The sequence below is a fragment of the Zea mays genome, chromosome 4 (assembly GCF_902167145.1).
Source record: "Zea mays cultivar B73 chromosome 4, Zm-B73-REFERENCE-NAM-5.0, whole genome shotgun sequence".
NCBI classification, from domain to species: domain Eukaryota; kingdom Viridiplantae; phylum Streptophyta; class Magnoliopsida; order Poales; family Poaceae; genus Zea; species Zea mays.
This window is the reverse complement of record NC_050099.1, coordinates 68,353,789-68,419,344: the sequence shown is the minus strand read 5'-3', so window position 1 is coordinate 68,419,344 and position 65,556 is coordinate 68,353,789. Positions and strand designations below refer to the sequence as shown.

General features: G+C 44.0%; 1 protein-coding gene across 8 annotated transcripts; it reads right to left on the bottom strand.

The window, feature by feature from the left end:
• Positions 1-7,048: 7,048 nt before the first annotated feature.
• On the bottom strand, positions 7,049-31,317 carry LOC100192840 (uncharacterized). Of its 8 annotated transcripts, none has more exons than XM_035966637.1 (16): positions 30,810-31,317; positions 27,493-27,536; positions 27,345-27,389; positions 26,927-27,248; positions 26,707-26,806; positions 25,410-25,676; positions 25,199-25,276; positions 25,029-25,130; positions 24,896-24,945; positions 24,697-24,796; positions 9,359-9,457; positions 9,117-9,230; positions 8,839-9,013; positions 7,985-8,367; positions 7,514-7,588; positions 7,049-7,426 (listed from the first exon to the last, which is right to left on the bottom strand). In XM_035966637.1, exons 3-16 carry the CDS (start codon positions 27,349-27,351, stop codon positions 7,406-7,408), a joined length of 1,893 nt encoding a protein of 630 aa, XP_035822530.1. In that variant the 5' UTR covers positions 27,352-27,389; positions 27,493-27,536; positions 30,810-31,317; the 3' UTR covers positions 7,049-7,405. The 8 variants fall into 8 exon arrangements, with proteins under 8 accessions (XP_035822530.1, XP_035822529.1, XP_035822531.1 ...); XM_035966636.1 differs by having other exon boundaries at positions 27,493-27,754; positions 30,810-31,230; XM_035966638.1 differs by lacking the exon at positions 27,493-27,536 and adding an exon at positions 27,591-27,754 and having other exon boundaries at positions 30,810-31,230.
• Positions 31,318-65,556: the final 34,239 nt, after the last annotated feature.

The window sequence follows — 65,556 nt, the reverse complement described above, 5'->3', positions numbered from 1 at the left end:
ACTATCTCAAAGTTCTCACTAGAACAGAGCTCGAATCACTGAGAATGACAAACGAATGCGCAAAGACTGAGTGTGGATGATCAAGAATGCTCTAAGGTTGCTTGTGTTTTTTTCCATGCGCCTAGGGGTCCCTTTTATAGCCCCAAGGCAGCTAGGAGCCGTTGAGAGCAAATCTGGAAGGCCATCCTTGCCTTCTGTCGTCGGGTGCACCGGACAGTCCGGTGCACACCGGACACTGTCCGGTGCCCGATTTCCTTCCTTAAACAGCGCAGCTGACCGTTGCAGATCTGGGAGCCGTTGGCGCACCGGACATGTCCGGTGCACACCGGACAGTCCGGTGCCCCCTTCCGACCGTTGGCCTGGCCACGTGTCGCGCGCGGATTCCGCGGCCGACCGTTGGCTCGGCCGACCGTTGGCTCACCGGACAGTCCGGTGCACACCGGACAGTCCGGTGAATTATAGTCGTACGCCGTCGGCGAATTCCCGAGAGCGGCCTCGTCACGCCGAGTCAGCCTGGCGCACCGGACACTGTCCGGTGCATCACCGGACAGTCCGGTGTGCCAGACCGAGCTGAGTCTTGGCTGTACACAGCCAAGTCTTTTGCACCTCTCTCTTTTCTTCTTCTTTCTGTTTCTAACACTTAGACAAGTATATTAGTACACAAAACCAATGTACTAAGGCTTAGAAACATACCTTTACTTGTGATTTGCACTTTGTTCATCCATGGGCATAGATTCTCATTTAAGCACTTGTGTTTGCACTCAATCACCAAAATACTTAGAAATGGCCCAAGGGCACATTTCCCTTTCAGTGTGTCAGGACCCCCTGGATGGTGGTTCTAGATACTAGGACGCCTGTCACAGAGTGGTGGAACATGCAGGCCCACGGTATGGGACCAGGCTGAGCGGCTACATGGTTTCAGACCACCCCAGGAGACAAGTGTATCTTCTCTAGTTCCGGACCCCAAGTTGTCGGACCCACAGGACTTATAGCTCTAAGTACTAGGGTGCTCGTCACGGTGTGGTGGAGTGTGCAGGGTTTTGGGTACGGAACCAGGCTAACCGGCCGCACAGGCTCCGGACCACCCCATGGAACGAGCACTCGTTCCTCAGAGCCGGCCCCCAGGCTGTCGGGTCCCCCTGCTTTCGCATAGAGGTCCTAAACTGCAACCCTGGCTGTTCAATCCAGATGTCATTATGCCTGGTGGGATGGGAGCTGGGCAGGTGGGTTAGATAAAACTCAATTAGAAACTGTAGGGTGAGACCATGGAGCTGTAGGATATTGCTATCATAGAGGCATATCTTGAGAGGGTAGTTTTCCTTTATAGCTAATCATGCGTGGGTGCGAGCCAACAGGCCGGGTTTATGGGGGCAGACCCCACCGAGTTGGCGTACCCGTATGCACTACCTAGTTGCAAAAGGGAAAAACTTCGACCCCTCAGACTTGCTCTATAGATAAAACTTAGAGAGATATTTCGACACTGGTGGAGGCATTCCTTCGGTCGTAGCTAGACAGTTGCCCTTGGGTCGGGGTACTCCCATCACCATGAAGGGTCCTTCCCAGCTGGGGGAGTGTTACGGAGCCCTAATTTGGTCTGGTACCTCAGTAGGATTAGGTCCCGACCCTGGGTTCCCATCTGCATTTGACGAAGGAGGCCCCGCCTTTGGCTGTGGTCATTCCTGGATGAACCTGTCAGAAAGCTGGACCCGTGGGGAATCCAGATGGGTTTTCGGAGGAAGGCAGGCTTTAGCTCCGTAGGCCGGGGACATGGGATCCCGCCGGTGGTCCGCCTAGTCGTCGCCGTCGGAGTGGGAGTCTTTTGCGAAGACGTCCTTCAGGTCCCCTTCGGGTGACTGATACCCGAGGTCCTGTTCAGCCGCAGCCACCTCGCCATCGTTGACCTTTTCTTTGCCAGGACGGCGGCGAGGTGGGGAGCCGTCTCTGGAAGACTGCTCACGTCGCTCGCTAGCGCGTTCGCTGACGCGTTTTGTGAGATCAATGATCTCGCGACACTCCGCGGCGCTGTGGCGACCGTTGGGATGTACAGGGCATGAGCCGTCGTTACCCCTTTGTGGCCGTGGGCGTTTGTTGCGGTCGCCCCGGCCTCCGGTCGCGGCTGTGACGACCAGCGCGGTAGACTGCGGCTTCTCGTAGCCGCAGCCCTTCTTTTTCTTTCTGCCGTCTCGGGGGATGGCACCCGAACCACCCGTCTGGGTGGTCCCGGTTTGTGGGGCCGAGTGCCATGCCCGGCCTTCAGCAGCTCTGGCACACTTGTCCGCCAGGGCGAAGAGCGTGGGGACAGTCTCCACATCATGTGTGGCCAGTTTCTCCAACATTTTCTTATCACGTACTCCCTGTTGGAAGGCCGTGATGATGGAGGCATCGGAAATACGAGGTATCGTACCTCGCACCTTGGTGAAGCGGGAGATGAACTTCCGGAGGGTCTCCCTGGCTCCTGCCTCACAGCATGGAGGTGGGCCTCCACACCGTGTGTTGATAAGCACTGGCGAAGTTCGCCACGAACCACGCATAGAGCTCTTCCCAGGAGTAGATTGATCCTAGGGCAAGGTTCATGAGCCAAGTCCGGGCTGGTCCAAACAGGGCGACATGAAAATATGTCGCCATTACGGCGGTGTTTCCACCTGCTGCCGTGATGGCGGTGACATATACTTGCAGGAACTCCGATGGGTTCGTTGCCCCATCGTATTTTTCCGGTAGATGTGGCCGGAACTTGGGCGGCCATGACGCCGTGCGAAGATGGTCAGCGAGGGCGGCGCAGCCCACGACGATCAAGGGGACACCCGTTTGGGACCGGGCACCCACCGGCGTCTGCGGTGCCTCCGCAGCGAAATCTCGGTCGAGGTTGCGACCCTCGACGTTCTGTTGGCGCTCACGCGCCCTTTCCAAAGAGACCCGGGCGTCTTCTCCCGTACGCCTACGGTTGAGCTCTGCCCAGAGGTCGTCGGTATGTGCACCCCTTACGGAGGGCGAGCGCACAGACGCCGTCGCCTCGCGTTGGCGCCGAGATGACCGAGGCCTCGACCTGGTCGAAGTAGAATGTGCCATGCCGAGCAGTCGGTCGACATCGTCGTGCCACTGCTTCATGGCCCCCGGTGATGCCGTAGAGCTAGGGGGTGGCATAGCAACTCTCTGGCCGCAGACAGCGCCGTAGGCGCTGCCCTCGACGGAGTCCGGGACGCCTGCGCTTGCTGCTGCACGGCGTGCACGACAGCAGTCCCAGAGTCGGGGCGGTCGGGCACACGTAGCGCGAAGGATGCAACCTCCTGCTCCATCACGAAATCCTCCGAAGTTTTGGCGCGGTGCTCGATGATCCGCACCATCATGTTGAGCGAGGAAACAAGCAAAAACTTGAAGCCTGGCCCCCTACCTGGCGCGCCAAATGTCGAGGAGGAAATCTCCCCGGCCGGGTGGCAGATTGCACCCGCCCTAAATCCTAAAGAGAGGAGGGGCCTAAGCGTTTTGCTTACTACGAGACTGGTGGATCAACACACGAGAGCACGCGAGGGTTTAGAGTGGTTCGGGTCGTCGGAGCGTAATATCCTACTCCACTGTGTGATGTATTGTTTGGGAGCTTGTATGAACTTAAGAGTGTCTGCCTAGAGTTGCGTCTGAGTCTGGTAACGTCGCATGCCTCCCCTTTTATAGCTGAAGGGGGGCATGCACAAAGGTACTAAGCCCCGACACGTGGGCCCAGGGACATAGAGAATATAACACTTGGGACTATAAATATTTCCTGCTGGGTGTCGGGGAGGAAATCTCCCCGGCCGGGTGGCAGATTGCACCCGCCCTAAATCCTAAAGAGAGGAGGGGCCTAAGCGTTTTGCTTGCTATGAGACTGGTGGATCAACACACGAGAGCACGCGAGGGTTTAGAGTGGTTCGGGTCACCGGAGCGTAATACCCTACTCCACTGTGTGATGTATTGTTTGGGAGCTTGTATGAACTTGAGAGTGTCTGCCTAGAGTTGCATCTGAGTCTGGTAACGTCGCATGCCTCCTCTTTTATAGCTGAAGGGGGCATGCACAAAGGTACTGAGCCCCGACACGTGGGCCCAGGGACATAGAGAATATAACACTTGGGACTATAAATATTTCCTGCCGGGGCAATCCTCTCGTGTCCTGTCGTCCGAGATCCGTGTATCTTCGGCGTGCAGGGGAAGCTTCTTGTAGAAGAGATAACACAGTGCGCTGCTTGGCACGGGCGCACTGTTTGCCAGCAGACCCAGCAGGCGCGTCGCCTGCTGGATGACCCTGACGCCGCCTGCCAGCGGATGGGACGGGACGCATTAAATGCTGAGAGGGCACGTCGCCCGTCGCCCGTCGCCCGTCGCCCGTTAGCGCAGTGGCAGGCGGTGTGTCCTCTCCTTAATAAATGCAGGGGCTACACGGCCTTACGTCATGCTCGGCCCGATGGCTTATGTCATGGCCCACAAGCAGCGGGCCTTCGCCTGCGCGGGGAGCGGAGAGCAAGTCCTGCACACGTGTCAGCACCGGATCCCTGCATACCCCAAGGTCCTTCTCGTTCTGGAACCCTGCCGGGGTTCGGACCTACCCTGGGGCTCCGGACCTGTATGTATACAAGGGCCCGGTGACCCTCTGTGGGAGTCCGGTCTTACTGAGGCATGGTGCCTTTCCTCGCCACGTGGCGCCCTTTGGCTCGCCCATCCGGTGGAGTTAGGCGCGGTCCTCCACGCGGCCAGGAGTCGTCGCATGGGTGCGATGCCTTTATGCTGTAGGAGAGGGTACCCCTGATTTAGGGTACCGACAATATATAACCATAAAAATGTTTGGATCATAAGATCTATAAGATGCCCGCGTTTATTCCAATGCACTTTCACTTATTTGTATGAATTACATGTGAAATCACTGTAAGTATTCAAGTTTCAACATAATCATTATTTTACTTTATATATGAGGACTTTAGTTATCTTCGTATAAAATGTTTATTAGTTTTTGTAACTTATTTGTAATTTTTGAGTGAAACTAGAATATTTTGTGAATTTTTAATATTGTGGTGTTGGTTCCACAACGTCCTTGTGATTAGTAACTTTGAACTGCATGGGTTTCCTTTCCTACATTTGATCAATCATATACATGATTATATATTGCTTAATTTATGTGTTTGTTGAATGGCTGGGCAATTAATATCATCAAAATGAACTACTTGACAACTATCTAGTACCTACCCGAGTAGTATCCGTTATCCGTTTCTTACCCGCCCGGATTATTATCCGATCTCGTCCTGTATCCATCCCAAATCTTAACTTTCTGTATCCGGTCCTATATCCGAGAGAAATACATTAGGCTAAATACGAGATGACCCTGTATCTTACTGTATCTGTCCTGAGCAGCAGTCTACCGATCGCCAGGAGTCCAGGAGGGTCACGCCAGCGGTCAGATCGCCGCCGCTGGCAGCCTTGACACATCGATGGAAGTACCTACCGTTGTGGTGTCACATCGTGATACATGAAGGTAATCTGGTCCTTTTTCATTGAACATGTACAACAAAAATGGAGAGTTCAATCTATGTATACTCTATCTATCCTAAAATATAATTTGTTTCAGATTAAATATAAATTCATTGATTAACCTTCAATTCATCATTATTTATTTAAATATGGATATAAAAATATAGTTAGAAAGAACTATATTTTAGAATCAAAATAGTAGATTATTGTATTATCGTCGTCTCTTCTTATTAGTTGTTGAAATATGCCTCTAATTCCTTTTATATATTTGAAATATGTCTTGGAATATTCTTTCCTGTACGTCTATAAATATAGATCCTCCATATAACTTGTACCCAATGGTTAATAGTGGCTCTGATACCACTTGTTAGGGAAGGGAATAAAATAGACACAAAGATTTACGTGTAGGGAAGGGAATAAAATAGACCAAAGATTTATATGGGAAAATCCCCTCCAATATGGAGGAGCAAACAACTACGAGGAAACAGATCCACTATTAACCACAGAGTACAAATTACAGGGAGGGCCTATATAGGCGTACATGAAAGAATATTTTAAGACATATTCCAAATATATGAAAGGAATTGGAGGCATATTCCAATAAATCTCTTTTTGACTCTAAATCTATAGAACCGTTTCCCAAACACCACTAGGATGCTAAATTTGAATATCAACCAAGTCTAAGGAATCATTAGACTTGAAACTGGAGCACGACTTCGTATCATCAAAAATCGTTAGACTTGGAACTGGAGCACGACTTCGTATCATCAAAATAACCTGTCTTCTGGAACGCAATAGAAACAACTTCAGCATCAACTGTTGAACATTGCAAGTAATAAAGATTATTTAAATAGATACCCTTCAAGATAATACGATTGCCACGAGAAACCTTAAGACCAGGCGGCGGTTGCCATAATATGGATAAAAACAATGTGTCTATAATAGATCTGTTTTCCCGTGGTTTTTTTCTCCTCTATATTGGAGGAGTTTTTTCCACGTTAAACTCTCTCTTTTTCCTCCTACGATCCTAACAAGTGGTATCAGAGCTAGGGTTAGACACATTGTTTTTATCCACATTATGGCCGCCGCCGCCTGGTTTTAAGGTTTATCGTGGCAATCGTATTATCTTGAAGGACAACCGTTTGAATAATATATATTACTTGCAATGTTCAACAGTTGATGCTGAAGCTGTTTCTATTACGTTCCAGAAGAGAGATTATTTTGATGATACGAAGTCGTGCTACAGTTCCAAGTCTAATGATTACTTAGACTTGATTGATATTCAAATTTAGCATCTTAGTGGTGTTTGGGAAACGGTTCTATAAATTTAGAGTCAAGGAGAGATTTGTTGGAATATGCCTCTAATTCCTTTTATATATTTAGAATATGTTTTGAAATATTTTTTTCTATACGCCTATAAATATAGGACCTCCCTGTAACTTGTACTCGACGATAAATAGTAAATCTGTTTCCTCGTGGTTGTTTGCTTCTTAATATTGGAGGAGATTATTTCACGTAAATATTTGTGTCTATTTTATCCCCTTCCCTAACATTAGTAATATCGCACAATTCTTTGCAAAGATAACATAGACGCGGACCTGTATATCACAATATGCGCACTTGTTCAGTTGTTCGGGTACCACCCCACTTTCCACATTTCTATCTCCTATTTTTCTAGCCCTTGCAATGCCATCCATCCTAACATCCTCTGTTAACATGAAAAATGCACAGGCCTCTTAGGGTCACAAGAAAAAAATAAATAAGTGGACCGTGTTTTTCACTATCCGTGGTCACCATCTTTTCTGCCAGTAATGTGGACAACTGAATGCACGGCCTTCATCACATCACCAATCGAATTCCTGTGCATATTTTTCTCCGCGACAGGATGTATCTTGATTTCAGCAGTACTGGTTCCTTGTTATAAACAAAATCTTCGTCTCTGCATGGACAGTACGGTGAGATGAACAGTATAGCCACATTACAATCCAGGTTTGAAGACAGAAAAGAGCCCAGCAGATGATCTTACAGGTAGGCTTGATCTAATCACTTCCTCTAGGGACTCAGCGCTTTCCAGTTGCTTCCTCACAGTGGCTTGCAGCACCTGACAAAAAATAAGTTTTTTTTTCCTTATTTTCGCTTGACATTGGCAGCAAGTTTAGATAGCGATTTCTCTGAACAGTCTTCAATCATCTGTTCTCACGGATGCATGAGAATGATATATTCCCGCCACTTCATTTTATCTTTTATTTAAAACAAGATGGTTTTAGTTGCGTTGTGTACAGAAATGTTTCAACACTTGCGTTTCAACATTTCAAATGCCTTTATTTCCGCTTCTGCCATGTCTAACAATCTAGTAAAATTGATGCTATAGCACCGTTTTACATTTAATTAGGAATTTTAATTTGTAAATATTCTCTAATTTTTGTATGGATTCTTAGTACTAATGGAATCACCAGGTACAAATGGAGATAAACTGACATACTTGATGGAAACTTACCTTCTTTGTTCGCTCCAGGTCAGATTCGATGCATTTTATCCTATCCCATGACTCCAAGAGGGATCGTTCTTTCTCCACAGGAATCGCTGGAGGCTTGCTGCCAAGCTCATCGACCTTCCCTTCAAGTCTCTGAAGGCGCTCTATGACAGGACTGATGTGGTCTACATTGAAAGTCTCTACTGCCGGATGATCGTCAGAAATCAGTTCTGGTTCGGCAGGAGGTAGTAGGTTGTTGACCCTCGTTTCCTGCTGACTACGTACTATGTGAAAGAAGGCAAAGACTTTGACAATGAAGGCCAGAAGTAGTCTGACAAAGCGACGGAACACTCCTTCATCTGAAACCTCTTCAGGCACAACTGTAGCTCGCCTGTTACTTGAGGGACCTATAGAGAGTAAAGATATGGGTCAGTAGATAAACTCAATAGAACAAATGCAATAGTTTGTTCTATAGTGATAAACATAAACTCAATGTTTTCAAGTCATGGAATTGACCCTAGTCACCATTGCACTGATCAGCCGGACTAATCACGACTGATCCTGACTAATAGTAGTGCATAACTGATCTCCAAGGCACTGATAAACATGACTAATCACGATTAGTCGGATGACTAGAACTAGATAACCTTGCGTAAAACACTTGAACAGCATGCATGCTATCCTAGGTAAACTAGAACATCAACAATGTCGATATCTCTAAGCTATTACTGTTGAGCATGAAATGTAAAGCTAACATCTTACAAGTACTCAGGAGCTCACTATTCATGTTTTACAAAATAGTTGAGTGAATAGAAATGCCTGGGAAACGAATATATTGCGGCTTCACAATATATTACAATAAGAATCAATGAGCATACCTGCCACGTGGGCTGCTGTGCTAGCATCCAGTGGCCGAACATGAGTTCTTACTTCTGAAGCACTGCTTTTATCTGACGGTGATCCTCCTCGACCATAGTCAACTGTTTTGTCCACCACAACAAAGTGATCGTCACAGCTGTAATAAGCTGCAGAGTCTCGTGCTCTCATCTGCATCTATGTAAAACATAAGGTTCAGTACACACAAGAAAGGCTTAAAATTAGGACGATCCAACAAGGTTAAGGTACTTTGCTACATTGTTAGAGCTTAATATAACACCTCTTCGCGAACTGGGGCCAATCGACTACACCCCACTGTGCTTCTCATGATCGGAGCACCAAGATCATCAATTTCAGATCCTGACTCCACAGTTGACGTGTCACTGTTTCTACCCTGTCATTCGAGAGGAAAAAACACAACAGTATTTAGTTGCTAGAATAACTGTAATTGATTGAGCAAAAGGTTTCATCCATATTAAAGAATATAGCATGATTCAATGTGTAGGGCAGTGTAGAGCATACCTTCAAAAGATGTAACCTAGCAAATGAACTCCGCCCTTGCTCAATCTCGGATAAACGTCTGGTATGTCTTGTAAACTTTGCTTCCTTATTATGTGCAAGCTACAATGGAACGCACAAAGTACCATCGTTTGTCAGATGGTACATGGAAAATACAAGGTATGACAACATGTACCAAACACATGGAGGATATTCAATCTAATTCTTATGTTTACACTACCGAAATTCGGCTCTTTGCCGAGTGTCAAATGATTTGCCTAGTGTTTTTTTCGGGCACTTGCCAAGCAAAAAACACTCGGTAAAAAAAACACTCGACAAAGAGTTTCTTTGTCGAGTGTTTTATTTTTAACAATTGGCAAAGAGTTTCTTTGCCGAGTGTTTTTATTTTGGACACTAGACAAAGACAATTTAAAAATCACATTTTAAAGCAGTAAAATAATTCAAATGAAAAAGTTTTAACTAAAAATTTGTATAACTCATCAAGATGTACAATTTATATGTTGATCATTTCTTCATATGACAAAATAAAAGTAAATTTGTTCATAAATTACAAGAGAGATATATACAAGATTTTTGAATAATGTTAGAACCATCATGTGAGATGAACAAATGACCAAACAAACAAAATAAACTTTATAGATCTTGAAAAGTTATAAAATTTGTAGTTGGCAACTTTTATATTTGAAGTCATCTTGTCAACGAAAACTACGTCTGAATTTAAAAAATTTAAAATTTGAATTTTCAAAACGACGTCGAATGGAAAAACCACCAACAGAAAAGTTGTAGGTCTTGAAAAGTTATGAAACTTTGTAGTTGACAATGTTTTGGTTTGAAATCATTTTGTCATGCAAAACTATGTTTGAATTTTAAAATTTGAATTTTTTAAACTACATTGGATGTAAAAACCACCAAAATAAAAGTTGTAGGTCTTGAAATGTAATGAAACTTTGTAATTGTCAATTTTTTGATTTGAAATCATCTTATCATTGAAAAATTCGTGTGAAGTTTTCAAATTTGAAATTCAAATTTTGTAAACGGCCTTGGATGTAGAAACTATCAAAATAGAACTTGTAGATCTTGAAAAGTTATGCAACTTTATAGTTGATCACATTTTAAAATGAATTTATTTAGTGCCTCAAATAATCAAATTACTCTCAGTTTGTTTTTTTTTTCTAAAACGCGCAGGAGAACTGCGCATTAGATATATTAAGATAGAAGAAGTACCAATGGTCTAAAGAAGACCAGAGTACAGAGAAACAACAAAAAAATATAAGAAAATAAAAATAAAAAATAAAAATAAAAAACAGTCAAAAACTACTCCTAAACTAAGGCCAGATGGTGCCCAGATCTTTGGCACCCGCGAGACACCACCTCTGAGCGTCGTCTTTGATATTCTGAATAATCTGGTTGCCACTAGGAGCATCCCCCTCAAACACACAATTATTCCGCTGCTTCCAAAGCCACCATGCCACCAACATCACAAGGGAGTTAATCCCTTTGCGCAGCGCATGAGGGACCTTGGCCTCCAAATTAGCCCACCAATCTTGGAAAACCAAATCATCCCTCGCGGGGGAGAACTGCCGCAGATTAACCAGGGAGAAAATCCTAAACCACACTTCCCTAGAGAAGACACAAGAGATTAAAAGATGATGCACCGTTTCATCCTCTTGATTTTTTTTTTCTCGAAAGCGCAGGGGAACTGCGCCTTAAAATATATTAAGAAGAGGAAAAAAAAAAGGTCTAAAATAGACCAGGTTACAAACAATAAGCTCCTTACGGAGGCCAGAACCTCCTATAAGTGAAAGAGTCCAAAAAAGCCAGACTCAAAAAACTACTACTAAAATAGAAACAGCAGGAATCAGCCATTTGTTAAGGAAGCTGCCAAGAAAGAAAGGCCCTTGGCCCCAGCTAATGCCCACAGTCTTCTCTCATCATCAGCCTGCCGAAGGATAGAGGGGAGACAGGGAGTTTGTCCATCAAAAACGCATTTGTTACGGTGGTTCCAGATCATCCAGGCCCCCAAAGAGATCAGTGAATTCAGACCTTTCTTGACCATTCCCTGAACATTTTCAGAAATCATCTCCCACCAATCCAGGAAGGAAGTCAGGCCCGGCTGGGGGGCCAAGATATCCAACCCGAACTTTCTGAGCAGATTATACCAGAAAAGCCTTGCAAACACACATGAGACCAGCAGGTGATTAATAGTTTCAGGTTCCTGATCACACAATGGACAACTGCTAGGATGATTGAGCCCCCTTTTTGCTAATCTGTCAGCAGTCCAGCACCTGTTTTGGGCCACCAGCCAGAGGAAGAAATGGCATTTAGATGGAGCCCAAGATTTCCAAACCCTCTTGTAGTGTCCAAATGCACATGATCCCAGGAAGAGACCCTTGTAAGCTGCCTTTGCTGAATATTTTCCATCTGGGGCTATGCTAAAGATGTGTCTGTCTTCAATGAGGGGGTGCAGCTCCAAACCAGAGAGACAGTCCCAGAGCTTGAAATAATCTGCCAGAACTCCCACAGTTAGACCACCTCGAATATCATAAATCCATCTGTTGTTTGACAAGGCCTCATAGACCGTTCTACTCTTAGCTATCTTCTTTGGGATTACAGAAAACAGGCTCGGGGCAATGGTCGAGATGCTTTTGCCTTGCAACCAGTTATCAGACCAGAAGAGGGTATTATGTCCATTACCTACCACCGAGATAAGGACTTTACTGAAGAACGCTCTGGCTTTACTTGGGACCTGAATAGGAAGCCCTGTCCAAGGTCTTCTAGAGTCAGTTTTTTGTAGCCACAGCCATCGCATCCTGAGGGCCCATCCAAGTTCCGGTAGACTCGAGATACCCAGTCCACCAAGCTGAAGTGGGCGACACACCTTGCCCCAAGCCACCAAACAATGGCCCCCTTTAGCTTCTTTTCTTCCTCTCCAAAGAAAACCCTTTCTTATTTTATCTATAGCATCAACTGCCCAGTGGGGTATATCAATTGCCATAGCCAGGTACACAGTCATACCTGTGAGCACATGTTGCACTAGTATTCTCCTGCCTGCTCTGGTCATCAAATCAGCTTTCCAATTAGGTAGTTGGTCAGCAAATTTATCAACATACGGCTGGAACTGTTGCTTGGACAGCTTGTGCAAGGAAAGAGGAAGTCCCAAGTACTTGCAAGGAAAAACTGCGACCTCACACGGTAGCATACTTTGGACTTCCAAGATAGTTTCTTCTGAACACTGTATGGGGTAGACATTGGATTTCTGCACATTAGTTTTGAGACCAGAGGCACTGCCAAAAAGCTGCAAGATATCAAGAGTGATGGAGATTTCATCCACCGTAGGGTGTAAGAAGAGGGCTACATCATCTGCATAAATGGATACTCTGTGAAGTTGTCTTCTTGCTGCAAGCTGCTGCAATAAACCTGCCTCTTCTGCCTTTATAAATAAGTGTCCAAGAACATCCATGACCAATATGAACAGCATTGGTGACAGCGGATCCCCTTGTCTAAGCCCCCTTCTATGCTGAATTTGTTGACCAGGAAACCCGTTGAGCATGACTTGTGTGGTGGATGAAGCAAGAAGACCACAAACCATGTCCCTCCAGATCTGTCCAAACCCAATCTGCTGCATGACATCAATTAAAAAGGGCCAGGAGACCGAGTCAAAGGCCTTGGTGATGTCAAGCTTGAGGAGCAACCGAGATAATCTTTGTTGATGAAACAGTCTAGTTGTCTGTTGCACTAACATGAAGTTGTCCTGGATGAATCGCCCCTTAATGAATGCACTTTGGTTTGGGGATACCAATTCATTCAGTCTTGGTGCAAGTCGGTTTGCGAGAATTTTCGTAATGAGTTTTGCAATACTGTGGACCAGGCTAATTGGCCTGAAATCCTTAACTTGCTCAGCCCCATCTCTTTTTGGCACCATGGTGATGTAGGCAGTGTTAAGTTTCCAGAAATTGCTGAAATTTCTGCTCCAAACCGAAGATACCACTGCCATAATATCACTTTTCACAATGTTCCAGCACACTTTGTAAAAAAGACCAGTGAATCCATCCGGTCCCGGGGCCTTGTCAGAGGGTAACCCTTTGATGGTTTCCAGGACCTCCTTTTCTGTAAAAGGGGAGTCCAAGGCAGCCAGGTTGTATCTAGGTAGGCCAAGAGCTGCCAGGTCAATTGTTATATCCCTCTGTCCATTCTGCCCAATAAGATTTTTGTAGAAAAGGTCCACTGCTGCAGCTTTCTCACTGTGCTCAGATAGAATGTGACCACCATCCACTAACTTGGCAACAAAATTCCTCCTCTTGCGATGCCTAGCATGAATGTGAAAAAACTTCGTATTCGCATCACCTTCTCCTAACCATGTGATCCTAGATCTCAGCCTTGCCATAGTGCGTTTGAAAGAAGACAGCAGCAGTGAGTGTTTTTTGAGACAGTTCTTAAACCAATTTTCAGCTGGGGAGAGGTCTCTTTCGTCCTGTGCCATCTCAAACCTGTGAAGCAGTTCTTTTGCCAAGGCTAACTGCAGCCTCACATGGCCCACCTGTTTGTCACTCCAGCTTTGAAGAGATCTTGCTGTTACCCTTAGCTTCAAATCCAGGGTTTGGAATGGACACCTGATATTGTGTACCGAATTCCAAGCAGCCTGTACCACTTCCAGGAAACCTTCCATTTTTGGCCAGAAAGCCTCAAAATGAAAGCGTTTCTTCCCAGGTTTGTTCCCTTGAAGACCCAGCAGGAGCGGACAATGGTCAGAATCATGTGATGCCATGCTCTGGAGGAGAACATTTGGGAAACATTGCTCCCAAGACACAGAGCAGAACACTCTATCAAGTTTAACTAAAACAGGGTTTGCTTGCTGGTTGGACCATGTGTACTTTCGCCCATGTAATGGAATTTCCTTAAGAGCAATGTCATTGATTGTCTGTCGAAAACGACCCATCATTGCCCTATTAATATTGGAATTGTTCTTATCCGCAGAGCAGTAGATGAGATTAAAGTCCCCAGCCACCATCCAAGGACCATCACAAGCATTTCTGATGTCTCTAAGTTCCTAGAGGAACTGAATTTTTTCCCCCTCACCCTGAGGTCCATACACACAAGTAAGCCACCAAGCCTGCCCCTCTGCCCTACAAAACTGGACCGAAATACTGTGATTTTGAAATTTTGTCTGTCCTGTGTGACCAATGTGTCTCCTCCAAGCAATCAAAATACCACCACTTGCCCCCACAGATGGGAGGTACACATACTCAGAAAAATCAGCTCCCAACATAGACAGAATGTTTCTCCTAGAGATGTTCTGCATTTTTGTTTCTTGCAAGCACACCACATCAACCTGGGAGGAGTCCACCAATTCTTTTATTGAGTCCTGCCTAACAGAGGAATTCATCCCCCTCACATTCCAAATTAAAAGTTTTCCAGGATCCATAGAAAACAGATAAAAGCCACTACAGAGAACACCAGGGGGCCGGGGACCTAACAAACAAGTCCAGGAGGAGGGGTCCAACCAAAGAGGGCCGCCAAAGCTTCTACCTGGTTATGGGACAAAGGTTGCTTGAAAATCTTTGCATACGCGTCTAGTGCTTCCTGGGTAGTACCATTGTCATCAGATAAGATATGCAAAGCTCTCATAGCCTTTTTAGTAGACCTATTACCCCAATCTCGCATATTAAACTCAACCCCAGCCCCCGCAATGCGTCGGCTGCGCCTAGGAGCAGCCACCTGAGAAGATTGTGGGGCTGATGAGGTATTCATGGTTTGCTTTGGAGCCGGCAGTATTTTATCAGCTGCTTTACTGATTTTTCTGAGGAATTCTTCCTTCCCTGATAAAGATTGGTTCAGAAGTCTTGAGTCCGAGTGAGAAGTGTTGTTTGTCTGAATTATACTGGCCTCTGTCTCTTCATTCTGACTGATTTGGAGGGGTTGTGCCTTAGTTCTTCTGCGAAAGTAGACCTTGAGAGCCTTTGTTGCTTCGTTGTGTCGGACTGTTACTGCCATCCTCCCAGCCATTCCCAGCATCTGTAGAGGCAGGCCAGCACTTGGAAACGTTGACTCAGGGAAACCAGAAACTAGTTGGGGCGAGACTATCATGAGGGTGTTCGTCTTCAGCGGCCCAGAACACAGTTGGGGCGAGACAGGCAAGGAAATGCATGTCTCTAGCGGCCCAGCCGGCTCATGAGGCGAGACAGGAACAGGCCCAGATGTCTCTAGCGACCCAACCAGGCAACGGGCCGGATCTGGCCTGAGGAACCTTACAGGTCCATTAATCACAAGGCGGGAAGTCATCCCGCCAGATTCGTGCACCGCAGAGTAGCAACCTTGGGGACTGTTTCTCTTCTCCATCGTTACTTGTCCCGCCACTTCAAAATCCTGTGAAGGTGCGCCATCAATGTGAGGAGACGCCTCTGGAAGCGCTTCAGCGTGAAGGGGCTCCTCGGTCGTCAGCGGCATTAATTGCGTAACACGCAGAGTATCTCCAGAATTCTCCCGCGAGGCGTATGGCGGCGCGGGCGCTTCGAAATCGCGGCCCAAAGACGGCTGCGGGGCCTGGCGAAGGTGCAGCGTCCTCACCTCGGACGTTGGAGACATATCAGTGCCCAGTGTTAAATGCAGATCTCGCCCAGCATCTCCCGCTACTTCCTCCAAGGCGCATGACTGCGCAGGCGCCTCGTTGCCGCGGCCGGAAGACGACTGTGGGCCCAATCGAAGATGTAACGGCCTCCTCTGGACCTGAGAGCCACCTGGACGTCGAGGGTGGGGATCTTGAGTTCCATTTCCGTCTTCATCCCCTGGGGATTTTCCGCCAGCCACAGATGGAGTGGGGTCCGCTGGTGTGATGCTTGAACCCGCCCTCAGCACGCTAACTTGAATCTTGTATGTGAGGCATCTTTTCTCAAACATCTGCAACCCAGGCTCAATAATGTGAAGAACTGAGTCACGTTGGAGTTTCTCCGGGTTAAAACACCAAACTTTGACGACAAACGAAGATAGATCTTGCTTGAGCAAAGTGTCAGGGTGCACTTCAGCTATCAAGCAGGAGTCAATCAGAATACTTTTTGCCGTAGAAAGTGCCCAAGCATGCTCCGGGATCCCTCTGATTTCCAAGTCTACCAGCCCTGACATTATCGAAGATGAGGCGTGAGAGCATCTCGTCCACCGCTTGAATATCAGGCTGAATCGAGGTCCTCTTAAAATCTTGCCGCCATTAAGCACCCTTGAAGCAGTATCTTCGTCAGGTAAAATCAGAAGAAAATCCTCTGGCTTGGTGTGATGAATCTTCATATCCTCCAACTTGACGTTGAAACTGTGAGCAACTTCCTCAAGGATCTCAGGCCCCATCACTAATGGTCTGGTTCCCACTATTGTAACGAAGAGGGCTCTTCTCATATTTGCTTCTTCACGAGCCATGTCATCACTGAATTCAAGGGTACAGGAAGAAAGAGCCCCCCAGTTCCTTTCGCCTTGATCGCCAGCCCACTGAACAGGGGTCTGTCTAGTCGACGGAGGTACCTCATCCTCTGACGAGGCCGATAACGCCTGGCCAGGGGCGACCACAGACCTTGATGATCCTTTTCCATGTTTGGATCGTCTTCTCTTTCGTTTGTAACGGAGGCTTCTATGTGACTCCCCATCATCAGCCATCCTAGGGGGATCTTCCTTCATCGCAGCAGCCTCAGGTCTGCTGATCTGGACCCACACCGAGCGACGCCTACAGGGATCAGCCCGCTGCGAGGCCACTGGCGAGTCTTCACGCTGCTCTGAAAGGCGCTGCCACACAGAGACCTTCGATTGTTGTTTTTCCAAACGTTGCCACACAGTCTTCTTCCTTTGCACTTCAAGGCGACCTGGACACTTGGCAGCCTGATGCCCAAGCCTGAGGCACCGGAAACAGCGCGTGGGTCGACGGCAGACAGCAGCCAGGTGGCCGGAGGAGAAGCAGTTGAAACACCGTCCTCGGAGAACCACCGGGGGCTCTCGACGAGGGAGTTGAACACCGCGAAACTGCCTCCTCTTACTCCTCACCACTTGCCATCCGTCGTCGTCATGCCGGGGACCAGCCCGCCGGCCTTGCACCACAGGAAGGGAATCAGCCACCGCCTTCGCCGAGTAGACAGGCTTCACACTTGGTGCCGGGGGAGGAGCCGCGGGAGCCAAGGGATATGCTAACAGGGCCTCCTTATAGGACTGGGGTGCCAGCCAGGAGTCACCAGATGATGAGACTGGACTAGTATCACTCCAACGTTGAGCCTTTAGGCGGCCCACATGTGGAGCGAGAGGGACACCAAGGGAGTTTTCTGGGTTGGTCGCCGGTTCCGGGGTGGAGGCCGGCGAGGGGCAGGGGTGGTGGGTGGAGGTGGGAGGGTTGGGGGCGTGGGAGGGAGGTGGGGGTGGAGGTGGAGGTGGAAGTGGAGAGGCCATACTGCTGCTGTTCTGTTTATTTCCTCAAACACTACACAATGCCATTTCATCCTCTTGATCACAAAGGGGGCATTGAACAGGATGGTCCAAACCCCTCTTTGCCAAGCGATCTGCAGTCCAGCACCTATCTCGAGTCGCGAGCCAAAGAAAGAACTTGCATCTTGGAGGGGCCCAGTTTCTCCAAATAAGCTCAGCAGGCGCAAAACCCACCCTTCCCATCATAAAAAGATCATACGCCGATTTGGACGAGTAAGAGCCTGAGGGGGAAGGTGTCCATATGTGCTGATCTGGAACATCTGATAACAGTTGAACCTCCCGAACAAGATCCCAGATCTGGAAGAATTCGGAGAAAGCCATAGAGGAGAAATTGCCCCTAATGTCAAGAACCCAACTGCTACCATTAATTGCTTCCTGGACTGTTCTTGACCTCACAGCCTTCTTGTTAACAGCTGCAAACAGCGAAGGAGCCCAATCTGCAATTCTTTTACCGTGCAGCCAGCGATCAGTCCAAAATTTGGTGTCAGTTCCACTGCCCACAACTGACTGAACCGATGCAGCAAAAAGTGCAGCAGCATTGGGATGAACTTGGATATCCAAGAAAGCCCACGGCCGCTCAGGTTGTGTTTTCTTCAACCATAACCATCTCAAATTGAGGGACCAGCCCATAACTTCAAGATTTGGAACACCTAAACCACCCAAAGTCAATGGTACACACACCTTCTGCCAACCCACTAAACAGTGCCCACCATTGATATTTTTGCGGCCTTTCCAGAGGAAACCTCTCCTAATCTTGTCAATGGCTTTGGTGACCCATTTGGGGCATTGAAGTGCAATAAGGTGGTAAACTGGAATAGCTGAGAGGACAGATTTGACAAGAGTAGCCCTACCCGCCGGGTGAATAAGAGCAGCTTTCCAACCAGGCAATCTATCTGCAACCTTCTCAACTAGAGGGAGAAGGTCCCTCCTGGAGAGCTTTCTAATAGACAAAGGCAGGCCCAAGTACTTGCAAGGAAAATTCACCAAATTACAAGATAGCGTCTCTTGGATTGCCAAAACCTCCTGGTCATTGCAGCAAATCGGAGTAAACGAGCTCTTTGCTAAATTAGTAACAAGTCCTGAGGCTTCACCGAACACCTTCAAAACTTGTTTGACTGTCTCCAAGTCACACCTCACCGGATGCAAAAACAGAACCACATCATCGGCGTATAAGGAAATTCTCTGTCCAATTCCCCGACGAAGCAGCGGCTGTAACAAACCATAGCTCTCAGCCTTCAAGATTATTGAATTTAGAACGTCCATGACACACACAAAGAGCATAGGAGATAAAGGGTCTCCCTGACGGAGCCCCCTTTGATGATAAATCAACTCTCCTGGTTCACCGTTAACCAAAACTCTAGTAGAAGAAGAGCGTAGCAACTTTGCCAACATATCACACCACCGAGCACCAAAACCAAGATGTTGTAAGACCTCCAAAAGGAAAGGCCATGAAACTGAATCAAAGGCCTTGGTGATGTCAAGCTTTAGGAGCACTCTCGGTTCCTTTTGCCTGTGCAAAACTCGGGCCATCTGTTGCACAAGAACAAAATTATCCAAAATGTATCTACCTTTCACGAACGCACTTTGATTAGGTGACACAAGCTGTGATAGTTTCCCTGATAACCGATTAGCCAGCAGCTTAGTGATGATTTTGGCGAAACTATGGATCAGACTTATAGGGCGAAAATCTTTTACCTCCTCCACATCAACTTTCTTGGGCAGCAGGGTAATATATGCAGATTTGAGGAGAAAAAGTCTACTATCATCACCCTGAAACAGTATATTCACAGCAGCCATAAAATCTACTTTGATAATTGGCCACGCCATCTTGTAGAATCTGCCTGTAAAGCCATCTGGCCCGGGAGCTTTATCTGAAGGCATGGATTTGATGGTGTTCCAAATTTCTTCCTCGTCAATAATCCGGTCTAACTCGGTAAGATCAACAGCTGATCGATGAAAGGATTGAAGATCAAGAGTGAAGTTACGCTGTCCCGCAGATCCCAACAAATTGCTGTAAAAATCCCAGACCACCTCAATCTTATCCTTCTGATCAGTGAACACCCTGTCCTCTGTCTTCAAACTGGCAATAAAGTTTTTCTTCTTCCTGTATCTGGCATGGTGCTGGAAATACGCAGTGTTGGCATCACCCTCTTTGAGCCATCTCAGACCAGAACGCATCCTTGCCCTGGTCCTCTCAAAAGAAGACAAGCCCAAAATATGATGCTTAAGCTGTCTCCGAAGCCAAATTTCCAGTGAGGACAGCAATCTTGAATCCTGGGCAGATTCCAGTTGATGAATAATCTCCCTCGCAAGAAGAAGTTGTCGCTTGATATTGCCTGTCTTCCTATGACTCCAAGATTGCAGATTTTTGGCAAGCCTCCGCAGCTTGTCAGCGAGCCTCTGTAAAGGGCAAACAGCCATAATCGGCTGCTCCCAGGACTGCTGCACAACCTCCATAAATCCATCAAGTTTTGGCCAAAAACTTTCAAAATGAAAGCGACGTTTACCCATGAAGGAGTCCCTCAAGCCCAGCAATAAAGGACAATGATCTGAAATGGAAGAAGCCAAAGCTTGCAGAATGCAATCTGGGAACAACTGGTCCCAATCAGTGGTCACAAAAACACGATCTAATCTGACAAGGGTTGGCGCTTCCCGCTCATTAGACCAAGTAAATTGTCTACCCAAAAGATCAATTTCCACCAATTCAAGCTCATTAAGAAGACGACGAAAACGGCCCATCATTGCCCTGTCAACATTTTGATTATTTTTGTCTTCCACTTTATAAATGAGGTTGAAATCCCCTCCAACAGCCCACGGTCCAACACACGTAAGGCGAATGTTACGAAGTTCTTGCAGAAATTGCACCTTCAGGACGTCCGACTGTGGGCCATAAACTCCAGTGAACCACCAAGGGGGGCCCTCACTCTGCTGGAACTGAACAGAAACAGAAAAAACATCCACCCTTGATGCAATAGCCTTGCACACATTGCCCTTCCAAGCCACCAAGATGCCACCCCGAGAACCCTCTGCTGGGAGGAACACATATTCATCAAAATCAGCCCCAAGGGTCGACATGACTGTCCATCTAGAAATATTTTCCTTTTTTGTTTCTTGCAAACAAACCACTTCCGGCTTCACAGAATCAATCAAACTACGAACAGAATCCCGCCGAGACTTATTATTGAGTCCCCTTACATTCCAAATCAACAATTTTGAGATATCCATAGAAACAAAAGACAGGAGTACGACTAGAGAAAAAGCTTCCCAACCTAAGAACAAAAGGGGGAACTACACAATAATGGGACTCTGTCCCAACAGTGAATCTGCAGCATCAGCATTCTCCGGAATTGCCCAACCGAACAGTGCAGCTAAGGCAGCGACATGGTCCTGAGTTAGAGGCTTAGAAAACAGCCGCCCATATTCATCAAGAGCTTCTTGTGCCAATCCCTCCTGGTCAGCCCATATCCCCAAGGTTCTAGCAATATCCACTCTTATTTTTCTTACAGCTGTGGAAGGCGCCCCCCTACCATCCTTCTTCAGTCTATTGCTTCTTCTAGGTATAAAATCTTTTGGCGTCTGCTTACGTCGCCGCTTTTGGGTAGCTGGTCTGGCCAAGATGCAGTCAACTGGTTTAGTGATGGTGGCCAAAAAATCCTGCACCAGCGAAAGATCAACATCCGATGTCGTGGTGTCCAAAACCGATGCCGAGATACAGTCAGCGGAGCAATCTTCCCCCGCATGCCCCTCAAGTAGCTCTTGCCTTCCCGTCGGAGAACTGCGCACGAGAGCATCCACCCGGTCTGCTGACCCAGAAACAGAGTCCGCCCCAACATCTGCGAGAATGGGGCGTCTTCTAGAATATACAAGCAGAGCCCGCGGGGAAACAGTCCCAGCAACCGACAACGCCCCCCCTCTGACAGAATTGGGATCCAATATTCCATGAGAGCGCCCCGGAGCCGAAACACCCAAGGAAGGGGCCTCGAGGCCCGCACGGTGAACGCAGATCAGAGTTTCAGCCGCAGCAGCTCCATCAATTGGTGACGATGCAGCCATGTACACCGGAGCCGAGACACCCAAGGAAGGGGTCTCGAGGCCCGCACGATGATCATAAACTAGATGTTCTCCCTCCTTGTCTGCTCTTGCCATTAATGGAACCAGTGGCACCGGAGCCAAGGCAGTCACAGAAGACGCCTCGAGGCCCGCACGGTTAACCAAGTTCGAAATGCCTTCATCAATATCACCCAAGTCTGCAGCCAAAGGCACCAGAGCTGCCTCGATGCCCGAGCAGCGCTTGTTGCTAGCACTGGAACCATCATTAATATGAGGGCCCAACCTCTCCATGACTGAACGCCGAGGTCGGCTACTCTGCCCTCTGCCATTTCCCGGAGGAGAACGTGATCTGGGACTCCGGCGAGCCCAATCTCTGGCGCCCAAATCGCCCAGCGACAGAGAGGGCCCAAGCTCAGCAGATGACGAAGGGAAGGACCAATGAATTTTGACTTGATAAATTAGAGTTCTGAACCCTTGACCAGCATTCTCTGGCGACTGCAGGGGTTCTGTAATCCATAACTCCCTTGAATCTGGAATCAAAGCGGGATCAACACACCATGCAGAACAACGAAAAGAGGTGCGGTCATCCAGGTCCGACTGCACGCAGAACACCGAAGCAAAGGGATTGAGCAGCCGTTCCACCGTGGCAACCTCCCAAGCATGCACAGGAATGCCATCCAAATGAAAATTCACCAAGAAAGGAAGGATCCCTCCTGAGGAGTTTGTGAACCTTGACCATTGTTGGCAGATCACCGAAAAGGATGACGCTTTCAATAATGACTTTTTCTCCTCCAAGAGCCGAATCAGCCCCACAGAAGGAAGAAACAGCAGAAAACTGGACGCAGATAGTCGAAGAAGACTAAGCGAACCTTCCTCAACCTCTAACCAGGGCGCGAGCAGGGCTGCCACCTCCTCCCCTGGAACAGTTGTACGCTCGCTGATCACCGAGATCACCACCGCCTTCTTCAGGTCTTCCTCAGCAGATGACATAGCATGGCTCCAACCCAGGATACAAGGAGGAACCGGACGAACAGCAGCACCGGGAGAGGGCGAAACCTGGGCAGTGCGCTCCAAACGATGGGGAACCAGGTGACCCTCCTCCAAAGGAGGGGCAAGTCTCTTGCGAGAATGACGACGACGAGTCCGGCCCCTCGGAGAGCCAGAGGCACCATTGACCGAAGGCTGCGAATGTTGTTGATTGTCTTCCCCCAAAGCTGGCAGAAATTTTCTTCTCCACACCCTCTTAGGAGCATGAACTAGCCGCTGCCTCCCCACGTCCGAGCGATCCATGGGAGGGGAAATCCTTCCCCAGACCGAGATGGGGCGCCCCGGGCCTTTTGTGCCACCAAGCCGCGACCAAACAGAGGAACCGGCCGCCACTGAGCCGCCAAGCCTCGCCCAGACAGGGTGCACAGCGGTGGAGGAATGAACTCGAGGCACCGGAGAGGTGGCAGGGTCCCTGGGACAGGACGCAGCTTTATGGCCCAGCGCGAGGCAATTGAAACATCTTGAATCCAGGCGGCAATGGCGGGCCAGGTGACGAGGTGAAAGGCAGTTGAAGCAAACGCCATTGAAGGCAGAGGGGGAGGGCCCATGACGACGGACCCGAAGCGCCCGAAGACGCAGCCGCTTCGCCCTCCTCGACTCCACCAACTCCCACCCCTCGGCATCCGCCCCCGCAGGGAGTCGAGGCGTCGTACGGAAGGTGGAACGCCGAACAAGGGGAGGCGGACGGGACTCCGGCTGAAGACGAACCGCAGCGGTGGCCGGAGGACTGGAAGAAAGCACGTCGTCGCGAAAGGGGAGCCCAGAGGATGGCACGCTGCCCGGGCTAACTCCGCCCCATCGCTCAAACTTGGTCCTCCCGCCAGACTTCAAACGAGCAACGCCCCGGAAAAGAGGAGACGACGAAGGTCGTCGCGGGGGGAACACGGCCGCAACGGAGGTTTGAGTGGTGGTCGCCGCCCCAGGCGAAGGGAACGGCGAGGAAGTGGCCGCCGGCCCCGGAGTGGGCACCGGCGCAGAGGAGTCGCTCTCTCTCATCCTCACCGTCCCTATTTCTTATGCAAGTTTATTATTTCTCACTCTCATCATTCATCATGTACTCTCAGTTTGTTATAGTACATGATGAATGAAAACGTAATATAGACATAATTGATGTAGTAGTGTAGTGGCAGAGGAGGGTATGCGCGGGAGAAAGGTTTGCGAGTTCAAATCTCACCATTCACAAAACATGTAAATTTGATTCAAAATAATAGTGAAAAATGATAGAGCGATGAGTATGTAATGAGTAGTGTGGTTGGAGAGTTGTTCATATAATTTAAAAAATATTTTCCTGTTTTTTTGTGTTTTTTGCGATTCTTAATTTGTCGGGTGCTTTTTTTTGCCGAGTGTAAAATGACATTTGCCGAGTGTCTGAGACACGGCAAAGAACGTGAGTCCGGTAGTGTTAGGCCTTGTTCGATTTCAGCCAAACCGGAGTGGATTGAGGGGGATTGAATCCCTTTCCATTCAGTTTTGACTAAGAAGGAATTTAATTCTATTCAATCCCCTTCGATCCACCCTTGTATGTTTGATGAGCTAGAGTTCAATTTTGCCACTCTGGCTGAACTCATATCACTGATCATCGCACAATCAATAGAAATCGGACAAATTTAACCATCTGGCTCGTTTCAAAGTGGTTTTGTATTTTTTGAGAATATAATACATACTATATGTTTCCCATTTCAAAATTACTTTAAATCATAACTCACTGCAGTACAGAAACTCATCCAGCAACCCCAATAATAAACATAGCTGTGGCCATATGGGTATATGATTATGAAATAAATCAATGAAGTTACCTTCATAATATCTGGATCATTCCATGGACCTTTGTTAGACCTCATACATCCTCCCACAGCAGCACAAGTGCATGTCCCCCCCAAAAATTCAGGAAGTTGACTACCAACATCAAAAGAAAACACACACAATCTAAGCTAATGGGACATAATCATTATGATCGAGAAATTATGCTTAATATGGTTGTAATAGAAAAAATACCTTGCATCTATTACTTCAAGAAGCTTGTTCTGAAACTTTGTTCCCAAAACCTACAATTGAGGCTCCATGAAAATTTATACTAAGTTGGACAAAATAAGGAAATAATGTAGTTCCAGAGATCAGTTATGCTCACATGTATCTTCGAGGCAGTTTTAGGGTCAAGAAAGCCTTTCACAGAACTCCATAGTAGCTTGAAACCACTACCAGCATTCACAACAAACATCTGATGCAGCGTCTGAGCATACGAAGAAATTCAGTATGGCAGTCAAGTATGATCAGGAAAAGCAACAAGAGTACACATACCTCTGGATAATAGTCACTGTCAATCTTCTGCATTCTACTTAACATATCTCTTGCTGTTTTGCTGAAGTTCTTGAGACCCTGCAACAAGATTCAAAATCAGCATGAATATTGCAGGAATCCAAAATTTACTCAATGTGTTTGGACAAATTAAAAGGTTAGTAAGCTGATCATCCACAAAGAGATACATCCAATATGAGAAGACTCATCATACCACGCCATCGACATCTAGTATAGTAGTTGTAGAATCAATATGCCTTTTTGCTGCAACAGAGCATGCAGGAAACCTGTCCCTGAAGGCTCTCTCAAACTCTTGCACGTGATACTTCATGTAGCGATCAACTGTAGTAATGTGCATCAATTTATTTGGTTCCACTTTCCCTAATCTCTCAATGTATACTGGTCTTCCCTGCCTGTCAACTCCATGGTAGCCCTGAGGATAATAGCATAGCACATCATCTAGCTCTTCAAAACTGAAGTCCTGCAGGATTTAGTTGCAATTGATAGACATGAGTTATTCAAGATTCATGAAACATAAAGGGCACATCCGAGATTAGAGATGTAGGTCTGCAAATAAAGACATATTAGCACCATCGATAACTTGCATGTCAAAAACGGCTACTTGAAGATGGTCACAGGCATCTCTCACACTTTTTTTCGAACACGCAGGAGAGCTGCGTATCATTGAATTAAGAAGGGTCTAAAATTAGACCAAATACAAACAAAACAGAAAAAGAAATAAAGAAGAAAAAGGAGAAAAAAGAAAATAAACAAGGCCATCCTGCCCCCACAGCCTAGACTCAAACAACATCCTTCCCTTATGAAGTTAGCTACTTAACTCTCTACTAGAGCCCTACATGACACCTGGAATGGGAGCTGTAATAAGGGCAAGATGTTTGGCTGGCTCCCGCAAAATTCCAAATAATAATTTCTTCTTCAGCTCTTCCAATAGCACCCTCCAGGCTAGGTGTAACTCTATCAAAAACGCATCCATTTCTATGGTTCAGAGAGTCCAAAGACCAAGGGCAATCAAGGAATTGAGCCCTTTTTTAGCAATCCCCTGCAACTGCTCACTGATTCTGCTCCACCATTCCATCGTTTTAGTTTCTCTCACCATAGGAGCAAAGACAGACAAGTTGACCTGTCCCAGCAGCTGAAACCAAAAACTCTTAGAAAAACACATCCCACCAAAATGTGATCTATGGTTTCTTGCTCTTGGTCACACAGGACACATTTGTCAGGATGGCATCTCCCACACTAACAATATGCAACCTATGAACCAATAGAAATTCGCAGCCAGAAATGTACGGTCATGATGTTACTGTACTAAATAACCCAAAAGCATTAGCCTCATCTCTAGTCTTTCTGTTATTTTATGAAATGAACCGGGAAAGAGAGCAGCCAAATATTTAAAAGTAGATGAACAAAAAGCAATGAGACCTCAGAGCGTCAAGTAATGATAACCATCAAAACAAATCAAAGCTAACAACAAAAAACTACTAGAACATCACCTCTAGTATTGTATCTGCTCCAGATTCTTTCCTCCACTGGAGCATCTCAGCCCACATATGGATCGCTTTCTCTGTGTCAAATTTTCTAGCCTTCAAAAACCTGCAGGGATTCAACAAGAATATGAAATTCCAATTGTCAGATTCTTATGCTGCAAATTGATAGGAGCTATATATGTGCTTTTATAGCTCTCGATGTGTACAGTATTCCTAGTGCACAAACCTCAGCAACGAGTGATAATCGTTGTGTTTGTCAGGCAGCAAGTTCATGTCCAGAAGTTTTTGCTGGAAGGTGAAGACGGCTCGCTCCTCTTGCTCATCCCTAACATCTTCGATTGTGAAGGACGATGCCCGATGCTCCACCTTTCTTTTTCCCCTCTTCTTGAGTGAATGTGTGAGCTTGTTTGATGCATTCAATGCCTTTTTCTTCAGTGACCCTATGGATAGCCGCCTTCGCTCGTCCTCTGAGTTGTCCACATCTGATCTCCGTTCTTTCCAGTCATCAAGCGTGAGCAGCCCTTCCATGCTGGTTGACCGACGACGCACTTCAGAAATAATGAGAGAATGGAAGTTAGTCATTTGGATGAATTCTAGCTGCTATATTTTGTCACAAAGATAAATGAGACAGTTTGAACATGTACCTGACATTTTGTAGGTTGCAGAGGACTGGAAGTCTACAGGTACAGCTGGAATGAAGTAGAGATTGGGCAAAGAATCATTAGAATATGCCAGCCAGACTTCAGATTCAGAGTACAAAACAAACATGCAGTTTCCTTGCGAGAAGATGACCTTATCTGGCCTTGGACAAAGCTAATGTGATGTTCTTGGTCTCTCTAGTGAAAACGGGAAGGAGAACTTTAAAAGCAGTGCATTTGGTTTGCAGTTACCAGTGCGTTGCAGACAAGATGAATTCCCCCCATTAAATAAGGGGAAAGCGCTCCGGATTGGATGCCATTGTTTGGTAACCCATCAGCTGAGCAACTACAGCTTATAATAGAGAATAAAGAGACCATAAAAATACGCGCTCAGCAGAAGGGCAGACAACTCCTGTCTATATCAGCACCCGGATGCAGAAAAAGGAGGGTGAAAAAAAGTAACACCTGTCAGTGGGGGACAATGCAAATAGAAAAACTAAAATAGGGAGCAAAGGAGGATTTTAGTGCCAACTGCCAAAAGACAATAAAATGGTCCCAAAACGTGCCTTGTTAAAGAAACCTTGGTGAGACTCAGGATCGGTCTCGTTGATACGAGAGCTAATTATTTTATCTTAAAAATGGTTGTCTTTAAGATGATCAAAACGGAAAGGCTAACAAACACGCTAAAATATATGACTCAGTTCATTGCTAGAGATTTATACACTATTAGCCGGGATCCAAAAATACCTGCTTATTTTTCGACTAATAACTAGGAGAAGGTTTATGGTAAAATACCAAGAAATATTATATGGTTGACTTTAGACAAATATAAAGCTCTAAGAAAATATGTTGGAGTTGGACTCATTAAGAATATAAACCATAATATTGTGACTAGTGTTCACGTAATGCGGACACAAATGACTTTCTAATTAGAATAGCACTACTTCAAGGGTCAGTTTTAAACTCTTATCTGTTTGCCTTAGTGATGGATGAGATTACAAGAGACATACAAGGGCTTGGTATATGTTTTTGCGGACGATGATGTAGTGTTAGTTAATAAAAATCGTGCAGGAGTAAATAGAAAACTAGTGTTGTGGTGAGAAACTCTAGAGTCCAAAGGTTTTAGACTTAGTAGAACTAAATTCAAAATATGAGATGTGACTTCATGACTACACATGAGAAATGATACTTTTCGGTATTCAAGTTTAGTGCTATAGAGAAACAAGGAGATATTGATAAAGACGTTAGCAATAAAATCAAAACAGGTGAATGAAATGACGTCAAACATCTGGCATTCTATGTGAAAAAAGGTACCATAGAAGCTAAAAGACAAATTTTATAGGATGGTGATGAGATCTGTTTATGTTGTATGGTGCATGATGTTGGCTTATAAAAAGATGATATATTCAATAGATAAGTGTTACAGAAATATGTATGTTGCGTTGGATTTATGGTCATGCAAGAAAGGATCGAGTCATGAACGATGATATATATAATGGGTAAGAGGTAGCATCAATTGAAAAAAAAGTTAATTTAACACCGGTTGAGATGGTTTAGACATGTCTAACGGAGAGCCCGAAAGACAAGTGTGTAGTGAAATTGTAAGTGTGTAGTGAGATTATAAGATGCGATAGTAACATGAAGAGAGGCAGAAAAAGATTGAATGATATAAGAATAGACACTAAAAGTAGACTTGAAAAATAAGATACACCCAAAAAATTAGTCTTTAACAGAAGCACACTCTCTATGTGACTGAAGCCCAACTTGCGACTTCTATTAGGTTTCAATTTAGCCTACCCAACTTTCTTGATACTAAAAATGTTTTGTTGTCGTTATCGATGTCCAACAGTTAGCCTTAGCTGGTCAAGTTATTTAATAATTAACCTTAGTTGGTCAATCATGTTTTTTTGTTGCTTAATTTTGAAGACAGAGCAATCAGACAGCACGCGTGAAGACACACTTGTTCGTGTACTATGAGAAGGAAACTATGTGTGTTGGAATATATATAAGTGAATTGACCATCTACTCCTATCAGATTAAGCTTTTGGATTGAATTGATTGGTAAATACAATTTAATATGGTATCGGAGACAGAGGTCACGAGTTCGAATTCTGGTTAGCGCAATTAAATAAAATAATTGTTGCTCGCTTCTATCCTAGGTCTGAGACCCAAGAGATGCTCAACGTGAGGGAACATGTTGGAATATAATATAAGTGAATTGTCCATCTACCCCTATCAGATTAAGTTTTTGGGTTGAATTGGTTAGTGCATGCAACTTAATAGTGTGTAAGCTTCGACCTGCCAGGTTAGCAGCTCCACAAAAAGGAGCGTGGTCGAAGGCAGGCTTTGACCACGCCAGAGTTTGATAGCCAGCCATTACTCAAACGAGACCACACGTTTATGCTGGTAACAACTGGCGAGGCGTGACCATGAGTCCTTGACGGCTGGGCGCGATTTGGTAGCCGATCCCTGAAGCTAAAAAGGAGCTAGAAATACGGACCGGATTTCAAGCTTTCAACCAAGATGACTTGTACTGCTGCTGTTAGCGAGTACCGGTCAACCACTCGTTTTCAGGACATGTTGCTATCACCACCGGAATCGATTCGTTGTTGCTTTACCGAAAGGTCTCCCTTTTTTTAGGCGGGCCGGCCAAATGGACGGAAGAGTGTGATTAGCAGCGGCAGCGCTCAAAGAAATTATACTAAATGAGGTGAATGCGCTGGAACGTACCCTGCAATTGCAGAAGACCAAATGGTTGTTTAAAAAAAGAAAAGGACGATGGTTTTAAATAATTCCCGTGGTTAAATTGGGTGTAATTCCTGACGCTTAAAAACAAACAAAAATATAAAAAATTATGTGGGTTTTGCAGGGGAACCAAACAGCTCTTTACTCTGCAACTGGATGTTACAAAAAAACAGGCATTCCGTTTTCAGAACGTTTCCATCATAGAACTCTCTACTGATGAAACACACGATGATGCAGGATTGACCGTGAACAAACCAGGCTTCAGACGGGACATGAGGCAAAGCGGAGCGACAATCCATGATCACCGCTGCTTCAAATTTTGTATCGCGGTAGAAACTAGAATTGAACACGCTTTATTTCAGCTATCGAATGGACGGGACGGGACAGCATCAAATCGCAAAACCACCAGGCCACTGGCCACCTACCACCACCGCAGCTAAGTTGGGTTGTATCGCCGGCGCACGAGCAGTCGCCGGGGTAAGAAAGGACGGAAACGCAGACACGCCGCTGGCTCGAGACCAAATTCAACACCTAACACGAAGGGACTACCTATCCAGTTCTTGATTAAGGAAGAGGACGAAGAGATTGAAGAACCATGCATGCGCACGCAGGCACAGATAGAAATTAGTGGCAAAAAAGAAGAAAAAAAAACAAAAACCAGCGGCACAAAGACAGCTTGCAGGGGGAGAGACGACAGGAAGGAAAGGACAAGTGGAGGAAGCTCACCTCCTCCAGGACGATCGAGTTCCGAGCGGTGGCGGGAGGCGGGTCGGCCCCCGATCCCTCGCCGCAGCGCCCAGCACGGCGACGCGGCTCGGAGTCAGATCCTCCTCCCAGCCAGCCTCCGGCCAAGCGCGCACGCAAGCGCGACGACGAGGGGAGGAGGAGGGCCTTTATCTTGGGTCGGGGTCGGGGGCGGGGTTGCTGGGCCAAGGGGCATGGAAGGGGGGGTTGCAAGAGGGCGACAGCGTGTCCTATAGTCTATTCCTCGTCGTCGGCCGTTGCCCCGTCGCGCTGCGCCTGCTAATTATACGCTCGACGTCGCGACGACGGCGGGCAACCGGGCAGGAGAAGGTTCTGCTCCTTGGCGTTTCCGCCCGACATCGGAGGGGGTTTGTGCAAAAGCCCCGCCTGCCTTGCCTGCCACTCTGCCATTTGCCCATTTGGTTGTTGTTGTTGGTCTTCCGGTTCTGGGCAGGGGCCTACCTGTCTTTGGTTTGGCAATAACCTGTAGCAGCTCACGCCGTGGGCCTGCCCCGCTTCGTCCGGAATAAAGGCCGCCGCGCCGTGCTGGCCTGGTCCCCTGCTCTCCTTTCGTTTAATTTGCCTTGATTTGATTTCCCGTTAGTTCCTTGATTCGGGGGCTCGTTTTCGTTGCAGCTGTTTTATTTAGGCTACTCTAATTTCAATAATACCACATTCATCAAGAGTGAGATAAAATGTATACTTATGTATAATCTATAAGTTTAAACTTTGCAAAATGTATTCAACCAAATCATCATACACTTATAATCTCCATTAAATCTACTAAACAAAATTGCACTCAGATTTAACACATCATCAAAACCAACAATTTAGATCGCTGGACAAACTCACATCTCTTGCTCACTTAAATCCAATAAACAATTAAAGAATAAAACATACACTCTCAACATAAGGTTATTCTCAATGGAATTTTCATAACACTCTTTCCAACATTGTCACATCGTCAAGAGTGCAATGAAACTAAGAATAAAACAATGTCTCTCAATGCAAAATTTTACTTCATTATTTCATAGACTAACATAGCAATTAAATGATGCAACTAAATAATCAATAGAAGTTAGTAAAATATGTGAAGATAAAACAAATCACTCTTAATAGAGGCTTCACATGGCTTCCAAGACCTTAAAAACGAGTTGGCATGGTTTCATCCCCATAAAACTCATTTCTCTTAAATGTCATGTCATGTCATCTAAAATACTCATGTGACACACTATTAAATATGCATGGAACTACCATTGAGAATAGCCTAAAGTTCCACTTCATAATTTTATAGGCTACAATGTCAATTAAATGTTCCATCTAAATAGCCAATAGAAATGTATGAAATGAATGGAGATGAAACAAATTGCTCTCAATTATGGTTTCATGTATTTTCCAATGTCTTGGAAATGAGTTGACACGGTTTCATAGTGACGAACTACTTCCATCCATTTCATAATAAATATTGTGCTATGTCTAAAAATCTGATGTGGCACTCTAGTTAAAGCATGAAACTTCTTATGAAATTATGCATTGAGAATGGCTTAGCAACCGAATGGTTTTTTTAACAGATCATTCGGAATTTAAAAAACAATTGTAAGATCCATAAGCACATACAACACATAGTTGAAAGGTTAATTGCCTAGATTTAAAGGTTGAATGTCTCAATGTGCTTGCACTCATTATTAACTTATTAATCATAATAAATACCCTTATGGTCTAAAATATATGTCGTTAGACTTGTAGATACATGGATTTTATTATATACCTAGATATATGCAATTTTTTATATACATAATGAAAGTTATAGATATAGAAAAAGCTAAAATGACTTGTAATTTTTTTAAAAGTGAGTAGTATTGATCATGCCACATGCACATCCCAACCATAGAAACTATAGCTAGAATATATATGGTATAGGTCACAATCATTTGTTTCTTATGCACCTTTAGGTCTCATTTGTATAGAGGACAACAAAGTGAATTCGAGCCAAAACCTTGTCATTCCTCTTTGCTACTTCCTAAAATTGATAAATGGAGTGCAAACCATCTACAAAATATTCTCTCCACGAAGATTGCTTGGGCAATCTATCAACAAAGATAAGTTTTGGCGAGGGCCTCATGGGTTAGTTGACCTAAAATGAGTGTCATCCTCTTGACCAACTCAATTTAAGCTAACTAACTTTAAGAACCCCTAAAGTCACCATCCACAGGCGCCATAAGCACAACTCAAAAGGAAAAATCTAAAGGAATATACACCATAGTAACCACACACTGATAGCCAACTTACTAAAAATCACATCTTAAAAAGACAATTATAACAAACCAATAATTTGTTTAGAAATCTGAAATGGTTGGTGGATCTCACTACATGACGGTTCACTTACAACGACCTACGGTTGGTTGCTAAAACGGCCTTCAGCAACCTACGGTTGGTCGCTAAAAATTTTTAGCGACCCATAAGGATGGTCGCTGTAAGTGTCGTCGCTAAAGGCTTTAGCGACCGACATCTTTTTAGCGACCGGCCGTCCGTTGCTAATATTATACATTTAGCGACCAACCGTGGGTTGCTGTACTATAGATTTAACAACCAACCGTAAGTCGTCATACTATACATTTAGCAACCAACAGAAAGTCACCCTTTTTACAGTTGTTATTAATAATAATATACATTTAATTAAGCACCACAAATCACAGATTTTTATACACAAATCATAAAGACATACACAGTTAATCAGTATACCACAGTCATAGATCCATCACATAAACACAAAAGCATCACAATTATAATATCATTCACAACTAGATCATTTACAGATAGCTAGCTAGATCATTCACAAAAGCTCCAGAGATGATCAGTCACAAAAGCACCACAACGACATCACTCCAGCTTGAAGCGGTTCAAAAGCCCACAACTACATCACTAATGTTTCATATCACTCCAGCTATTGTTCAAAAGCCCATAACTACATAGTTAACATATAAGCATTCCAGAAATTCAGTTACGGGATCCTTGTAGTTATGGTGCTCCTGTTGAATGACCTTAATCAACTCTTTAAGCATATTCCTTCTCCTTTTGTTGACAACAACTGCAGTAGCTAGATACCTAATAAGATGGTGTGCATTTGTCTGTATAGCATTCAAGTACCTGCAAGGGAAACAAGTGAATGTAAATTTACTAGTATATTCTGAGCATACATAATCTTAAAGACAAAAAATAGTAGCGACTCAAACTGGATTACATATAATCCAGGATCTCATCTAGCATAGCTACCCTATTTGTCTGCGTAGTCTAAAAATAAAACATAATATTAGGAGTTTCTTTGTGTCATAATTTAAGCTTACATGATGAATAACACGATGGCAAATACCTCAAAGTCCAGAGAAACAATGGAGAAGACTATGTAATCTCCAAGTACTCAAGCTGGAGGAATTTGCCTAACATCATTGGTGTATTGGTAATATGAAAACAGAGATGCCCAAAGGTTAGTCATGTGCAAAAATATAATGTCAAAACAGATATACATATTAGAGGATGTTGAGTCAAGTGTTACATCACAAAACCTAATGCCAAATGACACATACCTAGACTTTCATGGTTTTTAGTCGATACGCTAAAGTACATCAGTCACTAGTCACTAAAGCCAAAGATATTCGAAGTTGAATATTTTTCTGGATGTCCATATCAAAGCAATAATACCAAGTAATCATATGGTTTGCACAAGTTGCACAATTTGACAAAGAATCAATTAAAGCATGGCTAGAAACATATGAGAAAAAATCAGTACTATAATATGGTTTGCACAAGTTGCACAATTTGCACAATTTCACAACTAAATGTTTTTCAATCAATGAGTTTAAATTATAAACTCTAACAGAGGTCATTGGTTATAACCTAAACACTATAAAAGGCAGTAGTGAAATAGCTGGTTAAATTAAAATAGAGACAAAGGCACCAATAATTTTTTTTCTTGTAACATCAGTGTAGCAATGCATTAGTATTAAATGCAACTCAAAGAGTCAACACAATTTATTCCAGTTAGTAGATTGCGGTTGATGACATATATATGCCAGAATTAAAATGTACTGGATTTGAAATGTCATACAGACCGTCATTCTATCATAGGCTCATAGCCATTTAAATTGCGCTCAGCACTATCGCAGAGTGCCTCATACTTGATTGAGTCACTATTTGAACTTTATAGTAATGGCTATACGAAGGTGAATAAAATACTTCAAGGATGTAGAATGCCTACCTCACCAAAATATAACTCCTCTTCTTGAAAGAAGTCACTAAAATCTCCAAACTCTGTGAGAAGTATATTTATGTCCATAACGAAACCCTCATGATCCCAGCCCTTAGAGTGTCCAACCTGACCATTCATGTCTTGTATGTTTACAGAAACATCTTTGCTAATATGAGAAGCTGCAGACAAAATGACCAAAGTATAGGCACTTCAATCCCCAAGGAATCACATATCATTTCAAATTCGTCATCAAGAGAACATGACACTATTCCAGCTACTACTACACAACACAAGAGTTTCTTATTAAGAACAAAATAGCAGTACCAAAAATCAAAAAGAAATAAATAAATTGGTTTGAAAAATAACCAAAGTTGTCATCACACTAAGAACAGTCCAAATCCAACCTCCTCACCATCCTAAACAAAACACCAAAAAGCAAAGCAGACGTGATCCATCCTCTTCGATCCAAATAAAGCCTGCAACAAGAATACTTGTATCAAGCCTCATCAACCATAACAAAGAACTATAGAAAAGGCACCAAACTTGTCTCAAGACTGAACTAATAAAATGATTTGTAATGAGAAGGAAGGTCTACACACTGTCCAATCCGACAAAAGGACACTTCCTTGGTTTTTAAGAAATTGCTTATTCGAATATGTTTAAAATACGAACTAACGAATAGCAGCAGCCCACCCTGCATTGCACTAGACAGTTAGCAAATCTTGCAAGAGATAGTCGTTGTAGGAGCATGAACATTATATAGAGTTGTGTATCGTTTCGTTAATAAGAGTTGTAAATTGCAACACCCATACCACACAGACACACCCCTTAACATTATCAATATTTACAGTAGATGATGTCGAGCATTAAAAACTAAGTTCCTACAAAATTTCAAAAGTGTCAAAAGACTGTCATGGTGGTGCACGCCTAAGGCCACATGCCAATAAGCCGCCCAGACAAGTAAGCTAGATATTTTGCTTAGAGGTTTAGTCAGATTGATAAGATCAGTCAGTTATTATCATACCTCATCTAGCTTGGGACTAAAAAGGTTTTGTTGTTGTTGATAAGATCAGCTAGTTGGTTATTAGATTAGTTTACTGACTAGACTGTCAAGATAGATCGGTATGCTAGGGCGTTTGTAGAATATGAACTAGCCTAAGTACACTCTGAAGAATTGTACAAAGTTGCTAGATTATTCTATAACTAGTAATCCCTTCATTATAAGAAATATACTATTGAGCTAAATCCAGTACATTGGCAGATATATATCTTATACAACCACAAAAGAAAAGACTTTGTTGCAGAAATAATTAATATGTGCATCGCCAGCTTCAGCAATAGAAGATGCATCAAACTGTTCCTTTAAATAAAGCATAATCCATTAAATAAAGCATTAATCTCTGCATACCTTTCCTTCGTAGTTTAAGCATAATCCATTCAATAAAGCATTAATCTCTGCATAACAAGGAAAACAATTTAAAATTAAAATGCACATAGGTGTATGAACAAACAAATGACAACTATGTAACTAGAACATTGAGCTCTGGAATCAGAATCCTTCCACATATCTGATAATACCTTTGAAAGCAATTATAGTCAAATGTGATTCTTAGACAGCAATGAAGAATTTAAGCAATAAATCACAAAAAAATCTTCATAACCACATTTGGCTGTTTATTATTTTGGTATTAATATTCAACCACTCTAGTGGCTATATATCCTCTCCCTTAGTAAATATTTGAACTTCTCTTTGGTTCTAGAATTGTTACTTAGAACAAAATTCCAAAACCTTTTTTTAAGAACATAATAAACAATAGAAACCTCACAAACTGTGCACATTATTATATATAGGTACTACAAAACAAACAGGTAAACAACTCATTCGGATAAAATTCGCTGATAGCAATAGTTTTCTAAAAAGTAAAACACTGGGATGTTATTATTAAATTTTAATCCCTGAAAGAAGTAAAAAACTAATGTCAAAGTTTTTTCTTATACCTAATTGATGATGTTTCCCATAGCTACAGGAACCAGGAAACAAAGTTTCTTGATTCTTCATGCAGCATATTCGTTAGAATTGTCCTACACAAAATTACTATGTCCTCTTAGAGAGTGGTTGGTCTATAGAATGAGATAGTCTATCATCCACTCAACTTTTATACGGTTTATGGAAATAGAACGAGTTGATCTATGAAGACCTTATTTCTCCTAAGCTAATGATGATTATTATTCATATAAGGAATATCTCATTCAGTTAGCATGTCCACTTGATAAAAAAATCTAGGCCAGCCATGATACTTTTCACCAAATTTATCTGGCCATATGGTTGGTACCGGTCCTATTTGTCTAGAAATTGGCTTGCATAGCTCTGTAACGGCGCTGGTTGTTTTCATCTAGATTTGCTTTCGTGTTCTTTTTTGTTGCACGATGCTTCGCACGCAGGGCACGTGGTAGCTACTAGATTACCATGACAACATGAAGCATCCACAGGCCAACAAGATAACCAAATACACATGGCAGCACACATGCAGTAGCTTGCACAGTTGCACACATGAATAGCGTTTGTACTATGTACGCAATGGAAGGGGGAATCGAGCGGCGATTACCCCTGCGGAAGCGGTGGAGCCAGGCGATGTCGAGCTCCTAGAGTAGCGTCTTGGCATCCATGGCCAACACGTGGTTGACCCCAACCACCTCACCTTTCGTGACCTTCTCCATGACTCGGCCCCCCATCTGCACTAGCCTCTGCTTCCACACTTGCATAGACCATCCCCAAATGCCTAAGCGCACAATAAGGAATCGAGGCGCCAATGAGATGGGGTCAGGAAAGAGCGCAACCTTGAGGCAGCAAGCCTCTGGACGCCGTGAGGAATGATGAAAGCGAAAATGCTGCGGAATATGCCGTAAGGGTCTGACTTCACCGCTACGGTGGGATTTCGCTTCGACCGACGACAATGGTGGCGCGAGCCTGAGCAGGGGCCAGAGCACGACGCGGGGGGCACGAGCAGGAGTTGGGATAGGGGTACGACGTGGGATTGGAGGCCGTTGTCGGGGCACGGGCACGACATGAGGGTAGCAGACATCGCTGGTGCAGCTGCACGGCGCGGGGACGGCGGTCGAAGTAGGGGCAAGGTGTGGGGAAGGCGGCCGGAGCCGGGGTTGGGCAACACACGATGGCGGCGGCGCTTACCAAAGACGAGAAGAGGAAAACTGGGGGCGGGCTCGGGCGCGCGGGACCTAAAAACCCTTTAATTCTCATCGGCTAGACATTAGGGCACACGGGAGTTACTTATCTCCGTCAGCTACAAAAGTGACCGACGTGAATTATTTTAATTTCCGTCAGCTAAAAAAGAACCGACGAGAATTAAATAATCCCCGATGGCTTCGGCATAGACCGATGGGAATTATTTTAGCCGACGGGGTTATTCATGATTCCTGTTGTGTAGGGCTGGGCGGCGCGACGGCTGGAGGAAGAAGGCAGGCTTGGGGCAAAGGGCGGCGCGATGGCAAACAGGGCTGGGCGAAGAGCGGCACAGTGATAATAGGGCAGGGCAGCGAGGCGAGGTGGAATAAGGTTTCATTTGTTTAGTAGGCCTTTAGATGGGCTTTGGTGAGTAAATAAGTAACACAAAAATCACGTACCCCTATAGCGACCCACCATCAGTCACACACTTACCTCTATAGCGACCGACCATAAGTCGTTAAATTTCTAGACTTTTAGCGACCCACAGACCGTCGCTATAAACGCATTTAGCGACCCACCGTCGGTCCATAACTTTTAGCGACCAACCGTCGGTCCCTAATAAGGGTCGCTAAAGATCAACCGTCGTGTAGTGTCTATAGAATATAAATTCTAATGCTACTCACCTATAAGGTGTAGAATTGCTATAAATAAATGAAAGTGCTTCCACTTTTGTGCCTCTAGCCTAACTTTGGATTTACTTAAGTGCTCTCCCATTTAAGAAGTCTAGACACATTGTCACCATGTTCCAACATGATCATCTCTCCACCATGCAAACTCAAATAATTAGGAAGATCGATGCTTATGAAATGTTTATTCACGTCACACGTCAATATGGATCTTCTTCCAACAAGAAGAAAGACTTGGCATTCAAGGCTAACTAAGAGAAGACATGAAAAGGAAAAGTTAATCCAGAAGTCCTTCAAAGCTCAATTGGTGATGATAGTGATGATGTGAAGACCTCTATAATGGTGAGGATTACCACCAAGATGCTCAAAATTGAAAGGGAAATGGGCTTAAAACATTTCCTATAATCGATTTTGGTGTTTGACGTCCATCACAAACCACGTGGACTAACTAGTTTGCCTAGTTGTCATTTATCTCAGGTGCATAAGGTTCAACATAAACCAGGAAAGAAATTAAGTTGGGGACTCAACCAAGTTTGGAGCAAAGACTAGCAACGGTGCTGCCAGTGGCGCACCGGACACTATCCGGTGCCCAGACCGAGCACTCCACGAACTGGCCACTCTCGGGTTTTTCTGGGAGACGCTCTGCTATAATTCATAGGACTCTCCGGTGTGCATTGGACATATCCGGTGAGCCAACGGAGCAACGATCAAGTGCTCTAATGGTCGACTGCGTGAACAGTAAAAAGCGCATAGTGTAGAAGTCAGAAGTCAAAGTTGTGAAGTCAGAACACACTAGACATGTCTGGTATGCCACCGGACTGTCCGGTGCCGCAAGAGGACAAAGGACTTCAACGGTCAACCACTCCAAACCCCAACGGTCTGCTGACGTGGTAGGCACCGGACAGTGAACAATGTCATGTCCGGTGCACCACCGGACTGTCCGTTGTGCCATCGACAACAATGGCTAGAATAGTGGTTGGGGCTATAAATACCCCCAACCACCTCCATTCAAGCCATCCAAGTTTTCTGAACTTCACATTCAATACAAGAGCAAATCCAATACTCCAAAGACACAATCAAAGCATTCAATTCCCTCCAAAGTCCAAAATCAACTCAATTGCTTAGAGACTTGAGAGAGGATCATTTGTGTTTCTTTTGTTTCTCTTGTTGCTTGGATTGCTTTCTCATTCTTATTCTTCCAAGTGCTTTATAAAGCTAGAAAGAGACACCTAAGTGTGTGGTGATCCTTACAGGGTCTTAGTGACCCAAGTGATTAAGGAGAAGCACTCGACCGGTCTGTGTGACCAATTGAGAGAGGTAAAGGGTTGAAATAGACCCAGCCTTTGTGGCCTCCTCAACGGGGACTAAGTTCTTTGGAACCGAACCTCGATAAACAAATCGTTGTGTTCATTTGTGTTGATGTCCACTCGATTTGTTTCCTCTCCCTTCCTCTCTTTAAAAGTTCCCTTGCTCATATTAATTTGAGTTGGCTCCCAAAGTTATCCGCACTGATTTAGCAACTCACAACAAGGAGAACTATCTTCCGCACTCCAAATTATTTCTAACGCTAATCCTGGGCATAGTGCATGTTCAAAGTTTATAATTTTCAGGTTTCGCCTATTCATCCCCCTTTAGATGACTTTCAATTGGTATCGGAGCCTGGTGCTTCATTAGAGTCTAACAACTCGAAGTGATGTCGGGAGAACACGCCAAGCGGGAGATGGTCACCAGCGAAAAGTCCGAAGGCTCGGGAAGGAAGAATGATGAACGGACTCCGTCAAGGGAGGTCGGCGACAAGTACAAGGAGGAATCCGCTTCCTCCATCAAGTCACATAGGAAGGGTGACAAAAAGAAAAAGAAAATGAAAAGGTGGTCTACTACGAGACCGACTCTTCATCACCTTCCACATCCGGCACCGAGTCCACTACTTCGAAGCGCCAAGAGCGCAAGAAGTATAGTAATATGCCTCTACGATATCCTCGCATTCCTAAGCGTGCTCCTTTTCTTTTGGTACCCTAGGCAAACCACCATATTTTCATGGTGAGGATTATTGTATGTGGAGTGATAAAATGAGGCACCATCTAACCTCACTCCACGAAAGCATATGAGATATTGTTGAGTTTGGAGCGCAGGCACCACAGGTGGGTGATGAGGATTACGACTCCGATGAGGCCACCTAAATAAGGCTTTTAATTCCCAAGCAACTTCTATACTTCTCGCCTCCTTGTGTCGAGAGGAGTATAATAAGGTGCAAGGGTTGAAAAATGCCAAAGAAATTTGGGATGTCCTCAAGACGGCGCACAAAGGGGACGAGGTGACCAAAATCACCAAGTGCGAGACGATCAAGGGGAGCTCGGTCGATTCGTTCTCAACAAAGGAGAGGAGCCACAAGTAATGTACAAACGGCTCAAAACAATGGTCAACCAAGTGCGCAACCTCAGGAGCACAAAGTGGGATGATCATGAAATGGTCAATGTTATTCTAGGATCTCTCATTTTTCGTAATCCTACTCAAGTTCAATTAATTCGTGGAGATCCTAGATACAAACAGATGTCCCCCGAGGAAGTGATTGGCAAGTTTGTAAGCTTTGAATTAATGATCAAAGACTCCAAACACATTATCAACTTGGAGAAAGGCGCCACCTCCATACTCGAGGTGCAACCCGTTGCATTCAAAGCAATGAAAGAGAAGGAGGACGAGTCTACACCAAGTAGACTCCCAATCGACGCCTCCAAGCTCGACAACAAGCAGATGGCTCTTATCATTAAGAGCTTTCGACAAATCCTCAAACAAAGGAAGGGGGAGGACTACAAGCCTCGTTCCAAGAGGGTGTGTTATAGGTGTGGTAAGTCCGGTCACTTTATTGCAAAATGTCTATATACAAGTGACAGTGATAGGGACGACGACAAGAAAGGGAAGAAGATGGAAAAGAAGAGATATTACAAGAAGAAGGTTGGTGAGGCGCACATGGGACGGGAATGGGACTCCGTGTCACACTCGAATTTAAGGGATAAAGTCAGGTGCATCTTATATATGCGCCAAAGAAGACAACACATATAATAACAAAGTGTATAGAGATAAATGTCACAATATCGTAAAAGTATTTATTACATAGCGGAAGTCTTACAAAATAAAAGATAGATATAAAGCGAACTAAAGTCCATCTTTGGTGCCATAAAGTCGACTGTGAGACGCCACCTAGACCAAGTCGAACTCCTCGTTGTGCGGCTCCTCCTGGGCCACCTGTTCATCTCCTGTGGGGGGGTATATATCGCAAGTGTGAGCTCACAAAAGATCATAGCTCAACAACTCGTGGGGAATAATGTGCATGAACTCACCAAAGGTGGGAGTTCATGTGATGTGTAAGGCTGATCAACAATATGGGTTAAAGTTGAGCATTGCTTTTAATAAGTTAGTCAAATTTTATTAGCAGTTACTGAATGTAAGTAATACCAAACCATAATAAGAATAAAACAAAATTAATAAATAATCCCATGCAATGCAAATGCCAAATTGAATTTAGTTCCATAGTTTATTCTTGCGAGAGTCCTGAGCTGCTTATGACAGCGAGCATGGCTAGTATACCAGTTTTACACTCTGTAGAGGTTGTACCCTGTACCCACAAGTCATGTTACCCATCTGCCAAGGGGTCATGAATCCCATACACCTCTACCAAGGAAGCGAGGCAGGGTAACACTACGAGGCCTTTACCTAGTTCCACTAGCTTCAGAAAATCCGCTACAGTTTCTAGAAAGAGCATTGCAGGAATCCCCCGTCTGACCGCCATCACAGCAAAATCAACCCGGGAACCTCCCTACACGCCTACTCCCCTATTGGCCTTGCCCCTATCGGGTAAGGTAGTCCTCCACTAGCTTTCCTAGTTAGTCAGCCAAGGGCGTCCCATTCCACCCTTGTGGTGGCACGTGGTTCTCAAGTTAAGATCCATGTTCCAACTAACAATAATGATCTTGACATGAACATAAATAAAATAATAGAATAATTGGAACATGGATATAATGTAATATTAAACCCAAAACCATAGAGCAATAGCAAAGCTACCCAAATGATTCAGGGGTGAACAAGGTAAAAAGTTAAGCAGACTAGGGCAACCTATTGGGTCCCATCAAAATTAAACCTATGCATGAATAAATGATTATAAATAACATTATTGGGTAATAAAAGTGGTCAAGGGCACAACTTGCCTTCAATGAGCTCCTGCTCAGCAACTTCTACCTGCTGAACACCGGGATCCTCAGCCACTGGCTCTTCTACTCGCCACAATACAAACAAACATAGTATAAAGAGGAAAATTAACATCACACCAAACATGTATTCAAAATACATATTAATAATCTACATATCAAAATAAGATCATAGGAACAAAAATCATTAATTTTGAGTTATGGATTTTAATGTATGAATTTCCAAAGGTTTTATGTGCTAGGTACAAGATTAATTAGGAGATTAATTTTAATATGGTTTTCATGTCAAAACAGAGACACTATGTGATAAACAACATTATTACAAAATTATAGGAACTGGAATGGATTAATTTGGACTATGTATGAATTTTCTATGAATTAAACAAGTTCTAGCATTTATTTTTACATTAAAAATCCGTTTCCATATTTATTTATCCAATTTATAAGTTCTCTGGACTGCGCGCCAATTAAACAGAGACACAAGGGCCTTGGCGTAAAAATCCCTAAGACACAGAGCGCTACGGCGTGAACTGTGGGTTCTATTTCACAGTTTGCGTGGGGTTCATATGCAATTATGTCCGAGCGAAGGGGTATCTATCGTCCTGACCCGTCCAATCGGCAACAAAGCGCCAGGATTAGATTCTCATTAAAACGCGCCAGCATTCATTCGCAACTGTTGGATCCCGATCCGATGGCCCCGATCTACTCACCCCATCATTTAATCTACATCGTTCATCAACGAACGGATGTTGCGGATTCAATCACGTGAACCGGTACATCCCCGCCTAATCCAGACCATCCATCCAAAGATCCACGGCCCTGGTTCATCTCCTCCCAAACGATCACGACGGCGGCGGCGCTGCCAGGCAACACGGCAGTGCCAGGCCGGCCACGACAATCTCGCACCCTACCAGTCCAAATCGAACGAGTCTAGCCCTACGCGATGTCCAGCAAAAGGTGAAATTAATCGTGGGTCGCTTACCAGGAATGGAGGGGTCGTTGAGGCTGTCCACGGCGTGGCGCGGGTGTAGGATCTAGGACACCGGCTAGAGGGGTGAATAGACGGTTTTGACTAAAATCAAAAGCACTAGAGAAATTTAATCAATATGACAAGAGGTATAAATTTTCTAGTGACAACAAGTAAGCAATCTATGAGAAACAACTATGGTAATTGTATACAAGAAAGACAATATGCGAAATACTAATTATTTGAACGGTAATAAGTAATGCGAGAAGAGAAAAACACCGGATTTTATCCCGTGGTATCGGTGATTTGCCGATCACCCCTAATCCACGTTGAGGTGGACTTCAAGCTCTCACTTGCTCCTCTATCAAGACGTGTCTTGATCTTTGAGCCAAGTGGACAAGAAATCACTCAATACCTCGTTTCCACTAGCGTCGCCTTTGCCGCTCCGGCGAGGTAGGCGCGAACCCCTCACAATTGACACCACGGCTCCTCCACAATCTTCTTGGAGAGCTCGACGGAGACAACACCCGAGCCGTCTAGGAGGCGGCAACCTCCAAGAGTAACAAGCCGATGACGCTTGCCCGGTGTACCACCTAGTGCCTCAAGAATCACCAATGGATGCAAATGCACTAGGAACTCTCAATCTCTCACTAGAATGCAATCTCAAGCATGGAGTGTGAGAGAATGAGTGGGAGGATCACAAATGAGCTCAATGTGTGCAAGGAATGGCCAAGAGAGCCCTCACACACGAGCTCCCCTTCTATTTATAGCCCACCTCACATTTCTAACCGTTATGTGCAACTAGCACAATTTCTGCGCACACGCGGACGGTCCACGCCCTTAGGCTGGACGGTCCGTCGTACAAGTAACGACTAGTTTTCCCGTTTGAAATATGTCAAAGCTGTCAGAAAAAGCGAAGTCCGGACAGTCTGCCAACCTTGGCCGGACCGTCCGAGACCTGGCAAAAAGGAGCACCAGAGCTCTAACCACGATGAGCTAACACACGCAGGCTATCCGCCATACAAGGTCGGACTGTCTGTGACCTGGGAGTTTGTACTGTCCGGGCTCAGGCCCCGGACAGTCCGTAGTACAAGTGCCCAAAAACACATAGTCCCTGCCCAAACCAATTTGGCACCTGCGGACGGTCCGCCGACCCCGGCCGGACAGTATGCACATTTATACAGGGACTGTGCAGAGGGCGACCCTCTTTGGTCAGGACTGCGGACGGTCTGGCCCCAAGGCCCGGACGGTCCACAGTACAAACATACAGGACCAGTCCATAGTGAACATACTTCGGACCCCACTGGATGGATCACGGACGGTCCGCCAACCCCATGACTTAGCAACTTTTCAAACACACTTTCGAAAAGATTTTTAACTCTCGAAACCGGAAGCGTTGTTAGACCTCATGCAAATGCAATCACTAGATGCTCTATGAGGCACTAAGTTTTACACAGACCAAAGTCATTGACCCCTCTTAATAGTACGACCATCTAGCCTACTAATCCGGTCAAATGTCTTCTCTAAACTCCTGTAGACCGGCAAAAACAAAAACCTATGTTATACCTTTGCCTTCACTTGATCCACAACCAATGCTTATAAGTCTCCAAGATTTTCTGTTCTCTGTGGTCCAACCTGCATTCTTATTTCTCTAAGAACTGTTAGTCCACAAATAGTTGTCATTAATTACCAAAACATCACTTAAGGGGCCTAGATGATTCATAATCTCCCCCTTTTTGGTAATTGATGACAACACTACATATTTTATCCAAGAGAGGTTTTGATTTTCAAATCTTCCTCATACCCTAGGTATAAGAAGGATTTTAGAGATGAGTTTGAAAAGACTTATCTTGATTTGAAGTTCCATCCAAGAGATAGATAAGTCTCAACAAAACTCAGAGTGTAGGAATAGCTCCCCCTATATGTGTGCATGATATTTCTAGTTGAAGATATGACACACAACACACATAATCGATCAGAGTTTTGATGGAGATATTCCTACAATCATGGTTATCGATTCATACAAGAAGTATTATGTGAAATAAGCGCAACAAATTTAATCAGTCCTCGATCAACCATACACAGGATAATTCGAACTAATAGAAACATAAGCTTTAACAAACATAGTTCGATCCACAAAATATCACCAGACATTTGTCAACAAACATAAGACATAGTTCAACAAATGCATAAGACAAAAAGTTCAAATAGTAAACATGCATATACAAAGTCTCAATGTCCACATGAGCTCCCCCTGATTATGACATCCCCAACTTCAGTTCCTCTCTCCCCCTTTGGCATCAATTGCCACAAAGGAGGGGTCTCACTAACCACCAAGTGGAGGGTACATGCTGTAGTAGTGGGTGCTAAAAGTGTCGAAGACAGATGAGAACTGCCCGAAGTCATGCTAGAGCTGCTGTTGCCTCTAACGTATATCCTGGATGCTTTCATTTGTGGACAGGTTGTCAAACTGACTGGACACGGCCCCCATATTATCTTGAAAGCTTTGTTGCATGTTTTTCATTCTAGTCATAATAGGATCATGAACAATGTCTTGGATGTGAGTGTGAAGCTCAGTAAGCTCAGTGTGCATCCCATCAAAGTTATCATCAAAGTGAGCCTGCATCCTATCCATGCGCTGGTCCATATGGGTCATCATGCCCTGAAATCGGCCATCCATATGTGTCTGGAGCCCTTGCTACATGTGCTGGAAGTAAGGATCAAAATAGCCTGGACTAGGCTGCTAGAACTACTCAGGCTGAGGAGGAGGTGGAGGAGGAGGCATCTGCTCAGCTGCATTAGCCTCAGGAGCAACTTCTTCTTCATCTCCAGCTTCTTCCTCATCATCTGGGAAAGGAGTAAGAGACCTGGTGAGGAATCCAATCTCATTCTTGAAAGGCCTAAATGGAGTGTGAGCTATCCCACAGTGCCCCTCAAATCTGGTCTTAGCCTTGATGAGAGCCATGATGTATGGAGCATATGCCAAGTTCTGGTTCTTGTCCATCTTGAGGTCATTCAATTGCCTCATCATAAATAGCACCACATTCATCACCTCACCATTCATGATATGGTGGATGATATTCCAGAACTTATCTCTGATCTTGCTCTTATCTCCACTCTTGGGAAGAATTGTTACTCTGGCAATCTTGTTAATGACAGTAGGATGATGCCTCAGTCCTGCAGTCTCACCAAACCTCCTAGGAATCCCCAGCCTCACTGGCTCATAGAACTGCTCATATTCTTCAAAGTTGTCCTTAGTATACAAATCAATCCCAGCTGAAATTGTATCATAGTCCAAACTGTTTGCAATAGCAAACTCAGCAAAGGTTGCAGAATACCTCTTAAAGCCAGTCATCCAAGTGATTGACTGTTCATCAATGTCAATCTCAGCAGTGGCCAGGAACTCTTTCACAGCCATCTCACTAAAGTCTGTCTTCTGGCCTATAAAGTCATAGAGACCACATGCCTCGAACTTTGGAATCAATCCCTCAATGACTGACTGACCCAGCATAAATGTCCAATCAATAACTTGATGCTTGTGAAAGTTTGTGTCCATTAGGGTTCCCCAGAAGACATCAAACTGAAACTGAGTTTGAAAAAACTGAATATTTGTGTCAGAGGGCAGATCATACTGATTAACTATCCTCCTGGAGCAGTACTCAGCCATAGAGAATCTTCTCTTAGGATAGGTCCATCCTGTGACATCAATTGGATAATCTGGATGAGCGCGTATAACATGCTCTGTGTCCATAGAAATGCTGCCCCCAGCTGAGGATTGGGCCTCAGAGTCTGTAGCTGGATTATAGTATGCATCATCTGCACGACGGTGTTTTGACTTGAAACAACCTGCAAGCTTCTTCTTAAGACCACCTAGACCACTGCAATATATATGAGGAATATCCACTGGTTAATAGTTGATGGTGTCACAACACAGAGAAAGGAAATGTAAGCTCAGCAAAGGTTGCAGAATACCTCTTAAAGCTAGTCATCCAAGTGATTGACTGCTCATCAATGTCAATCTCAGCAATTGCCAGGAACTGTTTCACAGCCATCTCACTAAAGTCTGTCTTATGGCCCATAAAGTCATAGAGACCACATGCCTCGAACTTTGGAATCAATCCCTCCATGACTGATTGACCCAACATAAATGTCCAATCAATAACTTGATGCTTGTGAAAGTTTGTGTCCATTAGGGTTCCCCAAAGACATCAAACTGAAGCTGAGTATGAAAAAACTGAATGTTTGTGTCAGAGGGTAGATCATACTGATTAACTGTCCTCCTGGAGCAGTACTCAGCCATAGAGAATCTTCTCTTAGGATAGGTCCATCCTGTGACATCAATTGGATAACCTGGATGAGCGCGTGGAACATCCTCTGTGTCCATAGAAATGCTGCCCCAGCTGAGGATTGGGCCTCAGAGTCTGTAGCTGGATTATAGTCTGCATCATCTGCACGATGGTGTTTTGACTTAAAACGACCTACAAGCTTCTTCTTAAGACCACCCAGACCACTGCAATATATATGAGGAATATCCACTGGTTAATAGTTGATGGTGTCACAACGCAAAGAAAGGAAATGTAAGTTTCTGTCAGGGACCAGACTGTCCGCGCTAGCGGGCCGGACTGTCCGCTCCAGGGGGCCGGACTATCCGTGTCATCCTGGCGGACGGTCCGCGACCGTCTAGAGGCCATTTCTAGAACCCTAGCTGCCCCATCCATCCAATCATCGATTCAAAAGAAAATAGCTGTTGGGGACTTGTTCTCAAATGCTATGAATTAAGAACAAGGCAACATAAAATGTTAAATATCAATGCCCTTCGTCCTCTGAAACATTATTTCCCCAAGGGTATGCTTCGGACGAAGGTTATAATGGCAGAACTACGAAGGTTATACCTTCATAGTCGAAATCACAAAGATAATATGAAATAATGTAAGTCATCAAGTATTAAAAACAAGTGAATTGGAAATAAATAACATTATTTATTTATTATATATGAATTTAAGATGTTCAGATATAATATTTAGGCACATTTATACCTCTGCCTTGACAAAGAATAATTCCCGAGTGATGCAATTGCAATTTCCGGAATGCGTGAACAGTAAAGGAATACTGTTCATTATTTATAGGCACAGGACACAGCCCGTGAGAAATTACAATCGTACTCCTCATAAAAGTTTACAGCAATGACTCGCACTCTTATGGACTAAAATGTCATTCTATCTTTAAGTCGGTTTGTAATTCCGAAGCTTCACAAAATGGCACCTTCGGCATCAGGAACGAGCAGCTTCAGCCGAGGCTGTTTCTTTCTGCAGGACCTTCGGCGACGAAGCATGGCCCCAACAGTAGCCCCTTCGCGGTGCTAAATCGTTTTTCGTAACGAGCTTGATCCGTGAAAAAAGTCGCTTAGGCTTCAGGAAGCCAAAGGTCCGAAAAACACCTTCCCTGAGCTCGTTGTCGAGAAACGATACAGCTTTCAAGCGTGCAACGGTCCCACCATGCAGATTTACTGTTCTGGTTCTTGCGGCCCAGCGTTCAGCGGGTGCGAGCAACTGTTTGCCTGGTGTAAAAATCTTGACGATTCACCTTCTTACATGCAACACTATATAAACAGACGGGTAGGTGTGAAGTTACCACAGCATTCATTGCTATTGTACTGTTTTGCTGCCAAAATTTTCGACCATAGCCGAAGCTTAACTTTCGCATTCAAACGAAGCTTCAATTTAGAATTTGCTTCGTCAGAAGAATAGCTTCGGAAGAGAAGACTATTATTTTCCAAGAAATTTTTCAAGAAATTCAAAATTAAATGGCCAGAGTGCGCTCTACTGCTAGAGTTGAGCGTGAGGGAGAGGAAGCCGAAGGTGCGGAGACTGTTCCTATCTCGGAAGCAATGCAACGATCTGGATTGGTGACATCGGAAGAAGTTCCCGCTGCCGAAGCAGAACAAGCCGCTGCCGAAGCAGAACAAGGAGATATTGAGGAGGCTGACTCTGACGATGATTACAATATCTCAGTACCGAGCAAGCCTAGCCATCTGGACTTTGGGAAGTCAACTATCTCCAAGGCTGATCTTCCCAAGATGGTGAAATCGGGCTACTTCAGCGAAGATGAGAAAAAACTGATTCGCTTCGGTGGAGAGGAAACTACCCCGAAGCCAGAGAAGGATGAGATAGTGATTTTCAAGAGTTTTCTTAAAGCTGGCTTGAGATTTCCTTTGAATAGGATGATTGCTGATGTGCTTCAAAAGTTTGGGATTTATTTCCACCAACTGACTCCTAACGCCATTGTTAGGCTTAGCGTTTATATTTGGGCTCTCCGAAGCCAATCAGTGGAGCCATTTGCCGAAGGTTTCTGCCGAGTACACGAGCTACACTACCAAACAAAGGCCAGAAAGGATGGGCTACATGAAAATTTTGGTTGTTATAACTTTGCATATCGAAAAACCACAAAATTTCTTGTCATCAGCTATCGAAGCAAGTGGCCGGCAGGCTGGAAATCAGAATGGTTCTACGTCAAGGTTGATGACGACAAGGAGAAGCTTGTGCAGAGTCCGCTTGAACTAATCTTCGGAGAAACCCGACCTCAATGCAATATGACACCAGAAGGTCCAACCCAAAAAGCATTAGCTGAATTCAGAATTATTGCAGAGCACATTGGCACTAGGGATTTAGTGCAGGAATTTCTTGCCTTCAGAGTATTTCCAACTATGAAGGAGTGGACTATGCCGAAGCTTACAGGGGAGAAGAAAGAAGAGGAGCTTGTCCGGCTACCCTACCATTATAAGTTCAAGAAATATTTTAAGGCTCCTTGCCAAGAATGGCTCGATACAATCAAAATAATGAGTACTGGAATTCTTGGAAATTACTCTAAAAAGGAGGACCAATTGATGACAGCAGCCTTCGGCACCCGGCCGAAACGAAGGCTAAACAGAGTACTTGATGCTATAGGCTTCGAATATCCTGACTATGGGCGATTGGGCGGAGATGCTGGCGGCCCGAAGAGAAAAAGAATTGCCAGTGCTGTTGTCGAAGAGAGCACCAAAGTGGCCAAAAAGAAAAAGGAGATTTCTGAGAAACTGAGCCCTGAGCCGAAGGTGGTTGCTGCAAGAAAGAGAAAAACTGCATCTCCAGAACCAAAAACGTTGGTTCGAGAAGAAGATACTCCTACAACGCCTTCTTCTGCCGATGTAGAAGAGATTATGAAGGTAATGACTGAACCCTTGCCTGTCAAGCTAAGTCCGCTGGCGCCGGAACTGACGAAGTTTTTTCAGAAGGACAGAGCAACTTCGGCAGAAGAAGGCCCTGCACTGCGGAAAAAACGAAGAATAATTCAGATAGCAGATGTGATTCATCAGACGCCGCCACCGGCGACAGTGTCAAAAGTTTGCTTTTGTCGAGACCGCCGAAGCAAAAGACACCGCAGCCGAAGCCACCAGAGTGGAAAACCCTGAAACTGAAACCGGCGCAGCCGAAGCTACCGGGGCCGAAACCGGGGCCACAGAAGATCTGAACCTGGAAGACACACTTGAAGTTATTGATAATATACTCCTGAAAATGGCTGAGGAAGAAGCTGTTGTGGCCACAACGAGCACAGTTATTGAAAAGGGGAAAAACAAGTTGAAGAGATTTTGGAAGAGAAAGATTTTAACTTTCAAGATTTACTTGGGTAAGAATTGACAGATGCTGAAAAAGAAGAGCTTAAAAAATATGTCATATCCTGCAGGTATAAGCCAGGGGCTACACTGTTTGGTGGGGTTAACGAAGGAAAGCTGAGATGTCTTCGAAACCGCAACGAAGCTAAAATTGTTAGAACCCTCTCCAAAAACATTGGCCTGCCGAAGCTAGAAGCGGACCTCTGCCGCTACCAACGACACCATATCGCCGGAAGCTTACTTTATGCTAAATTTAAGGTAACAAATATTATTGCTATATTATTATTATTATTATTTAGGTCGTTTTTTAATGAAGATTGTTTTGACAGAGCATATTGTTAAGTAAGGTTCTAAAAATGCAACAAGATCTCGAAGACGAGAAGAACAAAGCCATCATCCAAGGTTTGACTGAAAAAGTTGAAAATTACGAAGCTGATCTGAAAAAGAAGGACTTCACCATCCAAGACCTTGAAATCATGGTTAAAGAGCACGAAGGTGCATTAGAAAAGAAAGACTTTGTTATCCAGTCTATAGAAGGTTCCTTGGCTGGAGTCCAAGCAGAGAACGACAGCTTAAAGAATGAATTGCTGAAACAATCAGAAAAATTTGAGCAAGAAAAGAAACACCTTGAAGCAAGCCTTAAAACTGAAATGGACAAGAATTCAAATTTGCAAAAATCGTTGAAGGAACTTCAAGGGAAATGCCTAAGCTTCGGTAGCCGATGCGTGCAGCGGCTGAAGGATGTGTTTCATTTTGTCGGAGCCAGCTCTGCAAAATTTACACCTTCAGCTGAAAATCTGCCCAGCACATTAGAATATATTGAAGGCGAGGTTGATGCCCTTGACGAAGTTATTGGTGGGCATGCCGACTTCTGCGCCCGGGTAGCTTCTCGGGGCACAGCTACCGCTTTTCTGAAGGCTGGCTGTACGCATGGAAATATTGTGAATAGACCAAACTTCAGCTTATCAGCATCAGATCTAATAGATATCCCAAGCCTGGCCCGAAGCATTGGAAATAGATTCATGACCCAGATCTGGGTAAGTGGCGGGCGAAAAATGGCAGGTGACGAAGCTCGAAGTCATCTTAAGCCGGTAAGAAACTTATATTTGTTATTTTTACTTTCTCCTTGAATTTGCACCTTATTCTGCTGTTTGATGTACGCAGGATGACAAAGCTGAAGAATGACGAAGCTAAAGTTTGACAAAGCCTAGCCTGAAGTTTGATAGTTGCTTACAATATATTTTCCTGCAAAAATTCTGGAGAAACTTTTGTAATATAGTTATGAAACAACTCATGTAAATTTGTACATACCTTGTAATATATTTTGTTTCTGCTATTTGTGTACAATCTGCTTTGCTGTGGACGAAAGTTCTCTTTTGAGCCGAAGGCGAAAAACACCTTCCCTTCTTTTCGTTCACAACGAAGCATAAAAATTTTTCCTTCGAAGTTTTTCCTCATTGCTGAAGCACCTGTCTTGTTTGTGTGGTATGATGATGATTCTACATATGTCTAAATGAATGTTTATGAATGCAAATGACATGATGAAATGTATTGTGCAAATGAATATTGGGACACATGTTTAAAAACCATAATCACAGCCCTTCATCCCCTTAGGAATGATTCAAATCTTTTTGCCGTTTACTTTTCGGCTTCACCGTTCATTTTTCGGTGTATCAGCGTTGACTTTTCGCTGTAAGCCTCCCTTAGGAGCTTCTTCGCCTTTTACTTTCAGCGGAATCAGCGTTGACTTTTCGCTGCAAGCCTCCCTTAGGAGCTTCTTCGCCTTTTACTTTCAGCGGAATCAGCGTTGACTTTTCGCTGTAAGCTCTGCATTCCCTTAGGAACGACTTTTGAGCTTCTCCCTGCTTTCTTTTCCCTTGGCATTTTACATTTACATTTTTTGGGGGATATCACCTTTATAGAACCGAAATAAGGAAAGAAAAATTACAAGTTGTGGCCCCATTAAAAACCTTTCTCCCCCTTTGGAAAGGAAAAGGGTGCCACAAAAAAGAATAGAAAAAATTACATCAAGCTAAACATAATATCACCGAAGCTCATCCGCATTCCATGATCTAGGGATGTCGTTGCCGTCCATATCCTTCAATCTATAGGAACCGGGTCTTGACGAAGATACTACCAAAAAGGGGCCTTCCCACTTCAGCTGTAATTTGCCTACTGTTTCAGGGTTGGCTACTCTTCGAAGTACCAAGTGTCCTGGTTCAATGTTCTTCAGCTTGACCTTTCCGTCACGCCATTTTATTGTTTCAGCTTGATATTTATTGATGTTTTCCACAGCTTGAAGTCTAAACCCTTCTATAGCATCTTTTTCTACAGAGCAATCAGCTTCGTCCTCGCCTTCTGCCGAAGCTACTGTTCTTATTGATCCTGCTTTGGCCTCCTCCGGGGTTATTGCTTCGTCACCAAACAATAGTTTGAAGGGCGTAAAACCTGTTGATCTTGACATGGTTGTGTTATGGCTCCACACCACTTTGATTAACTCGTCTGGCCACTTTCCCCTGGGCTGATTGAAGATTGACTTCATTATTCCTGTCATTATGATCCCATTAGCTCTTTCAACAAGTCCATTTGACTCTGGATGTCGGACTGATGCAAAATGGATTTTCGTGCCAATTTGATCACAAAATTCTTTGAAGGCTTCAGAATCAAACTGTGTCCCATTGTCCACAGTAATGGCCTTCGGCACTCCGAAGCGACAAACAATGTTTTGCCAGAAAAACTTCTGAATAGTAAATGAAGTTATTGTGGCTAAGGGCTTTGCCTCAATCCACTTGGAAAAATATTCCACTGCCACTACCACATATCTTAAGTTCCCCTGTGCTGGTGGTAATGGGCCTAGCAAATCAAGGCCCCACCTTTGCAACGGCCAAGTGGGTTGTATTAATTGAGTTAAAGACGAAGGTTGTTTTTGATCTCTTGCACATTTCTGACAACCTTCGCACCTTTGGACTAAATCCGCTGCATCTGAAGCTGCCTTTGGCCAATAAAATCCTTGACGAAAAACTTTCCCAAGCAAAGGCCTAGATCCAATGTGTGATCCACACAGGCCTGCGTGTATTTCCTTCATCAATTCTATGCCTTCGGATCTGGATAAACACTTGAGCAACGGGGAACAGACCCCTCGCTTGTATAGCTCCCCTTCTATTATGACATATGGTCGAGCTCTTGCTTCTATCCTCCTGTTATAAGCTTCGTCATCTGAAAGAAAATTACCCTAAAGAAAAGAAATGATTTCAGTTCTCCAATCTTCACTATAGACAGGGGATATGTTAAGGACCGCTCTTTCAAGAAGCTCAACCGAAGGTGCTTTTATTGTTTCGAAAAATACTTCCGAAGGTAAAGGCAGCCCCTGTGCTGCTGACTTAGCCATTAGATCAGCGTATTCATTTTCTCCACGAGGAATATTTTTGACAGAGAATCCTTCGAAGCAAGCCTCAATCCTTCGGACTGTATCTAAATACTTTTCAAGCTTCGGGTCTCTTGCTTTATAGCTCTTGTCAATATGACCAGAAATAACTTGGGAATCAGTTTTAAGAATGGCCCTTCTGATCCCCATTGCTTTTAACTTCCGAAGACCCAAAAGCAGAGCTTCGTATTCAGCAATATTGTTTGTACAACTGAAATCAAGTCTCGCCGCATAACAAGTTTTAACTTTGGAAGGTGAAACCAACACAGCAGCTGCTCCTGCTCCGAAGGTTCCCCAAGACCCATCGCAAAACACTGTCCATGCCTCAGCATCTTTATTCATTTCCTCCTCCTGAGCCCCTGGCGTCTAGTCAGCAATGAAGTCTGCCAACGCTTGAGACTGAATCGAAGATCTGTGAACATAATCAATACAAAATTCATTGAGCTCTGCGGCCCATTTTCCAATCCTTCCAGTAGCTTCTCGATTTCTCATAATATCCTTCAAAGGTTGTGAAGAAGGAACAATTATATTGTTAGCTTGAAAATAATGCCGAAGCTTCCTGGAGGCCATCAAAACAGCATACAATACTTTCTCCAATTCTGTATAATTTTTCTTTGATAAGCTAAGAACTTCGGATACAAAATATATTGGGGCCTGTTTCTTAGCTTGGCCTTCTAGCTTCTCCTGGACAAGTGTTGCACTTACCGCTGAGTGCGAAGCTGCCACATATAATAACAAAGGAGCCACTGGCGTTGGTGGAGTTAGTGTTGTTAGATCTATCAAGTATTGCTTCAGTTCTTCGAAGGCTTTCTGCTGGACTGGTCCCCATTGAAAAACTTCGGCTGACTTCAATACTTCGAAAAATGGTAAATTTCTCTCTGCTGATCTAGATATGAATCTGTTGAGAGATGCCAGCCTTCCTGTCAATCTTTGAGCCCCCTTCTTTGTACTTGGTGGTTCCATTCGAAGTATAGCTTCGATTTTGCTTGGATTGGCCTCAATTCCTTTTGTTGAAACTAAGCAAACAAGAAATTTCCCCTTCTTTACTCCGAAGACACATTTTTCTGGATTCAGTTTTAAGCCAGCCTGTCTAAAATTAGCGAAGGTCTCCTGCAGATCAGCAATGTGGTTATCTTGCTTCGTGCTTTTTACAATGATATCATCAACATAAGTTAGCACATTCCTGCCTATCTGAGAATGGAGGACTTTTGCTATCATTCTGCTGAAACTTCCTCCGGCATTCTTGAGCCCCTCAGGCATCCGAAGGTAACAATATGTTCCACTGGGGGTTATGAAGCTGGTTTTCGGTTCATCCTCCTTCCTCATCCAGATTTGGTGATAACTTGAATAGCAATCCAGCAGACTCATAAGCTCTGATGAAGCTGCTGCATCAACTAAGGAATCTATCCTTGGCAATGGAAACTCGTCCTTCGGACAGGCCTTATTGAGATCAGCAAAATTGATGCACATTCTCCATTTACCATTGGCCTTCTTTACCATAACAGTGTTAGCCAACCATTCTGGATATTTTACCTCTCTGATAACTCCAGCACTGAGGAGTCTTTTCACTTCGTTGTGAGCACCTTCGGCTTTGTCATCAGACATCTTCCGAAGCCTTTGCTTTCTTGGTCTGAAGGATGGATCAACATTGAGCGAGTGCTCAATAACATCCCTGTTTACTCCGCAAAGATCATTAGCTGACCAAGCAAAAACATCTTTGTTGTTGAATAAAAACCTTATCAAGGTTTTCTCCTGCTCTTCGGACAGTTGAGATCCCAATAGGACCTTCTGCTCGGCTATGTCCTCACATAAGAGCATGGGCTTCGGCTGATCAGCCGAAGCAGCTTTTTCTCTTCTGAACTTGTATTGCTCACAAGCTTCAGCTCCATCTATGTTATGGATTGCTTTTGAGTCTGTCCAATTTCCTTCGGCCCTTCTAGCAGCTTCCTGACTTCCATGAATAGCAATGGGCCCTTGGTCCGAAGGTATCTTCATGCAAAGATAAGCTGGGTGAAGAATTGCTTCGAAGGCATTGAGAGTGCCACGACCAATGATTGCATTGTAAGGGTATTCCATGTCAACAATATCAAACACAACTTGTTCAGTCCTTGTGTTGTTGATAAACCCGAAGGTCACTGGCATTGTGATTTTGCCGAGTGCTACAATCTGCCTTCCTCCGAAGCCGCAGAGGGGATGTGTGGCATCATGAATTTTATCTTCAGGCTCTTGCATCTGTCTGAAGGCTTTAGCAAATATGATATCAGCTGCGCTGCCTGTATCAACCAAAACATTATGGACCAGAAATCCTTTGATCACACAATAGATAACTATAGCATCGTTGTGTGGGTAATCCTTGAGTTGAAGATCCTCTTGGGAGAAGGTAATTGGAATGTGTGACCATCTTGACTTGATGAAGGGTCCTTGCACTCCGACATGCTGTACCCTTCTTTGTGCTTCCTTTTTCTGCTTCTTGTTGGCTGGCTCTGAGCATGAACCGCCTGTTATCGGGAGTACCAGCTTCAGAGCCGAAGCAGCTCCAGCTTGGTCGTTGAGCGAAGCCATCAGCTCAAAAAAGTGGAAGTGAGTTCACCGGAGGTGGGCGCCAATGTTGGGGACTTGTTCTCAAATGCTATGAATTAAGAACAAGGCAACATAAAATGTTAAATATCAATGCACTTCGTCCTCTGAAACATTGTTTCCCCAAGGGTATGCTTCGGACGAAGGTTATAATGGCAGAACTATGAAGGTTATACCTTCATAGTCGAAATCACAAAGATAATATGAAATAATGTAAGTCATCAAGTATTAAAAACAAGTGAATTGGAAATAAATAACATTATTTATTTATTATATATGAATTTAAGATGTTCAGATATAATATTTAGGCACATTTATACCTCTGCCTTGACAAAGAATAATTCCCGAGTGATGCAATTGCAATTTCCGGAATGCGTGAACAGTAAAGGAATACTGTTCACTATTTATAGGCACAGGACACAACCCGTGAGAAATTACAATCGTACTCCTCATAAAAGTTTACAGCAATAACTCGCACTCTTATGGACTAAAAGGTCATTCTATCTTTAAGTCAGTTTGTAATTCCGAAGCTTCACGAAATGGCACCTTCGGCATCACGAACGAGCAGCTTCAGCCGAGGCTGTTTCTTTCTGCAGGACCTTCGGCGACGAAGCATGGCCCCAACAATAACCATTCAAATCCATTCAAATTTTTGCACCATATTCACAATGAGTAACACGAGAAATTCCACCAATCAAAATTGTAATTCCACCGCCCAATTTTAGATTAGAGAGAAAACCCTATGAATTCCCAAATTTGAATAAATCAGACAAATTCCATGAGATTTTGAAATACCGAGATGAAGACATGGTTGATGAACTCCAAACAATCTCCCGGACAGTCCGTGCGCAACTTCGGTTCACCGTACACTCACAAACGACAAGAATCACTTTTGGCGTGTGGAGTGTGAGAGAGAAGTGTTGAAAGGGACAATCTGACTGCCTCTGCCCAATTTATCTGCCTGTCATGGACGGTCCGCGTGGGGTCTGCGGACGGTCCGCGCCCTGTCACTTCAGACAGTCTGCTCTGCTGACTCAGACTGTCCAGAACCTGATACGTCGGACGGTCCACGGTCATTACCCGGACAGTCCGTGGTCTGATACTCAAACATCCAAACTTTGTCCACTTTCTCACTCTGACATTCAAATTTGGTTCATCGCTCAAATAAGGACATTTTGACCAATCCAAGGGTTAGTATGCATGCATATACACATTATGTACTTGAGTAACACAAATTTTCACATAAAACTATTTAGATTACAAAAGAATAAAAAAATCATCAAAAATATCTAATAAATAGCCTAGAGAGCATATCTAGAATCGAAATGCAATACTACACATGTGTATTCAACCTCAAGCCACGTTTGAGAGATCTATCACATTCATTTCACTTCTTAATTTGCAAAACCTCGTTTCATCTAATGGCTTTGTAAATATATCGGCCAATTGATCATCCGTGCCAATCGAATATATAGTGATATCTCCCTTTCCAACATGATATCTCAAGAAGTGATGTCGTATATCAATATGCTTCGTTCTTGAGTGTTGGACCGGTTTTGTAGCCAATTTTACCGCACTCTCATTATCACACATGAGAGGCACATTCTTGAAAATGATCCCATAATCCAATATAGTTTGTTTCATCCATAATAATTGAGCACAACAATTACCGGCAGATATATATTCCGCCTCGGCGGTAGAGAGAGCAACGGAATTTTGCTTCTTAGAAGACCATGAAACAAGAGACCTCCCAAGAAATTGACAGCAACCAGAGGTGCTCTTTCTATCAACTTTGCAACCCGCATAGTCCGAATCCGAATATCCAATCAATTCAAATTGAGCACCTTTGGGATACCATAGACCAATATTGGGGGTATACTTCAAGTATCTTAGAATTCTTTTTGCGGCTTTCAAGTGAATCTCTCTAGGTGAAGCTTGAAATCGAGCACACATGCAAACACTAAACATAACATCGGGCCTAGATGCGGTAATGTAAAGCAAACTACCAATTATTGAGCGAAAAAGTTTTTGATCAACCATTGTACCTCCCTCATCTAAGTCTAGATGACCATTTGTTGCCATAGAAGTCTTGATAGGCTTTGCATTTTCTAAGCCAAACTTCTTGAGCATATCCTTCAGATATTTTGATTGACTTATAAAGATTCCATCTTTCAATTGTTTGATTTGAAGACCGAGAAAGAAGCTCAATTCTCCTATCATAGACATTTAAAATTCCTTTGACATCATTTTTCCAAACTCCTCACAAAACAATTCATTAGTAGATCCAAAAATAATATCATCAACATAAATTTGACAAACAAACAAATCTTTGCCAATTATTTTAGTGAATAGGGTACTGTCAACCTTCCCAATTTTAAAGTCTTTGGAAAGCAAGAAATCCCTAAGCTTTTCATACCAAGCGCGTGGGGCTTGCTTAAGCCCATAGAGAGCTTTAGAAAGCTTGTACACGTGGTTAGGTCTTTTGGGGTCCTCAAAACCGGGAGGTTGTTCAACATACACTAGTTCACTAATCTTACCGTTTAGAAAGGCACTCTTTACATCCATTTGGTAGAGCTTGATATTATGAGCACATGCATAAGCAAGAAGAATCCAGATTGCTTCCAATCTTGCCACGGGAGCAAATGTCTTACCAAAATCCAATCCCTCTATTTGAGTATATCCTTGCGCCACTAATCTTGCCTTGTTTCTTACTACTAATCCATCTTCATTGTGCTTGTTGTGAAACACACATTTGGTACCAATAACATTGTGGTTCTTTGGTCTCTCAACAAGCTCCCAAACTTCATTTCGGGTGAAGTTATATAATTCTTCATGCATTGCATTCACCCAATCAACATCAAGTAGAGCTTCATCTACACGGTTAGGTTCCATACAAGATACAAAAGAGAAATGTTCACAAAACGAAGCTATACGAGAGCGAGTTTGAACATCCTTACTAATGTCGCCCACAATTTGATCAACTGGGTGATCCTTCACAATAGAATGATGAATTCTTGATCCCATTTGAGAATTACTAGTTGAAGCATGAGGAGGGACCGAATGACTTGAAGTATCTTGATCATGAGCATCCACAATTTCATCATTTTTTGGCTTTGGTGATTTTCTTCATTTAGGGTTGAAGAGGATGGAATGACAACCACACTATTATCATCATCATCTTCTTTTGGTTTTATTTCACCAATAGCCATTATTTTCATAGCATTTCTCAATTGAGCTCCACCAACATCATTTTGAGACCCATTTGTTTCATCAAACTCAACATCATATGCTTCTTCAATAATACCATGAGTCTTGTTGAAAACTCTATAAGCCTTGCTATTTGATGAATATCCAAGTAGAAAGCCCTCATCACATTTCTTCTCAAATTTAGAAAGTCGGCTTCCCTTTCTCAAAATATAGCATTTGCAACCGAATACTCTAAAATATGAGATATTTGGCTTTCTACCAATGAGCAATTCATAGGGAGTTTTCTTCAAGAGCTTGTGACAATATAGCCTACTTGATGTGTGACAAGCGGTGTTTATGGCTTCGGCCCAATAAGAATCCGACACATTATATTCCACTAGCATAGACCTTGCCATATCAATGAGAGTCCTATTCTTCCTTTCAACAATACCATTTTGTTCTGGAGTATATTTGGAAAAAAATTCATGTTTAATACCCTTGTCATCACAATATTCATCAATTCTAGCATTTTTGAATTTCGACCCATTATCACTTCTAACTTTCTTGATATCAAAATCAAATTGGTTTTGAGCCAATATAGCAAATGACTTAAATGTTTCAAACACATTAGATTTATCCCGAAGAAAATAAACCCAAGTGAATCTAGAATAATCATCCACAATCACAAGGCAATAGGAATTACCGCCAATACTCACAAAAGATGTTAGTCCAAATAAATCCATGTGAAGTAATTCCAAAGGCCGATAAGTAGACATTTGACTCTTATTTGGATGAGTATTTGCCACTTGCTTCCCGGCTTGACAAGAGCTACACAATTTGTTCTTCTCAAATTTCACATCTTTCAAGCCACGAACTAAGTCATGTTTGGTTAAACGATTGAGTTGCTTCATTCCAACATGACCAAGTCTTCTATGCCCCTGACCATGTACTCTATCCACAATCACCCATATGGAATCATATCTGTTGGGGGTATGCTTCGTCGCTAAAGGTCTTTTAAGAAGAAACACCTTCGAAAGATCAACACAGAAGCAAATATAACGCAAAGGTACATGCCGAAGCTACCATCTAGGGAGCTTCGGCATAGCGACATGCCTTGACACGAAGGGCTGCACTAACTTAACGAGGAAAAGACCAATCAGCCCATGGTAATTTGTGTCATGATTGTAACTAGTTGTAGAGGACATAAATGTAATTTTGACCGGGCTGCGTCCCATGCCTATAAATAGGTGAACAGTACCCCTGTACTGTTCACGCTGATTTGTATTCGCTTGTGCGTCATGCTTGGACTTTTTGCCTTCTGTCAAGCCAAAGGTACAAATGTAATTCAATATTGTTTTTATTTATCCATGATGGTATAATAAAGATATATTAATAACGTCATATGATTATTCATGTTATTTCTCATGTTTCATATGCTTCGTCTTTCACTATTATATACTGCGATGATGAAGGTACGTCCTTCATGACCTTCGTCCGAAGATCGTTATATCCTGAGGAAAATAATGCTTCAAAGGACGAAGGACATTAACCTTTAACTTCTCTTTGTGTTGCCTTGTTCTTAATTCATAGCATTAGAGAACAAGTCCCCAACATTGGCGCCCACCTCTGGTGAACTCACTTCCACTTTTGAGCTGATGACTTCGTTTAACAACCAACTCGAAGTACCTTTGGCTACGAAGCTGGTGCTCCCAATAACAGGCAGTTCAAGCTCAGAGCCGGCTAACAAGAAGCAGAAGAAAGAAGCACAAAGAAGGGTGCAGCATGTTGGGATGCAGGGACCCTTCATCAAGTCAAAATGGTCTCACATCCCAATCACCTTCTCCCAGGAGGACCTTCAGCTCAAAGATTACCCTCACAACGATGCTATGGTCATATCTTGTGTCATCAAGGGATTTCTGGTCCATAATGTTCTGGTTGATACAGACAGTGCAACGGATATCATATTTGCTAAGGCCTTCAGACAGATGCAAGAGCCAGAAGACAAGATTCATGATGCTACACACCCTCTTTGTGGCTTCGGAGGAAGGCAGATTGTAGCACTCGGCAAAATCACAATGTCAGTGACCTTCGGCTTCGTCCACAACACAAGGACTGAATATGTTGTCTTTGACATTGTTGACATGGAGTACCCCTATAATGCAATCATTGGTTGAGGGACACTTAATGCCTTCGAAGCAATACTTCATCCAACATATTTATGCATGAAGATACCTTCGGAACAAGGGCCCATTGTTGTTCATGGGAGTCAAGAAGCTGCCAGAAGGGCCAAAGGAAACTGGACAGATTCAAAGGCAATTCATAATATAGATGGAGCCGAAGCCTGTCAGCAGTATAAATACAAAAGAGAGAAGGCTGCTTCAGCGGATCAGCCGAAGCCTATGCTCCTATGTGAAGACATAGCAGAACAAAGGGTACTACTGGGGTCTCATCTATCTGAAGAGCAAGAAAAGACTTTGCTAGGATTTTTATTCAACAATAAAGATGTCTTTGCTTGGTCAGCCAATGATCTTTGTGGAGTCAATAGAGATGTAATTGAACATTCACTCAATGTGGATCCATCCTTCAGGCCAAGAAAACAAAGGCTTTGAAAGATGTCTGAAGACAAATTGAAGGTGCTCAGAACGAAGTAAAGAGACTTCTTAGTGCTGGTGTTATCAGAGAGGTGAAATATCCAGAATGGCTAGCCAATACTGTTATGGTGAAGAAGGCCAATGGCAAATGGAGAATGTGCATTGATTTTACAGATCTCAATAAGGCTTGTCCAAAGGACAAGTTCCCACTGCCAAGAATACTCTCTAGTAGATGCAGCAGCTTCTTCAGAGCTCATGAGTCTACTGGACTGTTACTCAGGCTATCATCAAATTTGGATGAAAAAGGAAGATGAGCCGAATACTAGCTTCATAACCCCCAGTGGCACATCTTGCTATCTTCGGATGCCTAAGGGGCTTAAAAATGCTGGAGGAAGCTTCAGCAGAATGACAGCCAAGGTCCTTCATTCTCAAATAGGTAGGAATGTACTGACCTATGTTGATGATATCATAGTGAAAATCACGAAGCATGAAAATCACATTGCTGATTTGCAAGAGACATTTGCCAATTTCAGGCAAGCTGGCCTGAAGTTAAATCTAGAAAAGTGTGTTTTGGGGTGAAGAAGGGCATGTTCCTTGGCTGTTTAGTATCAACGAATGGAATTGAAGCCAACCCAAGCAAGATTGAAGCTATCCTTCGGATGGATCCGCCAAGCACAAAGAAAGGGGCTCAACGGCTGGCAGGTAGACTAGCATCATTAAGCATATTCATATTCAGATCAGCAGAAAGAAATCTGCCATTCTTTGAAATACTGAAGTCAGCCGAAGTTTTTCAATCGGGCCCGGCTCAGCAAAAAGCCTTCGAAGAGTTGAAGCAATACTTGATTGATTTAACAACACGAACTCCACCTTCACCAGGGGCTCCATTGCTCTTATATGTGGCAGCTTCGCACTCTGCAGTTATTGCGGCGCTTGTGCAGGAGAAGCTAGATGGCCAAGCCAAAAAGCAGGCTTCAGTGTACTTCGTTTCCGAAGTTTTAAGTTTATCAAAGAAAAATTATACATAATTGGAGAAGGTGTTGTATGTTGTGTTAATGGCCTCCAGAAAGCTTCGACATTATTTTCATGCATATCACATAATTGTTCCTTCATCACAGCCTCTAAAGGACATAATGAGGAATAGAGAAGCTACTGGAAGGATTGGAAAATGGGCTGCAGAGCTTAATGAATTCACTATTGACTATGTGCATAGATCCTCAATTCAGTCCCAGGCGTTAGCAGACTTCATCGCTGATTGGACGCCAGGGGCTCAGGAAGAAGAAACTAATAAAGACGTCGAAGCTTGGACAGTGTTCTGCGATGGTTCCTGGGGGACCTTCGGTGCAGGAGCGGCTGTTGTCCTAGTTGCGCCTTCAAAAGTCAAAACATGTTATGTAGCAAGGCTTGACTTTAGTTGCACAAATAATATTGCTGAATACGATGCACTTCTGTTGGGGCTCCGGAGGTTAAGGGCAATGGGAACAAGAAGGGCCATCCTGAAAACTGATTCTCAAGTCATTTCAGGCCACATAGACAAAAGTAGCAAGGCAAGAGACCCGAAGCTTGAAAAATATCTGGATACAGTTCGAAGGTTGGAGGCTTCTTTCGAAGGTTTTTCTGTCAAAAATATTCCAAGAGGAGAAAATGAGCATGCAGATCTGCTAGCCAAATCAGCGGCACAGGGGCTCCCTCTACCTTCGGAAGTATTTTTTGAAACAATAAAAGCACCTTCGGTTGAACTTATGGAGAGAGCAGTGCTTGCAATTTCCCCAGTATATAGGACTGAAATTATATCTTTCCTCCAAGGTAATTGTCTTTCAGATGACGAACCTTATAATAAGAGAATGGAAGCAAGGACAAGACCGTATGTGATAATAGAAGGGGAATTATATAAACATGGAGTCTGTTCTCCATTCCTCAAGTGTTTATCCAGAGATGAAGTTATTGAATTAATTAAGGAGATACATGCAGGTCTGTGTGGATCTCATATTGGGTCTAGGCCCTTGCTGGGAAAAGTGTTT

Excerpts from the sequence above, each read along its gene's own strand:
- LOC100192840 (XM_035966637.1), bottom strand. Across the intron at positions 9,014-9,116 it reads TGGCCCCAGTTCGCGAAGAG|ATGCAGATGAGAGCACGAGA; the intron begins GTGTTATATTAA and ends TGTTTTACATAG. Across the intron at positions 7,427-7,513 it reads TGATTAGATCAAGCCTACCT|AGACGAAGATTTTGTTTATA; the intron begins GTAAGATCATCT and ends CTGTCCATGCAG.